We start from the raw sequence: 71,229 nt of genomic DNA on the forward strand, positions 1-71,229 counted from the left end.
GCTGCAGAAATCAAGACTGTGTGGGACTGGCATAGTGGCAGACATACAGGTCAAGGGACTAGAACTGAGAGTCCAGATATAAACCCTTACTTTTCTGGTAAATGATTTTCAACAAAGGTGCCACGACAATTCAATAGGGAAGGGACCAGGTTTTCAGTAAACAGTGCTAGGACAAATGGATGACAGCATGCAAAGGAATGAAGTTGGACTCCTTCCTGTATCATATGAAAAAGATTAACTCAAAGCAAATCAGAGACCAAAATGTTAAGAGCTACAACTAGAACACTCTTTAAAGAAAACATAGGAACAAATCCATTGTTGGATTAAGCAATGAAGCTTGGATCTGACATCAAAAACACAGGTGACAAGCAGAAGGTAAGTAAACTGAGACTTCATCAAAATGGAAAACTTTTGTGCTACAGATGATATCATCAAGAAAGTAAAAAGACAAACCACAGAATGGCGGGAAATGTTTGCAAATCATATATCCGATAAGAAACTCGTACCTAAAACTGCATATCATGTAAAGTTGTATGTAAAGAACACTTACAATTAAATAATAAAAAGACAAATCATCCAATTTTTAAAATGTGCAAATAATTGAAACATTTTTCCGAAGAAGATATACAAAACACATGAAACACACTTTTTTATAAAGTGTATTTATTTATTCTGAGAGAGAGAGAGAGGGAGAATGAGAATCCCAAGCAGGCTCCCCACGGTCAGCACAAAGCCCGATGTGCTCCATCTCATGAACGTTGAGTCATGACCTAAGTCAAAATCACATAACCAACTGAGCCATCTAGGTTCCCTGAAACACATATTTAGCATCATTAGTCATTAGGGAAATGTAAATTAAACCCACAATGCCATACCACTTCATATCCACTAGGATGGCTATCATCAAAAAGACAGATAATAAGTTTTGGTGAGGAAGTGGGTAAAACGAATCTCCATACCTTGTTGGTGCGATTGTAAAGTGGAGTTGTCCTTTAGATAACTTTGGCAGTTCCACAAATTTAAACATACAGTTACTGTATGATGCAAAAAGTTCCACTCCAAGCTATGTACATGTACCCAAGAGAACTGAAAACATACCTACACAAAATCTTGCATGCAAATTTTCATAGCAGCAATTTTATTAATAGCTAGAAGCTGGAAATACCCAAATGTCCACCAATTGATGAATATATAAAACATAACTTGTCATAGAAAGGACTATTTTTCAGCAGTAAAAGGGATGATGCATGCACGCTACAATACAGATGACCTTGAAAACATACCAAATGAAAGAAGTCAGTTACAGAAGACCACACACATGATTCTACTTTTATGAAAAGTCTAGCATAGGCAACTTGACAGATAGAAAGCAGATTAGTGTCGTCAAGGGCTGAGGTGGGTTAATGGGGGAGTGACTGCCAATGGGCAGGGAGTTCCTTTTTGGGGGTAATAGAAATTTTTAAACTCAGATTGTGGGAATGGTTTTGTATTCCCCTGCCTGTACTAAAACCACTGAATTGTACACTTTTAACAAGGGAATTTTATGGTGTGTAAATTATATCTCAACAAATGTGTTAAAAACAAAAAACAATGTATAAGTGATGTTAGAAAAAATGCATGTTTATGGAGTGCATTGAGTGAAAATGTTTGAGTAGATAAGAAAACAACTTTCAACTCATTGCCAACCCTCTTTCACTCCCACCCCCAGCTAGTCTTCCCCTCCCATATTACTTTGGGTCAAATATGATTTCAACTGTAAATATCTCAGCATGTTTTAAAAGTAATTCTTTTCAAACACAGACTCATCATCAAAACTAAACAAATTAAACATATTTCCTTTGGGTGCTCCTAAGAAGCAAGAGGTGATTATTTTTTTACTAAAAAATTTTTAAATGTTTATTTATTTTTGAGAGAGAGAGAGAGAGAGAGAGAGAGAGAGAACGAGCATGGAAGAGGCAGACAGTGAGGGAGACACAGAATCCAAAGTAGGCTCTAGGCTCTGAGCTGTCAGCAGAGCCTGATGCAGGGTTCAGACTCATCAACTGTGAGATCATGAACTGAAGTCAGATGCTTAACCAGCTGAGTCATCCAGGCACCCCAAGCCAGTGGTGATTATTACAGGCATATGCAGGTAAACATTACATTCACTTGCCAATGAATTAAATCACTTACTCATTAAGCACTTTTTTAGGGTTATGTGCTGTGCACTTTAGTAAGGACTGGGCACAAAAAGAAAAGTGAATTGGTAAACCGTTTTGCAGGCTAAGGAAGTAGGAAAGATAACTTTGAAAAGGGGGAATTAACATACGAGTGCCCACTCTGCGCTGGGGTGATTATGTCATTTAATAATTCAAAATTGTGTAATTTGTTGTCTTCCTCTTGCAGATAAAGCGATGGGGTCTCAGAACTGTCAAGAATGGGCCCCAAGCCAGTCAGCAGTGAGGCAGACATTCTGTCCAGATGTAGGTGTAGAGTTTCTCCTCTCGTCACCTCGTTGTGTTCTAGACACTTGATAGTCACTCTAGAAGCACATGTAGAAGTTTGCTGATGATGCGGGGACATGGTGTAGAACCCACTGTACCTGTCTCAGGCATTAAAAGCAGAATTGAAGCCCCCCAATATTCTGACGCTGTACATGTTACCTCTGCATGTCAGCTTAGCCTTGTGTTCTAGGTGAGCTCTCTGCTCTTTCTGGGCATCCCAGAGCTCCTGTCTTTAACTGTCACAATTTGAATTAAACAGAAATGCGGACTTAACTCTGTAGTCCCAAATCCACATTCTTGAATGTTTGGGCTGAGTTAGGGCTCTGTGTCTGGTTCGGTTGATTCCGGTTGGGCCTATGGTTGCCTCCTGGTATGGTGGTGGGGCAAAAGTTCCCAGAGAGAGGCAGGGGTGGAGAGGACTGTCGTCATCTTCAAGTCTAGGCAGACATCTGGAGAGGTAACCACTAAGGGTTCTGAGTGAGCTCACCTCAAAGGGAAGCTAGGGTGGTCATCTACATTACTGAAACTGAAATCATATTTCTTCACCATATTAATATTAAACAATATTCAATGTTCTATTCACATGCACCTTTCTATTTTTTTAAAGTAACAATTTGAAGGCCATGCAGTCACATTTTGAATGCAGGAGGAAAAGATTTTTCTTCTATATATAACTTATGCATAAATAACCACATCCTTTATAACACTCATGGGTAAAAATTAGCTCAAAGACACCTGCAAACTTGTAACAGGTTGTTTTCCCTAGTGTATATTCATTTTGAAATAATAGCCGATTTTCAGATAACCAAAATAGTCTTAGACCAAGTTGCAACCTACACTCCAACTTAATCATAGATACAAGTACTTTTTTTCTGTCATGCTATTCACCAAATACCAAATTGTGTCTTTATTAGAAATTTCACACTCTTCAATACTATTTCCAGCAACATCATCAGCTAACATGGGGCTTAAAAAGAAGACAAAACGCTACATGCCTTTCCAAGCCTTAGCTTTGCTAGTAAGCAATTCAATTACACTTCTGCCAAAGTTTGTTTAAAGGAATATAATTTTCAAAGTTTAAAGGAATATAATTTTTTTCTTTTTTAATAGTTTGTCAAGTTGGTTTCCATATAACACCCAGTGCTCATCCCCACAAGTGCCCTCCTCCATGCCCATCTCCTCCCTTCCCCTCCCCCTCACCCTATCTGCCCTCAGTTTGTTTTCAGCATTCAAGAGTCTCTAATGGTTTGCCTTCCTCCCTCTTCCCCACTATTTTTCCCCTTCTTCTCACCCATGGTCCTCCATTAAGTTCCTCCTAATCCTCCTATACATGCAAACATATGGTATTTGTCCTTCTCTGCCTGACTTATTTCGCTCGGCATAACACCCTCAAGGACCATCCAAGTTGCTACACATGGCCAGATTTCATTGTTTCTCATTGCCATGTAGTATTCCATTGTATAGATAAACCACATCTTCTTGATCCATTCATCCGTTAATGGACACTTAGGCTCTTTCCATGTTTCGGCTATTGTTGAGAGTGCTGCAATGAATATTGGGGTCCATGTGCTCCTATGCATCAGCACTCCTGTATCCCTTGGGTAAATTCCTAGCAGTGCTATTGCTGGGTCATAGGGGAGTTCTATTGTTAATTTAATAAGGAAACTCCACACTGTTTTCCAGAGGAGCTGAACCAGATTAAATTCCCACCAACAGTGTAGGAGGGTGCCCGTTTCTCCACATCCTCGCCAGCATCTAGAGTCCTCTGATGTGCTCATTTTAGCCACTCTGACCAGCATGAGGTGGTATCTGAGTGTGGTTTTGATTTGTATTTCCCTGATGAGGAGGGATGCTAAACATCATTTGATGTATCTGTTGGCCATCTGGATGTCCTCTTTGGAGAAGTGTCTGTTCATCTCTTTTGCCCATTTCTCCACTGGATTGTGGATTGTTTGTTTTTCAGGTGTGGAGTTTGGTGAGTTCCTTATAGATTTTGGATACTAGCCCTTTATCTGATATGGCATTTGCAACTATCTTTTCCCATTCTGTCAGTTGTCTATTAGTTTTATGGATTGTTTCCTTTGCTGTGCAGAAGATTTTAATCTTGATGAGGTCCTAATAGTTCATTTTTGCTCTTGATTCCCTTGTTTTTGGGGATGTGTCAAGTAAGAAATTGCTGCGGTGGAGGTCAAGGAGGTTATTTCCGGTTTTCTCTTCCAGGATTTTGAAGGTTTCCTGTCTCACGTTCAGGTCCTTTGTCCATTTTGAGTTTGTTTTTGTGTATGGTGTGAGAAAATGATCTAGTTTCATTCTTCTGCATGTTGCTGTCCAGTTCTCCCAGCACCATCTATTAAAGAGGCTGTCTTTTTTCCATTGGATACTCTTTCCTGCTTTGTCAAAGATTAGTTGGCTGTATACTTTTGGGTCCAAATCTGAGTTCTCTATTCTATTCCATTGGTCTATGTGTCTGTTTTTGTGCCAATACCACACTGTCTTGATGATGACAGCTTTGTAGTAGAGGCTAAAGTCTGGGATGGTGATGCTTCCCGTTTTGGTATATAATTCTTGATCTTACACAGCTTGGAGCATAATCAAATCTCACTGTATACAAGAGGTACTTATATCACAGAGGAGGCTGGAACTTGAGAGGTGCCCAAAGTGAGGCTAAATGTGGTTCCTGGATCCAGTTGGAAGGTAGATGTCAGACATGGAAGGCATCACGGGCTACACTTTACATACCAAAATGTCAGTTCTCTCAAGCACATGACATTCTAGGTCCCAAGTGTCTAAAGAAAGCAGTGAAGAAATCTGCAATGCCAATTCATAAACTAACTCAAAACCCTAAAGAGATAGTGTCTAACAGAAAAAGAGTAGGCATAAAAATATAATATACAGTTAAATACATTTAATAGAAATATTAAAATAATCATTACATTTCCCCTCACTGCTGAAGCCATGAAAGAATATCACTTTTATAATCAAAGTAATAATTTTTTTTATCATGCAAAAAGGTATTTTTGTTATTACATTCATAAGTAGAGACTGTATTTGAAAACGGGTTTATATAGATTTCAAAAAGGCCTAGACTTAAAGTGAAATTTACTTAAATACTATTATAGTTACATAGTATGCAGCTGGCATCCACATCTTCACAGTTTATAAAGTAAAACAACTAAACTTTTAAAGTCAGCTTTGAAATGCATGCATTTTCATTAATACCTTCACTAGTTAGGTCTGTTTTTCTAAAATAGGAGGAAAGGCAGAAATAGGAGATATTTTTTAAAGAACAAACTCAACATGCCAGCAGCAAATTTCAGTTAAATTAAATTGGAAACAAATGTTCTAAGTAACCAAAATACAAAATCAGTTTAACAGCTGAGACTGAAAATTAGGGTATAAATTGGAAGGCTTAAGAGAACTTTACAGAGCATACTGTTTGCTGATTTTTTCCATCAGATAAATATTAAAATAGAACTGTCAAATTTATGATTTAGGAATACAATTTTCATCTAGTCAATAAAATTTACTCAGGCCATCAAAGGCAGGTACTGCCACCATCTCGAGTTATTCACAAGACCTGTGGAACCATGACACTGGCCTCTAAGGGTGGCTTCCTGAAGCTCCTTGCGATATGGCATGTCTGCTGGGCCACGGGAAGCACCAGTCTCATATTAGATACAATGCTGAATGACAACGTGCTGATAAGTTTTTATTAGGGGAGATGGAAAGAATTCTCAAAACAGATTCATGGTTTAAAAGTAGACAAATCCTCTTAAGAGCCTGGAGAGACATCATGAAATTACCCCGAGGTAATGAGCTTGGTCCCCTACGTTCATGTTCCGTGCCACACCAGCCAATGGTAGAGCTTCTAACAACATAATGAGTTTTGAGATAATACAGAGAAAAAAAGGACAGTTCATTTTAAAGTAATTAAACTGTATTTTAGTTTCATTATTAACAGCACATATTTGCTTTATAATCCCTTAATAAACATGTCAACTTTAGCAATAAAGTATTTTCCTTCATATTCTTTTTTTTTCTTCATATTCTAGTTAACAAATTTTCTTTAACAATTTATAATAATAATCCATCTGCAAGTCTGATCTTGCAATAAACAGTCTTCTAACATTATTTTAATTTTTTTTAAATTTATTTCTAAGAGAGAGAGAGAGAGACAGCGTGAGCAGGGGAGGGTCAGAGAGAGAGGGAGACACAGAATCTGAAACAGGCTCCAGGCTCTGAGCTTGCAGTCAGCACAGAGCCCGACGCAGGGCCCGAACCCACGAACCATGAGATCATGACCTAAGCGAAAGTCGGACGCTTAACCGACTAAGCCACCCAGGCGCCCCTAACATTATTTTAGAAACCTAAATTCCAGTTGGTAATGTACCAAAATTTAACTTCAAAATTCACAGTACTTCCCAGAAACAGGTGGGTCCTGAGGTTTCACAGAAGAAGGGCGTGACTTCGTTCTTGGTATTTTCATCTGGCAGCACATGTGGGAGGTCACAGGGTCAAAGGGCTGTGGACTGGTATCAACACTTCAGGCTGCTGTACTTACTTCATGTTTTTACTTCAAGCAGAGACTTTTTAAATACATCTGACATAGGTATGTATAAATATATGTAGATGTGAATATATACACACACACTATTGGACAAAAGAATGACAGCAATATATGTGAACCTTTTTTGCCAAATGGATTCTATTTGGTAAATAAATAATGTTTTCCCATCAGTCTATCGAAGTCCTGACCAACTATGCAGATAGGATGCCCATCCGGAGGAACGGGAAGCATTTTCTTCCTCACCTTTGGAAAGTTAAAAAAGAAAAAACAGGTATTAACCTTTTCATACCATACTTTGATGTTATGAATCTGTCCTTGAACTTTCAGTATTTGTCTTTCTCCGTTAGACAATTCCAAGATAAAGTCCCCAATACAACTAAGTATTATTGACAATAAGGGAAATTTTTACATTCTTTTAAAACAGAAGCCTTAAATAACTTAGAATCTAAACCTAAAAGTGTTGTGGTAAACCTCAAAATGAAACCAAGATAAACAAAAAACGATTGTTTTTAATCATTTTAAAATCAAATACATTGACATAGAATTTACTCCTGGTAAAATTCATCCTTTTTAGGTATAACACCACCATCTCTACCTTTCTGGCTTTTCTAGAAAGTCATATAAATTTAATCACATTGTATATCTCTGGAGTTTGGTTCCTTTCAGTTAGCAGGATGCACTGAGAATTGTCTGTGTTCCATGTGTATCAGTAGTTCATTCCCTTTTACCACTGAATAGGATTCCACTGGTGGCTCTATCAGATTAGTTTGCTTTATTCATTTGACAGTGAAGGATATCTGAACTGTTTCTAGTTTTTTCCAATTTAAAATAAAGCTGCTAAAAACATTTGTGCATGGGTTTTTTATTTCAACATTTACTGAGAAGTGATCTGCATACCATAAGATTCACCCTTTTAAAGTGTATCATTCAGTGGTTAGGTTTGTATAACCTTTTGTGTGAACAAAGGCTTTAATTTCTCTTGTATATATACTTCTGAGTGTGACTATTATTGTATAATAATAATGATGTTTAACTTTTTTAAAATGCCAAACTTTTCCCCAGGCAGTTAAATCATTTTGTATTGAGTGTTCCAGTTTCCTCTTATCTTTTTTATGTTCAACACAAACAAATTCTGTCTTAAAATTCAGAAATATTCTGGGGTTCCAAGAAAATTTCAGACAAGGCCTCCTTTACTGTTTTCTTCTTACTATGCTTGTATATTAATATATATGATTTGAAAGTTTTACAACCTTAAAAAAAAAAGTGAACACTTCTTATTACATGTCCTTTCCCACCTCCCCACTTCTCCCCCAAAGTGACAACTATTAAATTCAGTATGCTCCCTCCCAGATGCCTTCTGTGTTTTCAAGCATATATATGTATCACAAGTAGATCTCATGCAGAGAGGCATTTCCAAAATTTTAAATAGAGAAACTTTATTTTATTTTATTATTATTTAACCAATTTTTATAAAAATGTTTATTTTTGAGCGAGACAGACAGACAGAATGAGAAGTAGGAGAGGAGCAGAGAGAGAGGGAGAGACAGAGTCCCAAGCAGGCTCCATGTCATTAATTAGCACAGACCCCAACAATGGGGTCCAAATCCCTGAACTGTGAGATCATGACCTGATCTGTGTCTCAGATCTCGCAGGACTCTGTCCCGTGCAGACAATGTTCCTGGGAGTTGTTCTTCTCTGGTGAATAAGGACCACAGAAAGGCTGAGATAGGGTGCATTTGCTCCTGCACTGAGTAACTGCTCTCTTCTGATAAGGTTCTACATCCTCTTCTAACCAAATCAGGCACTTACATTAGTATGTGAGTGTTTTCCTGCCAGTCTGGAGATAATCAAAAAAGCTTCACGTCTTCACCTATTTTCCTATTGAATTGTTGGCCTTTTTCTTTTCTTTTCTTTTCTTTTCTTAATCAAGGTAAAATTGGTATATAATCTATTAGTTTTAGGTCTTTTTCCTCTTTACTTACTTCTATAGAGTATTAGACTTTGGTAATGCCTACACTAAGGAACAATATACAGTTCTGCAAATTATAACCTAGTTGGGGAGTAAAGATGTAGAGAAACAACCTTTGCTCTTACTTGAGCAGTTAAGTTGAGATTCCAGTCTTGCAAAGAGAAGCACGATATGACCAACAACCCTGCTTAACTCAAGTTGTGGCTCACGAAGAAATGAAATCCACAACCTGTGAATTGGGATCCAACATCCAGGAAGATGGGGAGTTAACATTTGCACTGCATACAGAGCAACAACCTATGCTAACTGAGCAGTATCTTATTCACATAACTTGTTTGGAGGCTAATACAGCACTTTGTGTTATTCTGCCTTATGTAGAGATGTGACAGGCAGCTTTGAGCAGCTCATGACACTTGCCTGCGGGGCAAACTGGGTCCTTAATGGGTGTTTATTATAAGGAGTTGGATATCACTTGTCAGAGTTACTTTATCCCCTAAGCTAATGTTTCTCAAATATTTGTGACCCAGACTCACAGAAAGGCAAACATTTTATATCAGGAACTGATACAGTCAGACAGATACCAGCATCCACACCTATAACCAGAGAACTTCAACAAACAATTCTTACCCTAACCTGAATTACAGATTCAATGTATTCTGATGTTTGTCTCATTCCCTCAATTAAAAAAATGTTCTAGATGTGATTCACCAAATTAATTTCAATATCCATTAGTGATTAACAACCTGAATGAAAAATACTGGTATAATCTCTACAAAAAATCAGAGATTATAAACCCTGCTTCAAAGGAGATGGAGGAGGCAAGAGGTACTGTGTTCTTTGCTCTTATAGTCCCATTCCTTTCACTGCCAGGAAGAGCAACCCTCAGATCCTCTCTTCTGGCACCCTAGACGTGTATAATGTGGTCTACTGCCTTCCAAGTCTTGGTAAATGTCCTTGGTCTGGCTGGTGGGACCTAAGACCCTTATCTGTAGCATGGTGACAAGTTTCCTGTGCATGGCATTTCTTCTTGCATCTCAGACCTTCCACTTATGTTTTTCTTATACATGAAGTACACAGTTGAGCATTGCCAATGGAAGTGATTTCTTGAAGCTTCTATCAGAAAAGATCTTGAGAAATATTTTTCCAAGATTTACAGTTATTTTTTTGTTAATGTTTATTTTTGAGAAAGAGAGCATGCGTGAATAGGAGCAGGGGAGGGGCAGAGAGACAGAAGTGAACAGAGGATGGGAAGGTGGCTCTGTGCTGACAGTAGAGAGCCTGATGTGGGGCTCGAACTCACAAACCACAAAATCATGATCTGAGCTGAAGTAGGATGCTTAACCGACTGAGCCACCCAGGTGCCCCCCAAAGTTCACATTTATTTCTTATAGCAGACTAAAGACAGTACTCCACCAATGCTGCTGCAAGGTCCACTGTGAGTCTATCACTCCTTTAAAAGGTAAAGAGGCGGGGCGCCTGGGTGGCTTAGTCGGTTAAGCGTCCGACTTTCGCTTGGGTCATGATCTCACGGTTCGTGGGTTCAGGCCCCGCGTCGGGCTCTGTGCTGACTGCCAGCTCAGAGCCTGGAGCCTGTTTCAGTCTGTGACTCCCTCTCCCTCTGACCCTCCCCTGCTCNCCCCGCGTCGGGCTCTGTGCTGACTGCCAGCTCAGAGCCTGGAGCCTGTTTCAGTCTGTGACTCCCTCTCTCTCTGACCCTCCCCTGCTCACGCTGTCTCTCTCTCTCTCTCCTAGAAATAAATAAAAAATGTTAAAAAAAAATAAAAATAAAAAATAAAATTAAAATTAAAAAAATAAAAAAAACATTTAAAAGGTAAAGAGGCAATGGGTCTTCTTTTGAGACTCTGTCCTTTTTGGGGGCATTTTTACTTTTATGTGAAGAGGCACACCTCCTTTCATTTATCCTACTGGAAATTGTATTGAGACTTTTCAACTGTGTGGATGGAGGTCCTTCACTGGCTCTGAAAAATTTTCAGCCACTCTCTTCCATACCATCTCTACCTCATCAATACCGTCTCTACCTCATTCTTTCCTCTTCTCTTTTTCTAGAACTTCAATTACTAAATATATGCTAAATGTCTTCATTCTATCTTTTATGTCTATTACCCACTCTCCTAATTTTTTCTCCCATTGTTTCTCCCTGCTGAATTCTGAGTGATTCCTTCTGATCTATCTTTCAGTTTAATAATTCTCATTTAAGCCATATCTCTATCTGCTGCCAGACCATAGCTGCTTTTAATTCAATTTTTATAAGTTTTCCTTTGTTTGCTCACATAGATAAGAGGTAAGAAGTAAATAATCTTTATAAGGTATAGTAGTTTAGGGGATTTTCCCAATATGTTTATAGGACTTAGCAAAATACCTGTATTAGACTTCTGAGTTTCTAATGAACTTCTTATATACACCTTGTGGGATGACCAATAACATCTGTGTTACCAGAATCCTTAAGTTAGTCTCTTTGAGATCTTTTAATCAATGGGCCCTCAACTAACAGGAGCCACTTGAGTGTAACACCTACATTACATTAAATATTCTGGGCTTTAAAAAAGACTATTAGATATACTAAGTATTTTGAGATCATTTCATTGAAGTATGCTTTTTTTTTTTTTAATGTTTTATTTATTTCTAGGAGACAGAGAAAGAGACAGCGTGAGCAGGGGAGGGTCAGAGAGAGAGGGAGTCACAGACTGAAAAAGGCTCCAGGCTCTGAGCTGGCAGTCAGCACAGAGCCCAACGTGGGGCTCGAACCCACGAACTGTGAGATCATGACCTAAGCGAAAGTTGGACGCTTAACCAACTAAGCCACCCAGGTGCCCCGAAGTATGCTTTAATTTAAAAATACACATATCATTCCTAAAGTCCTGGTTAATTTTATAACAAAAAATATTTTTAGTTTTGATAGACTAAACAAAAATATATAAAAGCAAATTTATGATCAGGATAACTAATTACAAAAAATATACATGATGTATTCTTACTTGGTTCTTGTGACAAAAATACTACTGTGGCTAAAGTAACATACCCTATAATTAGCAGAACTGAGGTTACTATCATATTGAGAATCTTCCTCCCTCATCATTACTCAGATGTATTGTAAGACAACAGTTTCAAAGAAACAATGAGCTCTATGTATGAAGTATTTCTGCAAAACCAATTTCAAACAAACAAAACCCAAATCATACCAGTCCTCTACATCAGGGTTTCTCAAGGTATGGTAACCGGACCAGATGACCATGTTAAAAATGCAAACTCTCCAATCTATTGAACCAGAAACTTGGCGGGGAGGAGGGTGTCCAGCAATCTGAGTTTTAATCATTGCACTAGATGATTCTGATACCTGCTCAATTTTGAGCACCACTCTCCAGCATTACCAGTTAATCAGGATTTATAGGGGATGGAGGAACATGTTAAAGAGCACCACCATGAGGTAAACCAAGTGTGACAACTAGACATTCTGGGCTTACTGATACAATGTCTCAGAAATTACACAACATTACCTATGAGGCATTTTTGTCTCCCACCCATTTGCACCTGGATCTAATTAGAGATCTAACTTCCTATTTATAGGCAATAATGGAACAAGTTAAATGCTATCTCAAAGTGCCAAACTCAGAACTGAGCTTCTGTATGACAAATGAGCAGCTTCCTCAACTAATAATTGAGATATTACAAAAAAGAGCATGGAAATGCTACAGATAAAGACATCTGTGATAATAGGAACACTGAATGTGAACTGGGTGTAGACGGCAGAGGGATCCAATACACAGAGAAGTATTTGCGGGGGAAATCATATGATATGTGGGACTTGCTTTAGAATCAATAGCTCTGCTCTTCCCCTTGTCAAAAGAAGTCTGACCATGAGTTGAAGACTGCTAAAGATGACTGAGAACTACATGCAACATGATAATATTCTGCCTGCATGCTTGAAAAGGTCAGTGATAAAAAAAACATTTTAAACTAACAAAAATGAAACCATGATCGTTAAGATACAGTCTCAAGTCAGATAACGACAGCAGCTGTATGTGCGTCATTTTAAAGGAGTTTATGAAATCACAGTATTAAATCTATTCGACACAAAAATCTAAGCTCCAAACATAGGACAGCTTTAAAGCTGCATGTGCTTTAAGAAATGGACTGTTGGGTTTGATATGTACCAAGTGTTGAGCCATATCATTGTTGCCTTGAGACTATGTGGGGGAGAAAAGGTAAAAGTGGACATGACATAGGAGAGAATAAACTAATACAAGTTTTTAAAAAAGTATGATATAAAATAAAACCACATTCTTTGATGGAATCAACGCTAGAATTACAAGTCCAATTTTCAAAAGATCTAACTAAACACTGTATTGTATTTTGCTGCATCTTAAAATTACATGATGTACTATAATTGCCCTGAAGTGTTTAGATGTTACCTTTTCAAATCTAGCCACAGGTTACACATATGACAGAACTCACCCAACTGAATAAAATTTAAATATTTTAAGTCATCGTGCCATGAAAAAGATGGTAATCACACACACAAAGTCTCAACCACAGGGCCATCATTTAATGTAAGTTATGAAACAGAAGTTCTAATACTTTCCTTCACCTACCTTGAGCAATTGCAGCAAGTTTTCCCTTTTCTTCAGGGCTGAGCTGCAGCATTGTATCTATAACAGGAAGGAGCCTTTCTTTCTCACTACCTGGTTTCAGGAAAATGAACTGTAGCAAGACATTCTTCAAGTACTCCAGGTTAGCTACAGACTTTTCTCTTTCCTGATTTCTTTCCAGTCTTCTTATTTCACTTTTGAGGACCTGATGTTACATAGAGGAGTTAAAAATGGATTTTAGGAGCTTCAGGTTAAAGATGGTGTACTGAACACATGCAATTTTCTTCCTTTCTTGCTGAAATACCCCCCAAAGATGACTAAAAACAAGAGAGTAGGAGAGAAGAAAATAAGCAGATAGAAATATCAAGAAATTCCTAACAGATGGGAAGCAGACAACATGGAAGAGACTCAGCTCAGCAGCTCATGGACTACAGGTACACAGTTACAGTGTCCACAGTGAAGTTATGTTTACATGATGGAGTAAAAATTCAGGAATATAAAATGACCTAAAATACTACCAGAAAAATGGGGCAAAGGATGATACAAAAGATGGTAGACTTAACAGTCTAAATGGAGATTTGTTGGTTGAAACAAACAAAAATAGTTATACTTCATCATTTTATGTTAGTCCAGGAAAGTTAACCAACTCTGTCCTAAAATCTATGGTCATTCAAAAAAGTGACAATAGGTCTAAGAAATCACTCAGGAATGTAAATTTGTGGAACTATAACATTTGAATAGTCACTTAGGCTCACTGGGCTATTTAGCAATTTGTTAGATGTGATATTTTGAATAGATAGGAAAATGTTATTTTATACAGATGCATACTATGACATTTAGAAGTGAATCTCATAATATATACAATTTGCTACAAATAATGTAATAACTGAGCATTAAACAGTTAACTGAACAAGGACAGCTGAGGCTCTACACAGAGGGAGGATAGCCTATTTGGACAAGCATGTACGGGGCAGAAGCATGTGCTCTCCAGATACGTAAGAGCTGCAATGTTGCTCCCCATTTATCAGCTCCAATCATTTCTCTCATCAGTGATGTGAGGATTAAGTGCAATGATCTATGTAAAGCCCAGGGCCTGGCTCACAAGAACTGTGCAATAAGTAATAGGACTATTTTTGGAGAAGTGACATAGCAGTGAGCCTGGGTGCATTGTGTAATCCTCAACTGCTCCACAATCTACCTGTTACCACATGTTTCTAGTGTCCCTTTTAAATAGGAAAGATTCCTATACTACTTTCCTATCTCCATCCACCATTGTGATAAGTAGTTTAGTGCCATAAATATCAGCTGAAAGATCTGAATGAGAAGTGTCCACAGTTTATCTTTAGAACTTAAGGGCCCATACCTATTTGAGTTTTACATAAGCATATGTGGAACAACGGCTTGTAAACCTACTCTAATCTATTTCTAAATCTATTATGGTTTCTTAGAAAAAGCAGGAATTAAAGTAGTCTTTCTATAGTATATACCAAAGCAAGTAACATTTCTCAGTTTCAGGAATGTAGTATCATAAAGAATCAAGATGGATGTGATAGATAAGTCTCATCTGAGAGAGTGAGGGGGAAGGGGAGATCAAGAAAACCGACCCAGTACAGAGAATATTTTCTGGGTGGCAGTGTTTGACCTTACCTTAATTTGTTCCATAAGGATTGCATTGGTTGCTTCTGTTTCCCGAAGCAGGCCATTTAAGTGATCAGCACTTTTTGTGGTGGAACTGAGTTTTTGAACCAATTCTTCTTTGGTAAATTCAGCATGCCATAAAGGAGGCTCTGCAAGATGTTGTTCTAATAATTAATTCTCAAAAACAGAGATTATAGATGAAGATTCTAAGTAAGAAATATATCTAAGTAGAGATATTTTAATTTGCAGTATTACTCAGGTCCACTCTCTGTCACTCTTCTATTCAACATATCTCAGTTACATGATGAATGTAACAAGGCAGAATCTCTGTTGTAAAGCAAGTAATCTAATTTGATTCAAGTTCTATGAACCCCAATTCTAGAATCTGTAGACTGTTCTATCAGTTTCACCACTCACATTCGCTTATGTCCCAAGAGTTTATGTCATTTGACTTATAAACAAGGGGAGTAATAACATTTACCAATCATTTATATCACGGACGCTTATAAGAATTTTATGAGGTGGATAGGTATCATTATGCAAATTTTATAGAGAAGGGAACAGGCTCGAAGTTGACAAGTAATTTTGGCAGATCTGATTCTACAGTCCACTGCCACTCTGTCATGATGTCTCCATCTCATCACTACTAGCCTTGCCTGGAGGGGTGACTACCGTTTCCACCTACCCTACAATCAGTGACCACAGACACAAACAGTCCTTACCCTAGATTCTGAAACTTCAGGAAGAGGATAGACTCTCTGTGATTTATGAACATTAATGTTCATGACAGGTAAGACTAACATCTACTGAAAATTTACCATATTTAAATACATGTAGCACTACTAAGTCACCCAGAAGAATAAATGAAAGCTGTCAGTTTCTTAGAAGGGTGAGAGAATAGTTCATCCTACTTTCTAATACCACTACCGAGCTTACAGCCATCTATTTCTGGCTCAAGCTTAGGGCAGAACTAGCATTAAAAAAAAAAAAGAAAACAAAAAACAAACAATTACTTCATTCTATAGAAGAGTCTTCCATTTGGGGTGGAACACTGAAAGAAATTTTCCAGAGTAGCTCAAAAAAGCATGTATAACTTAAGGGTTAGGATTTATTAGATGGGACAACAGAGCTAAATAAGAAAAACATACTGAAAGAGAGAGACCTACCAAGTTTAGTTTCAGGGGAATTGAGCAGTTGCTCTAATGACTGTGTGTGAGTGCCAGAGGAAGATACAGACTCTGTGTCAGTGGTCTCCATCCCTTCTCCCTCCTCCCGGGTTATGGTGTACATGTCCGGTAGGGGAAGGTCTGTGCTTCTTCTTTCTCGAAGGTTCTTCAAAGGTTGGTGGGAAGAAGCTGGGCCTATTAAATGTGTTTTTAAAAAGTGTGAGATTGTTTGAGACAATGGATTCAGATTCATAGAGATACACAATAACATTAAAATGATTGTAGGGATGTAGGTATGATAGGGAATTTGAAGAACCAGGAGACAGGTAATTGGCGCATAAAGACTTTCTAAGCCAGTACTAAAAATTTATTAAAATAAGTTATTGAACTTTTAACCATTTAAATAATTTCAACAGAAGCTATAAATTAATTGCTACCACCTAGATAATATATACTATCAGATAGGGTAATAGAGCTATATTGTTGCAAAATACTAGCAGAAATTCTAAAACTAGATTGTTTTTGAGGATTAGTTATTTCAGATAGCTGCATACTTTCTGACACAACACACTTGCTGAACTTTGCTAAACAGATATTCTTGTGGATCACTGTCTTACAACCTCACCTCTTCTAGTTCCTACCACTGCTCCCTCATATCTTTAGTGTTCAGCCAAAAAAAAGCCTAGGATCCAAAGCAAGGAGCTAACCTATCACACTCCCCAAGCCAAGCTTTCCTGCTTGCTGATAAGGAACACTTGCGTAGTACTGTAAGATCTGTAAGGCACTGTCAAACACATTACCTTATTAATCCCAAGAAACCCAAAGGTCAAAGAAATTAAATGGCTTTGTCCAAGGCGTCATAGCAGGGTTAGGGACCAGAATTCTAACCCAGATCTATTAACTTCCAATTTCATTTATTTTCTTGTCCATGAAGTTGCCTCTTTTTCTTAAGGTTTATTTATTTTGAGAGAGAGAGAGAGAGAGAGAGAGAACTGGCATATGCACAAAAGCAGGGGAGGGGCAGAGAGAGAGGGAGAGAGAATTCCAAGCAGGCTCGATGCTCAATCCCATGAACCATGAGATCATAACTGAGCCGAAATCAAGAGTTAGACACTTAACTGACTGAGCCACTCAGGTACCCAATACAATTAAGTAGAAATTTTAAAGAAGAAGCCATATTGGTCAATCAATTCTACAAGTTCAGTGCTGCCCTAATGTTTAAGTCTGCCTAGAAGCTTAACCTCTCACTCTCATATGAGTAATCACAAAACAGATATATTTGGTGACCAACAGTGGAAAACACCAGATTCAGTGAATACTGGAATTTGGACATGTATCATGAGACTACAGGGTATGTCTGAGTCAGAGAACAGGAAATAGTGTTACACGGAGGGTAACAAACACATGAAAGTTAGTACTGTAAGAGGTGATGGAGGTAGCTACAAGTATAATCAATAAGGGTTCAAACAGTTCAAATATCTTCTCAGTAAGCAAATCCAAAATTCATTGTGAAGAATGTATAAGCGACATAAATACGTGAGAACATGAACAACTGATGCTTTCATGCATACACACATACTTCTTGTGGTTGGCTCACTCTTAAGTTGGAAAAGCTGAGCTTCCACCTTGGAAAGTTGCTGCTGTAGAGTTTCCATTGTCTTTCTGTGCTCTTCCTGCAAATGGCGCACTTGATCGCGGAAGCTGCTGCGAAGGACCTCATTTTGGGATGTCAGTTGACTAACAGTCTGTGCATGTTCAGACTTTAGCATCATGTTCTCAGATTGTATTGAACACAACCTGAAGGGTGAGAGGAACTTACTTCATAGGAGAACTTGACATGCTGACTCAGCTTTTCTCAACTGGGTTCTATTTGACAATTAGCCCTGAGATATTTACCAAATGTATGAATTCACTTCTAAAAGCATCTATAATGGTACTAGTCATGCTAACCATCTGTGGACATTGGCAGCCATCTAGTTAAAATAATTTCTGTGTTCTATAGTTCAGATGAGGAAACTTGTTTGAGTAACCATATTAATGGTTCAGATGAGGAATTTCCTTCATCATTTATCAGAAAATAGGGCTAAATCTAGAGCATAAAATAATTATACTTTAAATTAGTCCCCTTTTCAATTTATCTTATGTGGTAATAGGATTACTCTACCTTTACTGTATTACCTTGGAAAAAGAAAAAAAAATACTTTCTTTTGATTCAAAAATAAAGCCTTAGGGAAAGCCTTATGGAAGGTTTTCTGAGCTATTTTTGAGCCAAGTAATGCAAAACTCTGAAGCATGCAGATTTGGTTTACTACAGTTTTTTTTTTTGGCTCTTGCTGCACAGTAGAATCATCAGGTTCCTTGTTAAAAATACAGACATCTAGTTCTCATCCTAGAGCCACTGAATCAAAATGTCTGGAGGTGGTCCTAGAAATTGCCTACTTTTAGCAGTTTTCCATGCAATTTTTATGTAGTCAGCCTGATGCTAGCTGGTGCAGCTATAGTTTGGGAACCGCTATGTTTAATGGGTCACTTGTAGTCTTGGTGTTTTATGTTTGGCTTTATAAAATAAATAAATAAATAAATAAATAAATAAATAAATAAATAAAAGTTTTCTTTTAATGGAAGGGAGCCACAAGTATTCTCATAAAAATTCAAACAATATAGAACCAATTACAGAAAAAGTGACAGTTTTCTTTTATTCACTCCCACCCCCCCACCCCCCCCGCAGTGTAAAATCTCAACTTCAGGCATAGACATTGTTAATGGTTCAGCATGTAGCTTTCCAAGATCTTTTTTCTATGTGCTACCCATATGCACACTGTACTAGGTTTTAAAACAAAATTCAGTGGCTAACAGGTGACATACAATAAAAATATCATATGCTTGGGAAAAGGTTTCTTAATTGCCAAATTTATACTGATCAATGAGTTCAGAAAATGCTAGAGTATGTTACCCCCCAAGACTGCTTTCTTCATACGCCTTTGTTCAAATAGTATCTACTAGGGAAGTAAAGGAAGAGCCGTCAACAGTCACACAGGTTTCTAAGGACGAGAAGGGTTACATTTTATAGCCAGGGTAAGGTTGGTAGTTTGCAGGTGACATCAGTGACATTATTCACTTTACCTACTTAAAAGCTAGAAACCTGAACACCAATCCGGACCTGGAACAACAGTGCTGATGGAAGATCTGTTCCAGCTATTACTGGTGTGTTTATAGTTGCTGGATCCTCTGGGGAATGTAGGTATTAGCTGCTCAGCTTAGTTTTAACAATCTCATATAGAGAAAGTATGAATATTAAGATGTTTAAAAAAGAAGAGGATTTATAAAGAAAAGGCTCTTTCTTCATACTAGGACACAGATAGTAACAGTATCACTCTTTTTTTTTAAATTTTTTTTTTTTAATGTTTTATTTATTTCTAGGAGAGAGAGAGAGAGAGACAGCGTGAGCAGGGGAGGGTCAGAGAGAGAGGGAGTCACAGACTGAAGCAGGCTCCAGGCTCTGAGCTGGCAGTCAGCACAGAGCCCGACACGGGGCTCGAACCCACGAACCGCGAGATCATGACCTAAGTGAAAGTCGGCCGCTCAACCGACTAAGCCACCCAGGCGCCCCAGTAACAGTATCACTCTTAATATGTATCAAGAAGCGGGGTAAGACCTCTAAAAATACCTGAAATGTTGTGAAGTTTCTAGCACTAAGAGTGCCTAGCATATAGTAGGCGCTCAAAAAATATTTATTGAACTTTAGAGTCTTCATTGACACTTTTATTTGTGTTAGCAATATATTTTGCAATAACTTTTCAAGAGTAAATAATAAGTGTGGGAAATTTCTAATGTAAATAGTAAGCAAGCATCACTATATTTAAGCTAATCTCATGGTAAACTCTGTTGAAAGGTAGCTAGAAAATTGGTAGATCTTCCCTGAAACCTTTGATTTACATGTTTAACTTATATAAATTACACTGCTAAAAGATTAGAAAGCCAAAAAAATGAAGGTGTCAAGATTATCACAGATTAGGTGACATACATAAAGTATTCCAACATCCTTGATGAATGATGCTCAATGAAGAACCTTTTTCTTTAGTCTAAGATACAACAAATGTTACCACCCAATTTCTTGATTATAGGAATCCGAAGTTCCTTGTTCACAATAATCTACTCCAACTGCCAATACCCCTGATGTGTACTCAAAGTACTGATTAACAGAGTAATCATATAACAACAAGGTGAAGACAGTTGCAGAGGTAAATTGTATATTCTTTTTCAGCCAGCAGCTGTCTGAATGTTTTCCTCTAGAGAAAAAGAAAAATGCTTGTAATTTGACACCTGAGTTGGAAATTTTTTTTTTCTTTTTTAAGAAACATTCTGGCCATAAAGGCCATAGAAGAGACAGAATACTGGATGAACAGATAAAGTTAACTGTTTTTTTAAAAAGTGAAGTATAAAAACAATAAAAAAGGAGGGCTTTAAGATAGAAATATAAAGTTACCAAGCTTTTAGAAGTATCTGTTTCCTATTTTTAACTTATCTCAGCAAGCAACACTTGAATAGTTCTAGCAAGGAAATATTTCGCCGCTTCCTGGTATAAACACTTTTGGTGCCACTAGCAACCTTACTTTTCACGGAGTTCTGCCTCTTTGGACACAGTTTCCTGCAGCATCTTGTTGTGCCTTTCTAGCAGAGTATCATGTTCAGACTGTAATGTCTGAAGTTCGGATACGTTGATCTGTAAGTTATTTTGGGTGTCCTGTAACTTGATTTTTAGTTGATCAATCAGCATTTCCAGGTGTTCTCTAAAACAGAAACAGTTTTACAAAAAATTTGGAAGAGGTAAATCTGATTTTGTGGTTTCAAATAAATTTTACTTTAATCATTTCATCTTTTAATGTCATATTCTTGTTATTATTATGGACAATTCTAAGCAAAGTATAACTGGAAGAATTCAGTTATAGAACTCATCATAGTCAGAATTTATCTTAGGCAACTGCAGATTTACAAAAAAGTCTCTGAATTTATAAATTTCATATTCAAATGGAGAAGAGACCATTGAATGGTATTAAAAATGGCCTATTTTGTTATAGCACTATGGTTTTAATTTAAAAAAAAATCATGCAGATATAAGCTTAGTTTCCTTAAAAAAAAAAAAGCATTTAATGCATAAGAAAATAGAAGGAATGTAAAATATTTACATTAAAATAATTTGAATAAAAAATTCCAGCAAAATCAAAAAAGGCTCTAGGGGTTTCTGGGTGCTCAGTTGGTTAAGAGTCCAACTCTTGATTTTGGCTCAGGTCATGATCTCATGGTTCATGAGATCAAGCCCCATGCAGGGTTCTACACTGACAGTGCAGAGCCTCCTTGAGATTCTCTCTCTCCTCCTCTCTTTCTGCTCCTCCCCCACTCATGCTTTTTCTCTCAAACATTAAAAAAAGAGAGCAACACAAAAATTTTCAAAAAAGACTCTTGCAGAGGCTGACATTTTCATATTAAATGTGTCAATATTCAATTTCTGCTTTGAAATTTGAAGATGGGTTACTGACAGAGAAAATATCTCATTTTTTAGTCTACAGTTCCCATATTTAATAGATAATTAAATAAAAAGCACAAGTGTAAACATACAAACGTTGCAGAATATTTAGTCCTAGAACAGTAAGAGGGAGATGTAAAATTGCTTTGAACACTGACCCTCTACTTATAAAACACACTTGTTGTAGAATGCCTTGTTTCATATTTCTAGTGTATCTTCAAATAATTTACAAAAATGATCTTATGCTAGTTTTAAAGATGCATTAAAAATATACTATGGAAACAAATAATTAACATGGTCATAAATTTAAAAAGAAAAATTTAATTCCAGATTAGAATTTAGTACTTAATTTAAAACTTTTAGAAATAAATAAAATGTTCTCAAGCAATTTCTATTTAGCTTAATTAAATTTTAAATATTTATTTTTTCAGAGAGAGAGAGAGAGAGGGAGAGGGAGAGGGAGAGGGAGAGGGAGTGAGTAGGGGAGGGTCAGAAAGAGAGGGAGACACAGTATCTGAAGCAGGCTCCAGGCCCTGAGCTGTCAGCACAGAGCCTGACATGGGCTTGAATGCATGGACCACAAGATCATGACCTGAGCCAAAGTTGGACACTCAACCAACTTAGCCACTCAGGCACTGAGCTTAATTAATGGTGGGTATACCAAGGAAGCATTTTTATCTATTTCTAAATTTTCAAAATGGTAGAAACTAATCATAATATAACTTTAATGTCCGTATTTCTACTATGACCAGCTCCTACTACAACAAGATGACACTGTTAGTCTATACCTCAAAGACTATCTCCTGGTTTCACTACCCATATTACACATTGCTGCTGCCTGGAGACAGTGAAGCCAAGACGCCCTGCCTTCGTTACATGCCCACATTGCATGTAAAATTCCACAGTCAAATGAAATCAAAGTCGGATTTTCAACCTACTAGATGGAGGACCTATCTCAGGGGGAGGAAGGGAAACCTGCATGTTTCTTTCAATTTTGACTTTACCTTTCTTGTTTAGCTCCCTCGGTTTCAGTCTGAGACACAGATTTATTTTTCTGTTGTTTTAGAACATTGTGAACTCGGACTTTGTAGTTCTCAAATTCAGAGGCTATAGCAGCTTGTTCTGCCTATGACATTTAAAAGAGAGAGAATAATTTTTCTACTGAATTTTCCATTGTAACATAATCCTCTTATTTTCTTTCAGATTAATGATTTATGACGAAAACTCATTTTAGAAAATGAATAAAATGGCTGATCTTCAGCCCTTCGGTTAACTTATCCTAAAAAGTACGCTTCTGTTGGCTTTACGCTTTTTAAAAGCCTTTGAATGATATAACTTTGTTTGACAGAAGATGTTTCTACATATTTTCCTCCGTGGTAGATTTACTGAGTACCCATAAATTTTGTAATGGCGCTATTTTTGCCTTTGGAAATTTAGAAAGATTTTTACTTAAGATAGTCCCTCTTTTCATAAATACAAGAAAAATTAATTCAAAGGAATTAAGCTACTTGAACTTCAGATTTCTAGAGAGAGAGGGAAAAGTGAAATTCTAGGTCTTTCACTTCCCCAAGGTGATCTCCCATTACCCTTCTGCCAAAATTGCTTACATGACAGCTGCACCTCTCACAAAGCTGCTGTACTGAGTCTGTTTTATATGCTGAAGAAAGTAGGCCCTCAGAGCCATTCTATAAGAATATTATTTTATAATCATTTGGCCCCCAGAAAGAACTATACACTTTTTAAATTATAAAATTTAAAGAAAATAACTCTTACATAAATTGCAAAACAAGGTTACAATGGAAACACGTACCCATATCTTCCTTTAAAAAAAAAAAAAAAAAAGTTATGCAAGTGACAGGACCGGGGTGGGGTTGGGGTGAGGGTCAGATGAACTGCACAGGGTTTTCCTCTAGTAAGTGCTCTTAAATAACAGCGAACACTAAAAGGCAAGACCACAGCCCTCCCGTGAACTGCTTGCTAGGTGATGATAACCCCTGTTGGCTGCTTCCATGTGAAGCAGGTACCTTGGCAGTGCGGCATTCTTCCTGAAGGGCTGTCACTTTTTGCTGGTACGCACTCAGTGTGCGCTGGTGCTGGTCCGCAGAAGTCTTCAGCTGTTCATGAGCTTTACGTTTCTCAGAGGTTATTTCAGCCAGCTGAATCTGGGATAAAAATCTTTCAATTAAGCTCTAGCAAATTGGATCTTCACTAATCAAACAGACTTTCCTTTAAATAAACTTGAGTTTTGGATCATGAGTATGTATAACAGATAAAACTAAATTTTAGAATTTAAAAGAATCTATTATTATTGAAAGGGTAAAGACAATAGAATATTTTCCCCATAAATTCAGTTTTCCTTAAAATCAATCATAAAAAATTAAAAAATTCCAGACTACTTGTTACAGTTCAGTTTCATTGCATACATCAAGGTATTATATAATAGTTATAAATATATAAAAATAATAATGGAAGTATACATATATACATATACAACCTAAGCATATAAAACCATTTTAGATGCTGACTGTTGTGACTACACCCTCATTTAGAAAGCTCAGACGCAGGTCTGGGGCCATGTTGATTTTACGTTGTACTATTCTTAGTGCATTAAGGATTTTCAAATACATGAACAGAATCTCGCTTACGCTAAATGGGATACTTCAGTTATATGTCATACTTATATGCCTTACTGCTTCTACTTTTTCTATGTTGAGGAAGGATATTGGGGGAGAAAACGTGTGTGGCTATATAAAAATATGTACATAGGGATATTTAGAGAAATCCTTACATGGCACCTTACTTCTTTCGCAAATCCTCAAAAGTAAAAAGAATCTTACTTTATAGACTTCTATTTGCTGCTGGCTTGCTTCCAGCTCACCCTTTAAAGATGCTTGAAGTATTAAGTGATCAGTTTCCTAAAGAATAAGAATTTTGGTTATATTTAAAAAAGAAGGGCTTTATAGATACATAAACTGAAATATGAAAATAGGAAATTAACATACTGCTTGCTTTGAATCTGCAAGGTCTTTTTTGGTTTTCACAAGCAACTGCTTGATTTTGGCATTTTTTTCCTCCTGTTGTTGCACTGAAGACTGTAGTGAAGCTAGCAAAGGAAACAATTTCAGAAGAGATTGAACAATTTTTATGAAGGACTTTAAATAAACAAATGACAACCTTTTCTTCATATTAACCTATCTTTAAAAGAAACTTGTCGGGGCGTCTGGGTGGCTTAGTCGGTTAAGCGTCCGACTTTCGCTTAGGTCATGATCTCACGGTTCGTGGGTTCGGGCCCCGCGTCGGGCTCTGTGCTGACTGCCAGCTCAGAGCCTGGAGCCTGTTTCAGTCTGTGACTCCCTCTCTCTCTGACCCTCCCCTGCTCACGCTCTCTCTCTCTCTCTCCTAGAAATTAAAAAAACAAAAAAACAAAAAAACATTTAAAAGAAACTTGTCTTAGCCTTTTATTACAGAACATTTCAAATATACATGACAGTAGTGACAACTGTGCAATAAACTCCCTGCACCCATCTCTCAGCTGTAACATTTACCAATATATAGCCAATCTTATTTCACCCAGAATAGGAATCTGGTCCACAGGCTAAAATCTGTCTGCTGCCTGTTTTGTAAAGAGTTTTATTAGAATACAGTCAAGCTTGTTTATTTACATGTTGTTCACAGTTGCTTTAGTACAACAATGACAATTTTACTAATGGTGATAGAGATATGATGTGATCTGCAAAGCTTGAAATATTTACTGTGTGGCCCTTGAGAAAGTTTGCCAACCACTAACCTATACCGTCACCTATTCCTTATGCTCTCACTGCTTTTTGGGTGTTTTCTGTTGGGGTTTTGTGTGTTTTTTTTGTTTGTTTTTGTTTTTGTTGTTCTTCACAAGAAATCCACTTATCTGCAAATATTTCAGTATACATCTCTAAGTAAAGTTATATACTTGGTGTACACTTAAAAGATAAAACTTTACTTTTAAGAAGTACCTCAAGGGGCAAAAGGGCAACTGGGTGGCTCAGTTGGTTAAGCCTCTGACTTCAGCTCAGGTCATGATCTCACATTCGTGGGTTCAAGCCCCACATCAGGCTCTGTGCTGAGCTCAGAGCCTGGAGCCTGCTTCAGATTCTGTATCTCCCTGTCTTTCTGCCCCTTCCCCTCTCATGCTCTGTCTCTCTGTCTCAAAAATAAATAAAACTTAAAAAAAAAAGAAGTACCTCAAACGAGGTGCTATGTATTTCCAATTATATCACAGCAGAGGCACATCCGTGGTTGTCTGTTTTTGTGATACTAATTATTTTGTAGAATGGGACTATCAGTGACAATTCACTAAGAAACAAATTAAAACTTGATAAAAAAACAAAAAACTGTTATGCTAACAGAGGTTAAAACAAACAAACAAACAAACATCAAATAGGAACAAGTGGATTTACTGTCTAGATCACAGGTGCCCAACTACAGCCAGCAGGCCAAAGCTGGCCACTGCCTATTGTGAAAGAGATGAAGAGTGTATGATAGAGGCCATGTAGCTCGTGAGGCCATGGAGGCTGACTTCCTGGTCCTTTAAGAAAAAGTATGCTGGACACCTGATCTAAGCCAATTACATGGGCACTATGTAATTGTGCTACTAAAGTATCTTATAATCAATGATTAACTTTATGTAGTTGTATTATTTGGTAAATATGAACACATATACTCTAAGAATATATCTTAATTATAACTTTATGATAAATCTAACTGAGTTAACTTCTGGCAACTATTTGCTCAGTTCTAAAAAGCATTTTCTAAAGCATAAATTATATATGAAACCTTTGTTAAGTGCTCCAGGAATTATGGTAAGATACAGTAAGTTCCTGAGCTCAAAAGTCTAAAAATGAAATCGGAGATAGCATTTCACATGATAACATAAAGCAAAATATAAGTGTATGAAAGAAATACAAAAGGCTACAGAGATCCACAGAAGCTAAAGGTTATATAAAGTTTGCACAGGACAAGGAAAAAAATTTTTTTTAATTTTTAAATGTTTATTTATTTTTTAGAGAGACAGAGTGTGAGCAGGGGAATGGCAGAGAAAGAGGGAGGCACAGAATCCAAAGCAGGTTCCAGGCTCTGAGCTGTCAGCACAGAGCCTGATGCAGGGCTCAAACCCATGAACTGTGAGATCATGATCTGAGCTGAAGTCTAATGCTCAACCGACTGAGCCACCCAGGTGCCCCAGACAAGAAAAATTTCACAGAACAGGAAATATTGAAGATTAGGAAGGATTCCCAAAAGTGGGCACAGGCACGATGGTGGGAGGGTGATGGCGTAAAAGGGTGATGGCATCTTTAGAGATGAGATTTACAGTTACAGAAAAGCACAGATCATGTCTCAGGAAAAATGTGAGAGAGTAGTGAGAATTAAGTTGAAAAGTCAGTCTGGGGCCAAATGTTAGAGGGGTTTCAGATTAAGTTGTGTGTTGCTAATTTATTAGGCAGCTTTTTTTTTCCCCCAACAGAATGCTGTCTGGATGCTTTATCTTTTACCTACTCTACCACATCTCCTTAGTCCAACCTTCCAAGGCCTTTGCTGCCATGAGCCTGGTGGCTTTTGACAGATTCTACACAATTCCAATTAATCCAGTATGTTGGCAGACTAATCTTCCCCCACGGTCTTTAAAAAGGGCCCTAATACATTCTTCAGGTACTTCATGAACTGGATCAAAAATGTCTTCCTAATCATACTTCAGTTCTCCCTGGCAGGTCAAGTCTCTCACTCCAACTGATCAAGATTTCCAAAATTATGTTATTTCTTTTAGCTTTTGCTTTATATTATGGCTGCATAAAAGAATACTCTTTCCCTGTCTGCCTTTTCTCTCCAAACCTTACCCACCTTGAGCTCCAACTTGTAACTGTTTTAGTCTGTAGAATCTCTCTTCCCCCTGAACTCTCAGCACTAACTGCCTGTACCACTTATTTCTGTACTTATTTATTGAATAAATTTTTTTTTGGTTTTTCTAAGGTATCAATCTTCTCTTTCAGCCTGGTTTATGACCAAATATACACATAATCACTCATTCACAAAGCCAAATGTTTGTATTGCTGGAATATAATCTAGAGCTCTGCCATTCAATTTGCACATAGAACACAGTTGGAAATTATTGTATGTACATGAGAGATACATGTATAATTGCCTGGAAACTTTACAGTCCTTTCAACTATCTGAATATTCTAAGATTTTCCCCTGGATGCAGGCAGATATCAGAATTCTGCATATGTAGTTTCATTGCTTTGTTTATTCATAGAATCACCTTTATTCAGCTGTGATTTGGCTACAGATTAAAAGAAGTACCCATTATGAAACATTCATGGGAGATTTGCTACTTTATTTACTGTGGAGATGCCATTAAGAATACAAATACAGATTATTAGTGGTTTCTGTTAAAAGTAAATATAAAAAGGATACTGGGCTTAAAAATTCCCTGAGCAGACAAAACCTCAAGTCACATAAGTGAAACTTACTTAGCTTATTCTGCAAAACAAGTGAACTTGTCATCTACAAACCCCCATTGTAATAAATAATCATTGTAAAGGTAAAATTCACTCATTTACATTTATAAACCAATCCTGCAAGGTAATACCCCCGGGTTATCAGTCTCTGAATTTGCAAACTCCCAGTTCGTGAACTGTTCTTATATGCACAGTAGACCTTACTAAATATTATTTATTGATTTGGTGGTTTTACTTTTTGCTTTTTCTGGATGTGTCACAGTCATAAGGTAGCATTAACTTCAAAATCAGATATGAGACTCTTGAAAACAGATTTCATTTTATTAAAAAAATTTTTTAACGTTATTTTTAAGAGAAAGAGAGAGAGGGCAAACAGAGGAGGGGAAGAGAGACAGACAGACAGACAGAATCAGAAGCAGGCTCTGAGCTATCAGCACAGGGTCCAATATGGGGCTCTAACCCACAAACCACGAGATCATGAACTGAGCTGAAGTCACTCAACCTACTGAACAACCCAGGCACTCCTTGAAAACACAGATTTTACTGCCCCACCCTTTAAGATTCTGATTCTTTACATCTGTGCCTGGGCTCTCCAAAAATGTCTCCAATACTATGTAATATTTAAGTTAGATTAAATAAGATGTCACACATCTTAGTACCAGGAAAAGCTATGTTTCTTGCAAGTATCACATTTGTTCTAATATTGTGGCTATTGTAAACCTTGTACCTGATAATGCTCCTGTCTTTCAAGGCTACTGGGAAACTCAAAGCCAATTTATACAGACCTTAGTGATGCCAAAAGCACACAGAACATACACTTTATGTCTTGATCTTATATCTCACTTTACTGTATCGTCCTAGACCTCAATATTTCCTTTTATCTCATTTCCTCATCATTTTCATATCTGAAATCTTGTACAGTAGTATCTTTGCAGTCACCTCAAATTATTTTATGGAACTTCTGCCTCTTATTGTGAGGGAGTAACAAATCTTAGACTTACCTTCCCATGGTAAAACAATTAGAAAACTGAACAAAATATATGAAAAAAAAAATTATGTTTTCTGACATTAGACAATAAACACTATAGAGCTGTGATCCCTGAGAGAAGATATACAAGGTGAGTCGTATTACAGTCCCAGCTTTCTGTCAGGAGGCAATTTCTAGACTGTGGTACAGAAAGGAACTCCCCAAACGGAGCAATGGTCTTGCTGAGATTCAAAGAACAATGGCTGGGGAAAGAACAGTGAATAGAGAGCTATAACTGGAACAATTCCCAAAGCTCACAAAGGGCTATAAATTGTTCCAACCAGCCAGAGTAAAGAGACTTTGTTTCATATATGGGCATTCAGTAGACATCAGAAGATCCCTACTTTAGTAAAGTGGCTGAACTAAATCTATAGGAAAGGGTACTCTACACTTCTAAAAAAAATGAAAAATAGGCCACAACAGAATAAAACTCATCTATAAATGCCTGCCGGTCTAACTCTATAAGTGAATAAAAAATTCTAGCATTCAACAATGTAAAATTCACATCCAATTAGAAGGTTATTTTCCATGCAAAGCAGTAGGAAATTATTACTCATAACAGGAGAAAAAAATCAATCAATAGAATTAGAACAAGAAATTACAGACTATGCTTAAGGATTTAAAGGAAAACACAGTGAAGAGATAAATGGAAAAGAAGAAAAAAAACCCACAAATGGCATTTCTAGAGATTAAAAATATAATATCTCAAGTGAAAATATCACTGGATGATAACACATTAGACTCTGAAGATGAGAGAATTTAAAAATTATTTAATAACAGAAACAACTAGAATAGAAGCTATATTCTATTTAATAGTAGAAACTATCCAAAAAGCTTAGAAAGTGAAAAAAGAAGAGATATGAAAAAACAAACAAATCATCATTAACCTATGGTAATATATCAAATGGTCTAATGTGTGTAATTGGAGTCTCACGGGGAAAAAGAGAGCAGGATTTAAACAAAAAATAATAAAGTAAATATTGGCCAAAAATATGATCAACTTGAAGGAAACTAGAAAATTTAAATACAACAAAGAAATTCAATAAACCACAAGCAGGATATAAACAGAGAAAGAAAACATTAACAAGGCACATCATAAAATTCTATACCCAGCACAGAACTATCTTTCAAAAATGAAGGTAATTTTTTTCAGGTGAAAACATGACAGAATTCAATACCTATAGCCCACGTTACAAAATATGTTAAAGGGAGTTCTTCAGGCAAAAGGAAAGTCATACTTGATGAAATCTGGATAAACATGAAGAAATGAAGAGCAACAGAGATAGTAAACATGTGGGCAAATATTTTAAGAAAATTCTCTAGTTTTTTATTTCTTTAAAATAGGGATTGGAAAATGTTTTCAATGGTAAGATAATAAATACTATAGTCTTGCAGGTGATACAGTATCTGTTACAACTACTCAACTGTGCTGTTGTAGCATGAAAGTAGCAACAGATGATACACACAAATGAACATGGCAGTGTTTCAATAAAACCTTTATATTAACAAGCAGTGGACTGTGGGCCCTGGTTTGCTGATCTCTCTTTAAAAGAGAACTATTTTTAAACAAAAATAACACAATTATTACATTTCTAACACATGTGGAAAACATGTGAAATAAAGCGTGTGACAAAAATAAAGCAAAGACGAAAAGAGGGGAATAAACAGTACTGTAAGATTCTTATACTATATATGAAGTGGTATAATTTACTTAAGTGTAATTTGTAATAAGTATGTATTAAGTTCATGATGTAAACTATAAACCCTAAATCAACCACTAAAAACTAACAAAGGTATAGCTAATAAAGGAGATAAAATGGTATCATATAAATTACTCAATTCAAAAGAAGGCAGATAAAAAGAGGAAAAAGGAAACGAATTACAAGAGTAATAGAAAATAATAAGGTAGCCTACTCATAGAAATAATTAGTTAAAAATAAATGACTTACACATTCCAATTAAATGGCAGAGGGTGTCAGCTTGGAGAGAAAAGGAAAACTCAACTATATGCTATTTAAAAGAAATACTTTATAGACTTAGTTTGAAAGCCAAAGGATAGGAAAAGATATGTTGTGTTAACAATAAACAAAAGAAAGCTGGAGTGGTTATACTAATATCAAAGTGGACTTTAGGGGCGCCTGGATGGCTCAGTTGGTTGAGCATCCGACTTCAGCTCGGGTCATGATCTCAAGGTTTGTGGGTTCAGGCCCCACATCGGGCTCTGTGCTGATGGCTCAGAGCCTGTTTCGGATTCCATGTCTCCCTCTCTCTCTGCCCCTCCCACTCATTTTCTGTCTCTCAAAACTGAATAAATGCTATAAAAAATGTAAAAAAAAAAAGTGGACTTTAGAAAAAGAAATATTACTAGTGTTAACAAAACACATTTCACAATAATAGAAGAATTAAATTACCAAGAACAAGTAACGATTCTAAATGTATATGTAGCTAATTCCAGAGTTTCTAAATACATGAAGCCAAAACTAACAGAAGGGAAAAGAGAAAGAAATCCAGAGTTATGTTCAGGAAATTCAATATCCCTCTCTCAGTACTTGATAGAGGAATAGTCAGAAAACCATTAAAAATATAGAAAACTTAGTCATCTAACTTGATTTAATTGACATTAGTTAAAACACTCTATCCAACAACTTATACAGCTGAACACACTGTTTTCAAGTGCTTACAGAGCTTTCACCAAAAGAAATCTTATTTTGAACCCTAAAAACAAAACTCAATAAACTTAAAAGGACTGAAATCATACCGAATATTTTTTTTTAATGTTTTATTTATTTCTGAGACAAAGAGAGAGAGAGAGAAAGCATGAGAGCGTGAGCAAGGGAGGGTCAGAGAGAAAGGGAGACACAGAATCTGAAACAGGCTCCCGACTCTGAGCTGTCAGCACAGAGCCCGACGTGGGGCTTGAACCCACGAACCATTAGTTCATGACCTGAGCCAAAGTCGGATGCTAAACTGACTAAGCCACACAGGCGCCCTCAGAATATGTTTTTTAACTACAAAGGAATTCAGTTAGAAATCATTAACAGAAAGATATCTGAAATTCCTTCAAATGAATTAAATAACAGACTTTTAAATAACCTATGAGTCAAAGAAGAAATGCAAAGGAAATTTAAAAAAATCTTGAGCTGAGTAAAAATAAAAAGTTTAACATACCAACTTATGAGATATGGCTGAAGGAGTGCCTGGGAATATTTAGAGCTTTAGATGCTTACATGAGAAATCATTTTATGGAAAGAATGGAATGTAATCACCTTAAAGAAAAGTATTCACTGCTATTTAAATGTTCCTACTCTGCTGACAACCAGCAAATCGTGGACAAGACCATTTCCTATCTTTGTATCACACAGCAGGTACCTAAGAAATGTTTAAGTAAGTGAATGCATTATTCACCAATGTGGACTGTACACATCCAAAGAAAACATGGTTTTACAACTCTCCTGGTCCTTAAGAATAGTGAGCACTGTGTGAAAGATATGGTTGGCAGTCAAAGACTGGTGAAATGAACAACTAATATTGCTGCCCTGTATTCTGTTACGATGAAATTATTGTAAGTTAAAGTTAATTTTGTTTTACTCACTCATTTCTTCCTGCAGGGTTTCTTGTTTCTGCTTCTGAATTTTTATTTCTTGCTCCAAATCTTCTATCTTGATGTTTTTATTAGCTAACTTTTGATTTAGTTCTTTCATCAAACGTTCATAATCAGCTATTTCCATATTCATCAAAGTGGTTTGCTGGGCATCCTGCACATACCAGAAATAAAAGGTCCACATAATAGATCAGTTGATTTTATTTGTAAAATTGCTAACTGCATAATTATGAATTATGCCATAGGAATAAACATATTCTATTATGCTTTTCTGTAACATAGAAAGTTTACACATCATATGAATAAACTAGATGTTGGTACTTCCGAATTTGTAATTTTATAAAATAAAGTATTTTCTAACAGTTTAATCCAACTTTCTCAATTTCACTGACTTTCATCATAATTCTTGTTAACCACAATTGATAGTTCTACCCATCGTGCTCTTATTTATAAAATATTAACATTGAAAAAATATTTTTAATTAATTAATTTATTTTGAGAGAGAGAGCCAGGGAGGGGCAGTGGGGGAAGGGTAGAAAGAGAATCCCAAACAGGTTCTGTGCTTTCAGTGGGGCTCAATCTCCCAAACCATGAGATCATGATCAACAGTCAGACGCCGACCAACTGAGCCACTCAGGTGCTCCTAAAATATTAACATTTTAAGCAGCTCTTAGAGTACCTTTCTTTTTAGCCTCATCTTTGAAGAACTAGAGAAAAATTAGCCAAAGTTTTAAGTATAATACAAATTCCCATTGTTGACATTAATTACATCTTCATGTGTCATAGAACAATTCTGTACAAAAAATGAAGTATCAAACCAAAATCTAATCATTTGTGAGCTGAGATTCTTCTGAAAAAACAGGACTGAGAGAAATAAGTTAAACTTGCAATTTTTTAGGGCTAACAATTTACACAAGATTATTTTAGTACCTCAAAAACCTTGTTTTTGAAATATTTCCTTTCTAAACTATTAGAATAGTTCAACACTGGGAATATTGACCTCAGTTTGGAATTTAGTAGTTTATTTTACCTTTCTAACCAGTTCTAATTCTTGCATAGTTTTCTGAAGCTGTTTCTTTTCCTTCTGAAGTTGCAGCCGAAGTTCTTCAAGTTCATTTACAGAATTGGCATGCTCCTGAAATTAAAAATAAAAATAACATCACCCCATCCCCCAAGCCAACCAGCATTAAAAAGGTATTTGTAAGGGTCTATAAAATGAATGTGACATACTAAGATATAAAAAGCTTGAAAATATTTTAATATTTAAAAAATGTGCACTCCAAAATCATATCTTGGGATTCTCATATTCATAGTTGACAAACATTAAGGAATTAATGAACTCTGTTGTATCCAGTCTTTCCTTCACTTAAGTAACATAATAAAAATATTACTATATAACAAATTAATCCCACAGGACTGTTTGTACCTTTATCTTCTGTTCTTTCTGAAGTTTTTCGGCTTCCAACTCTTTATCTGCCACTGCTTTGGCTTTTTGGACTTCTAATATCTGTACTTCTAATAACTTTGCATTAGATTGTAGTGTCTCTATACGAGCCAGGAGATCTTCATTATCAGAATTTAATTTTTCACACTAGAATGACAAATGTTCACTACTGTAAACATGCAGAAAATATGTACGAGAGGAAGAATAAAATGGTACATTATGAGATTATTGGCACAATTTGAAAAGTGAAGACTTCAAAAACAATTCCACATAATGTAAAATTGAGAATTAAGTTTAAAACACTATTACTGTTTGTTTTTTTTGTTTTGTTTTGTTTTTTACAAATAAAACACTATTATTGTTAACAAAAAAGAAACAAAACCAAAACCACCTCAGGAATCTGAGATCAGAGCAGTAGATAAGACAGGAAAGTTGCCAGCTATTTTGTTATAGTCTTCCCCCAACAGTGGGAAAAGGAAAATAAAATTAAGTTTCTATTAATTTTAATTAAAAATTATTATGCAAAAAATATTGAAATTGAATATATTACAATTTTCATGTTTGCATTTACTCAATTTAAAATTACCTGAAAAGTCCTCTCAACCAAGTGGGTGTGGAAGGAATGTACCTCAACATAATAAAGGCCGTCCGTATATGACAAGCCCACAACTACATCATACTCAATGGTGAAAAGCTCTTCCTCTAAAATCAGGAACAAGACAAGATTTCCACGCTTGACATTTTTATTTAACATAGTATTGGAAGTCCTAGCCACAGCAATAAGCAAGAAAAAGAAAAGGCATCCGAATTAGAAAGGAAGAAGTAAAACTGTCACTATTTGCAGATGACAGGATACTATGTATAGAAAACCCTAAAGACTCCACCCAAAAACTGTTAAAATAAATGAATTCAGTAGAGCTACAGAATATATACAGAAATCTGTTGTACACTAATGATAAACTATCAGAAAGAAGAATTAAGAATAAACAATTCCACTCAAAACTGCATCAAAAAGAAAAAATAAGTAGCTAGTAAAGACCTGTATCCTTAAAACTTTAAGACACTGATGAAAGAAATTGAAGATGACACAAATAAATGAAAACATATTCTATGTTTAGATTGGAAGAATTAATAGTTTTCAAAATTCCAAATATTGTTATCTTGACTAAAGTAATCTATAGATTCAAAGCAATCCCTAACAAAAATCCAATGGCATTTTTCAGAGAACTAGAACAATTCCGAAGTTTGTACAGAACCTGAAAAGAGCCCAAATAGCCTTGAAAAAGAAGAATGAAACTGGTGCTATTGTGCTCCCTGATTTCATACTATATTACAAAACTATAGTACTCAAAACAGTATATTATTGGCATAACAGACACACAGATCAATGAAACAGAATAAAGAGCCCAGAGATAAACCCATGATTATATGGTCAACTCACTTATGACAAAGGAGCCAAGAATATACAATGAGAAAAGTACAGTCTCTTTAATGAATGGTGTTGGACAAGATGGATGTCCACATGCATAAGACTGAAACTGGACTACTACCTTCATCTTACACAAAAATTAATTCAAAATGATTTAAAGATTTGAATGTAAGACCTGAAACCATAAGGCTCTTAGACACTGGAAACTTGATGCTGGTCTTGTCAATATATTTCGAACCTGATACCAAAAGCAAATGCAACAACAACAAAAAATCAACAAATGGGGCTGCATCAAATTCAAAAGCTTCTTTACAGCAAACGAAACCATCATCAAGAGAATAAAAAGGCAAATTCTCTACTGAATGGGAGAAAATATTTGCAAACCTTATATCTGGTAATGGGTTAATAGCCTAAATAAAGAACTCATATAACTCAGTAGCAAAAAACCAAACGATTTGATTTAAAAATGGGCAAAATATCTATACAGGCATTTTTCCAAAGACATACAGATGAAAGATGTTCAACATCACAGGTCATCAAAGAAATGCAAATCAAAACCACAATTAAATATCATCTCATACCTGTTAGAATGGCTATCATCAAGAAAACAGAAACAGCAAGTGTTGGCAAGGATGTGGAGAAAAGGGAACCCTTGTGCACTGTTGATGGGAATGTAAATTGGTGCAGCCACTGTGGAAAACCTTATGGAAGTTCTCAAGAAATTAAAAACAGAACTACCATATGATCCAGTAATTCCACTTCTGGGTATTTATCTGAAGAAAACAGAAACACTAACTCACAAAGATATATGCACAACCATGTTCACTGCAGCATGACTTACAATGGCCAGGATACGGAAATAGCCTAAGTATGCACTGACAATGAATGGATAAAGAAAATGTAGTGTGTATATATATAATGGGATATTATTCGGCCATACAGAAGTATGAAATCTTGCCATCTGTGGCAACATGAATGGACCTTGAGAGCATTATGCTAAGTAAAATAAGTCAGAGAAAGATAAATACCATATGATCTCTTATATATGTGGAATTAAAAAAAAAACAACAACTAAGCTCATAGAATATGTGGTTGCCAGAGGCACAAGGTAGGGTATGGATGAAATGAGTGAAGTCAAAGGGTATAAAATTCCAGTTATACAATAAATAAGTCATGAAATGTATAGCATGGTGCTATAGTTAATAACGGTGTATTGAATATTTGAAAGTTGCTAAGAGAGTAAATCTTAAAAGTTCTAATTCCAAGGAAAAAAATTCTGTAACTACATATGGACAGGTGTTAACTAGACTTCACAATATATACAAATAATGATGTACACCTAAAACTAAACTAATATAATGCTGCATGTCAATTATACCTCCAAATTTTTTTTTACCTGAAAAGTCGAATTCCTTAAATGTCTTGTTAGTTCTTCTATGTGATGTTCAAAATTATTAGCACGTTCTTTTTCCACATCCAACTGCTCTGACTGCTTATCATATTCTAATAAAAGATTCTTGAGTAAAAGACAAAATGATGTAACTTTAGACAATTATACTTTTGACCAATCAGACTGTATTACCAAGCCTTCTTGATGTAACATTTGAGTCCATTCTGAAAGTTTAAAACTTATCGAAGTTCAACATTTGACAGAACATCTAATTGGCACTGTATTATAAAATTAACATAGTTCAGAGAACTTTAGTATGGGATGGAACTATTAGAGGGCAAAAGGATCTTACACTTGTACAGTATCAGCAAGTTAAATACATTCTAGTCATCAAGAAACTTCTAGAACATAAACAAGATTTAAAGAGGGAGAAGAAAAAGTTTAACCTGGTGGCCTATTAACTCCCCTAAAGAATTGTGATGAGGGAATTGTGATGAGGCCTGGCCTAATATAAGGTATAAGGTGTAAGTATAAGGACATGGGAAGATATTTTATAAAATTAGTCTCTCATTTTCTGTGGCAAGACATTTAACATTTTCTGGACTCTAAAACCAATGGAATTTTCTTTGATATTTTTGGTTGGTCCCTACTTAAGAACAAAATGCCTGGGCTGACATTTTTGCAACATACTGGCAAATCAGGTTATTCTCCAAAATATGTAAATGAGATTCACTGTTTTAAGACTGCATTTAGTGTTTTTTTCTTCTCTCCTCTAATAAATACTGTTTTTGCCTTTGTTCCAGAAAACTACTGACTGTTCCCCACATAAGTGAATTTGTGTACAGTAACTAACAAAATTTAAGTTTTCTTTGAAAGTTTATTTTGGAAAGCCTAAAAAGTGGCCTTCATCCAGACCAGGACCTCTGAAGTCCTTGGCTCCCCTTCCCAGACTGCTCTGGGGTTTCATGTGTGACAATTATAGGCTCTTTCTGGCTCTTGCTTGCCAAATCTGATTCTTGGCCAAGTCTAATTTTGTTTCTAATTCTCACTTACACATAATCAACTATTATCCACACTGGTAGCTGAAGCTGAATGTTGGAATCTAAGTTTCAATTTTATGGTCTACCTATCTAATAATCGGCAAAAAGCAGGATTTGGGAACCTAGAAGCTGGCTTATATATATATATATATATATATATATATATATATGTTTGTCCATGTTTATTTGCCTGAGGGTTATGCTATTTCCTGGCTTAAATGAATTTGGGGTTGGGAAATCATTTGTCTTCCACAGAGAGAAGATTCCATGCTATTTGTGCAGATTCCTCTAACTTTATATATCAGAGATCTTTATCTTCTTAAACTCTATCTTGTTTTTGTTCTTGTTTTTACTTGCTATGACTCTAATAGTTTTCAAGAGTTACAAAAATGGGATTCCTATAACAAAGCTGACTTAAGTAAATACTGGCTTGCCACAGGAAATTCTGACTATAATCATATTATTCCTAAGGGGAGCACTGGAACAAAAAATAAATGCCATGCATGCAATGGTCTAATTTCTTCAATGAATATGCCAATACTGCTTCTAAGCGAATGAATAATTACAAATTATCATCACTTCAGACTGTTGCATCTTCCTATCTTTAAAAAAGATATATGAAACAACTAAGAGCCGCCTGGGGAACTCAGTTAAGTGTCCAATTCTTGATTTTGGCTCAGGTCATGATCCCACGGTCATGAGATGAAGCACTGCATCAGGTTCTACACTGAGCATGGAGTCTGCTTGGGATATTCTCTCTCTCTCTCTCCTCCTCCTCCTGCTCATGTGTGCATGTACACACTCTCTTTGTCTTAAAAATTAAAAAACTGATAAAAATGATTATTATAAGTGATAGGAACACTGAAAAAAAACACTAGCCAGATTCACAAGTCTATAAAATTCCTCAGCATCCCAATACTGATATTCTCTGAGGAACCTAACAGAGCTCAGTTATGTCTATTTTTATAAAAAGTGGTCATCATTCTTAATCATATCAGTACCGATTTAATCTTACATCCTATTGTTTCATCATAAATGGAATCCCTAGCTTATTCAAAGACTGAGAAAATTGTACAACTATAAAATGTATTTTTTTTTTTAAGGTTTACTTACTTAGAGAGAGGGAGCCAGTAAGCTGGGGAGGGGCGGAGAGAGAGAGCGCGAGCGAGTAAGCTGGGGAGGGGCGGGAAGAGAGAGAGCATCCTAAGCAGGCTCCACACTGTCAGCACAGAGCCCTATGTGGGGCTTGAACTCACTGAGATCATGACCTGAGCCTAAATTCAGAGTCAGATGCTTAACTGACTGAGCCAACCAGGCACCCCTAAAATGTATTTTAAAAAGTGTTTTAGAGGCATCTGCGTGGCTCAGTCGGTTAAGCAGCCAACTTTGGCTCAAGTCATGATCTCACAGCTTGTGAGTTCGAGCCCCGCGTCCAGCTCTGTGCTGACAGCTCAGAGCCTGGAGCCTGCTTCGGATTCTGTATCTCCCTCTCTCTCTCTGCCCCTCTTCTGCTCGTGCTCTGTCTCTCAATAAATAAACGTTAAAAAAATTTTTTTAATAAAAAATAAAAATGTTTTAATAGACTTCATTTTTTAAGAGCAGTTTTAGGTTCACACCAAAACTGAGAGGAAAGTACAGAGATTTCCTATTACTCCTCCACTGCCAAATGCAGAACCTTCTATATTATCTGTAAGTCCCACCCCATTGCACATTTGTTACAATTGATGACCCTACACTGACACATCACCATCCAAAGTCCAGAGTTTACTTTAGGGTTCACTTCTGGTGGTGTACCTTCTCTAGCTTTGGACAAAGTTATAATGACATACATCCACCATTAATCAGTATCATACAGAGTAGTTTCACAACCTAAAAATCCTCTATTCCACCTATTCATCCCTTCCTCCCCAAGACCCATGAGAGCCACTCATGAGAACCACTGATTTTTTGTTTTTAACTGTCTTTTGCCTTTCCAGAATGTCATATACTCAGACTCATAAATTATGTAAACTTTTCAGACTGGCTTCTTTTGGTTGCTGGTAGTATGCATTTAAGTTTCCTCCATGCCTTTTCATGGCTTCATAGCTCATTTCTTTTCAGTGCTGAAACATTCCATTGTCTGGATGTACCCATGTATTCATTTATCTACTGAAGGCCACCTTGGTTGTTCCCAAAATTTGGCAATTATAAACAAAGCTGCTATAAACACCTATGTGCAGGTTTTTCTGTGGATATAACTTTCCTACTCCATTGGGTAAACACCAATGGTTACTAGATTGTATGGTTAAGAGTATGTTTAGTTTTTTAAGAAATTGCCAAACTTCTAAAAAGGCTGTACTATTTTGCACCCCCACCAGATTTGCTGATGGGAGCTCCTACTGCTCATGTCTTTGTCAGCATTTGGTGGTGTCGGTGTTTCAGATTTTGGCCATTCTAATAAGTGTGCAGTGGTTATATCATGGTTTTAATTTACACTTCCTTGATGACATATGGTGTGAAGTATTTTTTCATATGCTTATTTTCATTCATTTATTTTCTTTGGTGTGGTATCTGCTAAGTTTTTGTGTTCTTACTGTTGAGTTTTAGTATTCTTTGCATATTTTGGGATAACAGTCCTTTATCAGATATATGTCCTTTGTAAATATTTTCTCCCAATCTATGCCTTCTCATTCTCTTGACATTACCTTCCACAGAACAGATATTTGTAGTTTAAACAAATATATATAGCTTTACCAATTCTTCCATGGATCATGCCTTTGGTGTTCTATCTAAAAATCATTGTCACATCCAAATTCACTTAAGTTTTCTCTAGTTATCTTCTAGGAGTTTCATAGTTTTCTATTTTACATGTAGGCTTGTGATCCACTTTGAGATAATTTTTGTGAAGGGTATGAGGTTTGTATCTAGATTCAACTTTTTTTTTTTTTTACATGTGGACATCTAGTTGTTTTAGTAACATTTATTGAAAAGATTGTCTTTCCTCCATTGTCAAAGATCAGTTGACTATATTTATATAGGTCTATTTCTGGGCTCTCTATTCTCTCCTACTGATCTATTTCTGTATTCTTCTAATACCACATTGTCTTGATTGCTGTAGTTTTATACAGTAAGTCCTGAAATCAGGTTAATCCTCCCATTTTGTTCTTCAGTATTGTTTTCTGAGTCTGACCTATATCATTTTCCTTCTCTAAGGAACTTTTACAATTTTTAAAAGAGTTTATTGAGAGAAACATGTGTGTGAATGGGGAAGGGGCAGACAGAGAGAGAGAGAGAGAGAGAGAGAGAGAATGAGAATCCCAAGCTGGCTCTGTGCTAATAGCATATAGACTGATGTAGGGCTCAAACCCACGAACTGTGAGATCATGACCTGAACTGAAATCCAGTATTGGATGCTTAACCTACTAAGCCACCCAAGCGCCCTAAACTTTTAACGATTCTTGAAAGGCATGTCTTTCTTTTCCTATGAGCATTCTCATTATGCAGTTATACCTTTTCTACTTGTCTCCCAATCCTTTGATATTCTTTTTTTTAAGTCCTTTGAAATCTATATATATTATTTTTATTGTTTCTTGAGAGACAGTGTGGACCTGCGCAAGCAGGGGAGAGGGCAGGCGAAGAAAGAATCTTAAGAAGGCCCCACCCTCAGCACAAAACCTGACACAGTGCTTGATCCCATGACACTGGGATCATGACCTGAGCTAAAATCTAGAGTTGTATACTCGACCGACTGAGACACCCAAGTGCCCCTGAAATCTATATTAAAAAACATTTTTTTAATGTTTATATATTGTTTGAGAGAGAGACACACAGCATAAGTAGGGACGGGGCAGAAAGAAAATGAGACACAGAATCCAAAGCAGGCTCCAGGTTCTGAGCTGTCAGCACAGAGCCCTAAGCATGGCTCAAACTCATGAACCATGAGATCATGACCTGGGCCGAAGTCAGGTGCTTAACCGACTGAGCCACCCAAGCACCTTATATTTTAAACAAAGAAATTGGCATACCTGGTCTACCCATGGAGAAAATTAATAAATTAGATTAAAATGTAAAGAAGCATGCTGCTAATGGCTCATAAAAGACAAATAAGCCTATATTTAAATTTCAAATAAGTGTTTTAAGAAATGGATGCATCAAATACTATATGTTAAGGTTATTAATCCCTTGTCATATTTTCATGTTAATTTTATATTTTATATAGTACAATCTATCTTTTTCTTTGTAAATTCAATTGCTTTTAAGTTTATAAACAGATCTCATACCCAGGGGTCATATGATTAAATGTTTTATACTAGGTTTTAAAAAATTCTTTTCACTTTTGACAAAACTCTCTAAATTAACCTAGAATTTATTTTGGTATGTAGGAGTAAAGTAAAAATCTAAGTAACTTATTCTGCAGTAGTTACTTAATTCTTTCTTTGTTGGTTTCAATGTTTTCAAATCTTGCTGGGCTAGTATATAATACAGCTTACCTGGTGATAGAACAGATCTGGAACCAGACCACCTGAATCCAAACTTGGTTTTATTCTGTTACTTGCTCTGTGATAGTGGCAATGTTAATAATATATTTGGGGGTTTTTTTGTTTGTTTGTTTTTTGAGAATTAAGTGTGATAAGATATGTAAAGTGCTTAGAAAAGAGCCTGGCCTATTAGTGTTTGTTGTTATATAGAGGTCTCTGTCTTCTGTTACATTAGTATCTTATTTTTATATCAGAACCATATCACATTATTATGGTTTTATAATAAATTTCAGCACCTGCTACAGAAAGATGTCTGTTTTCTTTTTTTACTTTAAAAAATATTAACTATTCTTGTGAGCTTATTTTGTTTTAAACTTAAAATAATTGTCAAGATTACCTAAGCAAAAAAAATAAATTTTTAGTGAAATTGTTTCAAAACATGTAAGCCAATCTGAAAACTAGTATATCAAATAATAATAGTTGCCATATATATGTTTTGCAGTTCTCTTCATGAAGTACCAAATTTTCTCATTAAAGTTCTTCCAGAAATTTTATTTTTTGGCTTCTAGGGAATCCCACTTGGCTCACTCTCTTGTCCAAACCATCCTCTTTTATTGCTATACACACTAAGTTTCTTATTTTTGTTTACCTGTTATTGCCATTGGAATTTAAGTCCTTGGAGGGCAGGAATTTAGTCTATTTGGTTGACTGCATCCCCTAGTACTCAGTACTTAGTCTGACTAAATATTTGCTGAATGTGTACATACAAGAATGTAATGGTATTTATTTACATTAGTGATTTTGTTGCACTTTCTTATTTTAAATTTTTTTTTTACAATAGATTCTCATGTTAGGTCAGCACATTACCTAATGCTTTCACTTTCCTTTTAAACCTGTTGTTTGAGCTTCAAGTTTATTCACTTGGCCAGAATATAAAATAATAACAGTAATAATAGTCATCTTTTTCATTACTGATTTTATTAAAAAATCCCAAGACAGAATTTTGGTTTTAAAAAACAATAGTTTGAAGGTACTTTAAATCTCAGACACTTAAAATCTTGATACTAGGATGTTATGACATTACACAAAAAAATAGAAAAAAATTACTAAAAAATACAAAGTGACTGTCTAGTGAGCAAGTTTTACATTTCTAGAACATTCCTTAACTTAGAACTTACAAATAAAACTTGCTATTAAAATAACTACTTTTACCTTATAGCTTTCTGCTCCTTGAATGAGATCTCTCATGGAAGTAGACAACTGATCCTTTTCTGATCGAACAGATTCAAGCTCTTCCCGTAGAGTTTGGACCTGTTTTAAATATATGATTAAAAAGTTGTTTTTGTTTTCTTTTTTTAAGATTCTATTTTTAAGCAATCGCTACACCCAACATGGGGCTTGAACTCATGATGGTGAGATCAAGAGTCATGTGCTCTACTGACTGAACCAGCCAGGCGCCCCTAAAAAATTTTTTTATGGACAGAAAAATTATACTTTTTAGTATGTAAGATTCTTGAATCTTGCATATTTAAATCACCTTACCTCTTTTTTGCTGGAATCTAGTTCTTTCTTTGCCTTCACAGCAACTAGTTTTATCTTACTTATTTTTTCCTCTTTCTCTTTGGACTCTTTTTCCAGATATCCTAAAAACACAAAATGAAAGGATTATACATGAACTCAAAAGGAAAAAATCTAAATTATTTACTTGTTTTAGCCTTAGAAATTGACCTTTAACCTGGAACACAAAGTTTGTAATCTGGAATTAAAAGTAATAAAATAAGTAGCAAAAATATTAATATCTATTTTTTAAGTGAACGCTTAGTCATTACCTAAGCAAGGGAAACAATGTAAAAAATGTCCATTTCCTTTCAACTGTCAAAATAGCTTACTCATTTCATAAGTGTCTAGGAACTGGAGAGGCTATTAGTACTCTTCTATAAGATCTTCTAGAAGATTTCCTAGAAACTCAACTATGGTAGGATTTTAGGCGGCAATTTGCAATCAGGATCATGTGGGGAAATATCAGATACAGTTAAATACTTCTGCTCTGTAGACACACTCCAATCCTTATCTCTTCCTTAACATCTTAGCCATTTCCTCTATTTCAACTCTTGTGTTCCAGATCTTACTTCTTGATATTTCTGCTTAAGTTATCTGAATTTCTGTCCTTGCTCATTAACTCAGATGCACCTGTGCTCACAGACTCTGCCCTTCTCTGCTTGTTACAGGAGATTGTTTTGTCTGTGGGTGTAGCACTGGCCAATTGTTCCACTCTTGCAACTCATCCTACACCCCTCACCTACTCCGGCATCAGTGCAGCAATGCTGCCTCTTTCCTGTGCAGCGTATCCCCCTCTCTAATGGACTTTTTCTTTTCTTTTTTTTAAGTTTATTTATTTATTCTGAGAGAGAGAGAGTAGGGAGGGGCAGAGAGAGAGGGAGAGAAAGAGAATCCCAGGCAGGCTCTATATTGTCAGCATGGAACATGATGCAGGGCTCAAACTCATGAACACGTGAGATCATGACCTGAGCTGACCACCCAACTGACTTGAGCCAGGTGCCCCTCTAATGGATTTTTTCATAACATGCAAAAGGAAAATATCAAGAAAATGTCAAGAACAAATAGTGGAAGCACCAAAGAGGATGGGAAAGGTCACAAAAAGATTGCTGAAACATAACACAGACACACACACACACACACACACACACAGACACACAAAGGCAAACCACCATACTTCCCCTCTGGATACTGTTTAATCTCTTTTATAAGTAAAACCCTTTGTAAGAGTTGTGTATACACGCTCTCAAATTTCTCTTCCCCCATTTTTTTCTTGAACTCATTTCATTCAGGCTCTGGCTTTAGCATTTCACGGAAAAGGTTATCAAGTTACCAATGACCTTTATGTTGCTTAATCCAAAGATTAGTTCTTTGAACTGATGTTACTTGACCTATTGCAGCACTTGCCATGGTTAAATATATTTTTCCTTCTTTAAACACTTCTGTTAACTTGCACTTCACTGATCTTAATTTCCAACACATTTTATGTTTATGTTCTGAATTTTCCTAACTCACTGGCTGCTCCTTCCCAATCTCCTGTGCTGTTCTCATCTTTCAGATTTTTAAATGACAGAGAATGGTCTCTGGTCTTCATATTTTTTCTACATTCACTTCCTTGGTGATCTCCACCTCATGGCTTTTAACTATTCTGTGAACTACAATTTATCTCTCATCTAGCTCTCTCTCCCTAACTCCAGATTTGCATAATTTAGCAGTCCACTAGACATTACCATCTGAGTTGTTATTTAATTTGTCTCAAACTGAGTTCCTAATCTCATCTAACCCTACTTGCCCCAGTCATCCACTAGAAGAAAACAAGGATTCATTTTCAAATCTTCCAACTTCCTTTGCTACCTCTCCCTTACCAGACTAATTAGACATTAAGTTGAAGATTTATGGGCACATTACTTAATACTTCTACGTATTTGTTTCTTTGTTTAAAATGAGAATAAAATAGCTACTCCATAGTGTTACTATGATGGAGATGTGTATAGGACAGAGTCCCAACTTCTCTGCACACGTTCTAGTGCTTGTGTGGTAGGATCCCTGCCTCTCCAGGAACTTCTTGGTATGCTCCTTGATGTTATATATGTTAATATTCATGCACCTGCTGTTCCCTCCTGTCAGAATACTTTTCTTTTCCTGTCAATTTTCTCATTTTCAATACACAACAAAAGTATAGCCTATTCTGTGATGTTTTTCCTACCTGTAGACAGACAGCTAATCATGCCTTCCTGTACTTCCAGCATTATACATACCTTGTCAACACCTAAAACTACTGCAAGCATAGCCCCTTCCAGCACTTGGCTCTTTGAAGACATAGTCTGTATCTTAATCACTTGCTAATACCAGTGCCTATCTAGCTGGGCATTCAAATAAACTTTGTTAAATGAATGAAAAATCCCCAAACCAACATGGAACCACTTATAAATGGAATCATATCAGTCCTTTGGATTAAACAATGAAACAAGAAAGTGGTAATTTTGGAAAGGAAAGCAAACAGATGGCAGAGAAGCAAAAATGGGGGCATTAGAAAGAGACAGCTAGTTATTATGATTTCACAACTCATTAATCACCTACTACATTTCTCAATATATTCTAACACTAGAAGAATCTGTGTAATTCTTTGCAACAACATATGCAAAACCACGCTTACCTATTTTTTCTTCCAACTCTTTTACTAAAGAAGGTTGATCATTTTCTACAGGTGATTTCTCTAAGGAATCCTAGATTTTATAGGAAAAACAAAAAGAAAATCACTTCATTCCCCATGATAAACTGATTGGTCATCATATCAAGCATGAGAAAATCCTCATTAAAGAAAATTCACACAAAAAGCAATTTGATGAGCAGTCTTTTTCTTACCTTGATGGACCAAGTAATACTGACCTTATACATATAGCATTTACTGTAAAAAAACAGTAGTATCCAAGGCCAAGATGAACAACCTGACACACACCAAACACATAATGCAATAAAGAAAAGATTAAATGATTATAGTTTATCATACTTTCAAAAATTTTTGGAGAAAACTCTAAAATTTTGGCTAAAGTTAAATAACACAATAGCCCAATTTTCTGCTCAACAGTGTTCTTTCAGAAAGGTAGTATGTATATCACACAAGAATGAAATTCAAGTTTTTTCATGTTGTAGTTTTGGTGTTGACTAGTTATGCAATTTTTGACCAAGACATTTAACCCCTTAATCATTTAATCTTATGCAAGATCAAGATTCTAAAATGATCTAAACCCAAAATGTGACCAATATGGATACAGAATACATAACATGAAAATGTTTAAATGTACTTTTCAGAAAACAATTTACTTCTGACTTAATACCGTAAAAACTTAATGTATTTTCTAGAGTCTAGTACTAGAACTAAGAATTTATTTAAACTAATAAAACTGAAATAATAGTACCTTTAATAACAAGAACTCGGCTCTCATGTCCTGCAGTTCAGCTTCCTTTTGTTCCAGCGATAGCCTCAGGTTTTCAAGCTCTCTTACAAAAGACTGTTCTCTTTCATTCTGGGTTTCATTTTTGCTATGTAAGTTTTTAGAGGCTTCTTCAATTTGACTTAACAGATTCTGATTTTCAAGCCTTGTTTTTTCATTAGCATTCTTCATTTCTAGAAGATCAGACTGCAGGGCCTCTTTATGTGACAGGGTTTCTTCTAATTCTTTCCTTAAGAGAACTTTCTCTTGTTCATGGTCTCTTAGTAGAGACTGAAGTTCTTCATGCTGAACTACATTCTCTTTTTGAAGGCACTTAATCTTTTTTTCTAACTCTGTCATCCTTTCATCATATTGAAATATCAAGTTTTGTTTTTCTTCATTTATTTTAGCTAAGGATTCACCTACAGTTCGCAGAATATTTACAACATCTTGCTCTTCATTTTCTTCTGAAACTTTTGACTCCATCTGCTTCAGAAAACCATACAACTGAGTTTTGACAAATGACTTCTGAACCTGCTCATTTTCAAACAGTGTACTTAAATTATCTCGTTCTGCAACTGTTAACTGAAGTTTCTTTTCTAATTCAGAAATGTGTTCTTTAAGCTTAACATCTCCTTCTTTCTGGGACAGGAGAGCTTCCAAATCCCCATTCAATTGGTTATTTTCTGAACTTAATCTATTATTTTCCTCATAAAGAGACTTTACTTCAGATGACAGTGCTTCTTGGTCCTCAGAGACAGCTTTTAATTGAATCATAAGCTTCTCTACTTTTTGGTTATTTTGATCATTTTCTTTTAAAGTTTCTTCCAGTTCTCCTGTTAATTTGTTTACCTTTTGTTCTAGTTCGCTGTTGTAGTGGCTAGTTTGCTCCACTTTTCCCCTAAGTTCTATGATCAGTCTTTCTTCCCTTTCACATTTTTTATGGAGATTCTCCATCTCTTCAGAAGAAGTTTTTATTTTACTTATGATATCATTTTTTTCCTCAGTGAGGGACCTTATCTTTGCTTCAAGTTCTTGTAACATGGTATCTCTCTGACTGAGACTAACTAAACACACTTCATTCTTTTCTTGAAGACTTTTTATGGTATTTTCAAGTTCTGGCACTAATTCTTGTTGGGACAACTTTTCATTTTCTCTCTGGAGATGATTCACAGTTTCAAGAAGAGCATCTTTTTCATTAAAAGCAGTTCTGAGTTTCTGCTGAAGTTCATTAACATCAGATGCTTGCTGTTGCTTCATTGATTCAAACTCTTGACTTATTTTCCCAGCTGATTCCCCCAGTTCTGTTTGTAAGATCTCCATAATCTCCCTAAGACTCTCATAATTTAAAATTGCCTCCTGCTTTTCTTGCTGTAGGTTTTCACACTGCTCCTTAAGACCCTGTATTTCAAACATTAGTGTTAATTTTTCTTTTTCTGAACCTGAAAAAAGTGTCTCAGTTAGTTCTGATATTTCTTTTTGATGCTGTTCCTTAAGACTCTGTACTTCTTTGTTATGTTGTTCTACAGTATAGCAAAATTGTTTGTTTGAATCTTCTAGTTCAGATTTTAATTTTTCAATTACACAGCTCTGTTCTTCTTTGGCTAGCAATAATTCATTAATTTTAAACTCTAAGTCTTCTCGTTCATGAAAAAACTCATCCTTTATATGTTGTGCATCAAGTTCAAGTTTTAATTTAAGATTATTCATGTAAGTTACCTCATCTTTTAAGATACTATGTTGAGACTCCAGTTCTTTTAAGGTGTTTTCTAAGTGTTTGATTTTTTCGTTTACTACTTGTTCTACAAAAGCTTCTTCTTGTAAGAGCATAGGACACATTCGATTTTCATTGTCTGCATCTGGTGTATTCTCTAAGTTTTGTAACTCACATTCAGATTTCTCCTGAATGTTCTTCTCACTTGCCTCACATTGTCTGACTAAATTCTCTAGCTGATTTAAATTACTTTTTTCTGCTTCACGTTCTTTTGCAGATGCTTCTATTTGGCACATCAAATCTTTCACCTCTTCTTGGTGTGCAACTTTCAATTGCAAAAGCTCTTCTTGCAAACTCTTAACATCTTTTTGGTAATGCTGGGAATTAGCCTCAATGACTTCTTGGAGATGTGTAATTTCTTGCTCCTTTTCATTTGTAGCAGTGCTTAATTGCTTTTGCAGATATAAAATTTGCTCCTCGAAGACTGGCCTGATGTTCTGAATCTCCTCTTGTAGTTTTTTAACATTATCTTCACAGTCACTCTGAAATTTAAGTTGTTCAGAAAGTTCTAATTGTTTTTTTGTTGCTTCTTCCAGTTCCTTTTGCAATCTAGCTTTATCTTCACTGTGTTTGGAATGTGCTGCCATTAATTCATTTTTCAGATTTTCAATTTCTTTCACATAGTTTCTCTGAGATTGTTCAAACTCTTTGTGCATGTCCCCCATCTTAGTAAGAGAATCCTATTATAAAAAACAGCACACAGAAATATTTAAGAGAAAAGAAATGCCTGCCTTCAGGAAAAATATTAGCCACAGGCTAACTCGAGAGAAAAGGAAGTGGCAAAAATGTACATACAGAAGTATGATAATGAGATTCCAAGAATTCTGCTCAGCCTGCCACTACCTTAAGTATGACACTGCATGTCACAGTACTAAATGTGTTACTCAGAGTAATAACTAAAACCTAAGAAATCTTTGAATTTAATTTCCTTTTAAAAAGGGATACATTTTGGAAGTTGCATTAAGTCACAAGGCTTTAATAAGCATCTCCTGAGTAGAATAATAAGTGACTTTTGGAGAAAATTAGCCCAGACCCAACAGGCAAATGACTATTCCAGAACTGAACAATGATATTTAGAGTATATGTGCAAATCAACTTACTTAAACAAGTACTTTTTCACAAAATAAGTAATTTTTAATAATTTTCATTAAAGAATAACATAGCAATAAGGAGGATTAAGAAATGCTACAACTAAATGCTGGTTCTACCTCTATGTAGATGGTGATTTCAATTATTTTTTCTTTTTAGATATTAATTTATTGTTGTAAGTTATTAAAGTCATCAGATCACATGCTTGTTAAGGTTTTAGCTTTAAAATTTATTATTATACTTAATAAATAAAAAAGCCAAACATTAAATTGTTGCCTTACCTCAATCTCTTGCTTCATTTTAAGATTTTCCTTCTTCAGACAAAGACACTGTTGCTCACTCTCTGCTTTTTCCAGAAGAATAGCATCCAGACGTTCAGTTAATGCCTGTTTTGGAACAGGGTGAATTGTTTGCCAGAGGTTAAAAATGGTGGATTGACCACATGTGTAATTTTTTCTTCACCATTTCCAAACCACACTAAAGAAAGAATAAAAGACTTAAAAAGGTCTATACATAAGAACAAAGAGAACAGAAGAAAATAAATGAGGATTATGGGAAATTCCACCATATTTTTAGAAAGCTGAAAAGTGGAGTAGGAACGGAATTAGAAAGAGGAAGAAAAGTATAACTTACAGTGTCTTCACAGGAAAACACGTATGAGAAGCTGGCAAATACTCCAGAAAATTAAATGCTCAGAAATTGGAGGCCCTATATATTGTTGAGGGAAATATAATGTGTGGGATTCAAAAACTGGGGATTGGTTGACAATCTGAATAGGGAGGGTGAGAATAACAGGCAAGAAATCACCCATGTCCCATCTTCCTCAGAGAGAGGAAATTAAACAGGATAGAAAGTAAATGAAATGAAAACTAGTTCAACATGAGTAAGTACAACCTCTAGTAATACTGATCAAGAGAAAGCAGAAGGCACAACAATAAAAATCAAAAGGAAACATACCTACATATAAACCAGAAATTAAATAGCTAAATAGAATATTACGAACAATTATTTGGCAATAGCATTAAAAACTGAAATGAAAGGAATAAAAATTGTTAAAAAATACAGCTTTATTAACTCAAGAAAAAATTAAAAAGCCTCATACCATAAGAACTTAAAAATCAAACTAGTGGTTTAAAAATTGTTCACTAAAGATAACAGAAGAGATAGTTTTACAGGTGAATTCTCTTAAATTTTCAAAGAATAGATTATTCCAATTACATATAGACTTTGTTCCAAAAAAAACAAGAAGCAAATTCCAAGTTACTCTACAAAATTTGCATAACATGATACAAATATCCAAAGACTTTACAAACAGTAAAATCACAAATCCAATGCATCACAAATCCAGATAAAGGTAATCCTAAATGTTAAAATTGATATAACTGTTAAAAATACTAAATATTAGTCTACTATCACCCTAGATCTGCCTATCTCTGAACTTATATAAATAAAGAAAAAAACCAAAACAGATATAGAAAATTTAGAGTTCTATACCAAGTTAAAGCTATTATTCAAACACAGGTAGAATAAAGCCATTTTAAAATACAGGATGACATTTTCCTCCCATACATCCCTTCTTAGGATGCTACAGAAGGACATACTCTGTGACGATGAGGTTAACCACAAAAGTGTCACCTAGCAAACAAAGCCAATATAGGAAAGCAGTGTAGAAGTTCACAGGATCACAGCCTCGTCACCTAGCAAACGGGAAACCAATATAGGAAAGCAGTGTAGAAATTCACAGGATCACAGCCTCGTCACCTAGAAAACCGGGGGGGCCAATATAGGAAAGCAGTAGAGAAATTCACAGGATCACAGCCTTGTCACCTAGCAAACCGGGGGGCCAATATAGGAAAGCAGTATAGAAGTTCACAGGAATTGGCATAAGGCCAATTCCAGGAAACTGCATGGCAGACCTAGAGAAGAACCAGAATAAATTAGTGCGCGACAGAATGCTTTAGAAGGAGGGTCCAGGAAAAAACAGGAAAGATTGGGGCACCTGGGTGGCTCAGTCGATTAAGCGTCCAACTTCAGCTCAGGTCATGATCTCATGGTTTGTTGGTTCGACCCCTGCATCAGGCTCGGTGCTGACAGCTCAGAGCCTGGAGTCTATTTCAGATTCTGTGTCTCCGTCTCTCTCTGACCCTCCCCTGTTCATGCTGTCTCTCTCTCTCTCTCTCAGAAATAAACAAAACATTTAAAAAATTTTTTTAAAAAAGCAGTAAAGATGGTCTGATCTATCTGACCAATGGAAAGGAGTTATTGTAAAATATAGCAAAATTTTCTTATGCTATAACTGCAAGTTAATAGCTAACTTGTTGCAGTCTAAAATGGGTAAATCAAGGAATAAGAGTGTAACCATATTGTTTAGAAATATAGAAATAATTTCCAGAAGTTATTAGTGCTTTAATAAGTTATTTAGTTATTAGCATTATTCGTAAATTATGTGCACAGATTACTTTGGTCAAAATAATTTTAGTTTTAAAATTAGCCTTTTCACATTACACAAAATATTGCAATATAAATTTCTGATTGGTAAATATATTAGTAGATATACAGAGGTCATTAACTGAAGACAGCTATAAAAAATCTTGAAGATTAGAGGCACAGAATGGACAGTTAATTCTTAGGAAACACAGGTTTGATTCCAGCAAAGAGATAATAACAAGAGTGACATGTACTAGAAATTTCATTATCTTAAAATGCAATTTCACCTCCCCCTTGCATTTGGAAGCAGCAGAAAGTTCATACACCTTCATATACCATACACCTCAAATTCTGACATGGAAAATATGATTATTCCTCTTCTAAAAATGAAAAGTCAAATACATCAGCTTTGAATAAAACGTTAGATGTATCCCAATGTACTAGAAGATGACTACTAGAAATGAGATGACTACCAGAAAATTTTAATTACAATTAAAACTTGTAAAACACCGTACATTTTTAATGTTATATGAAAAACAAAAAATTCTGTATTTAGAGTCACATGTTTTTCCCGTGGACTTTTCCCAATAAAGAGATAAAATTCACTAAGAAGTTTTCCAGAGGTGTAGAGGATGTATTATATTGCAGTACAGGATTTTTCTAACATAGAAAAATTACAGAGAGCAGCTGAATAAGTGATGCATATCTCTTTTAATTACTCCCCAAAGTAATTCTCTCATTAGAATTCAATACCAAAGGTTTTGTTCTCATGAATTTTACCAAATTTACTTTCTGAAACTTGAGTGGTGAGAATAACATGCTTTAGTATTAAATTAATGTGAAAGGTAAAGCTCATAACTTAGAGAAATTTCCTAATCTCCTCTTTAGTAGTTTTAATAGAAAGGGAGAATATCCTCATTGGGCATAAGGAGGCAATAAGGGCTGATATTTAGATATTCTGGAATGCAACTGTGTAACACGTAGTTCAAGCGCTAAGAGTTAACTGATACCAAGTTAGAAAGAAGCCTCTGTGGTTCTTTTTTCAAATACAAAAACCCCTTTAGTGTGTATATTAAAAACCTGCCAACAAAAAATATACGGCAATAACAAATTATTGAGAACTTAGGTGACAGATGCAGTTTTAAGTGCTATGCATGTATTAACTCAAAATACAACATCTCTATGAAAAGTAGGTATTATTTTTCTCTAGTCTAGGGATGAAGGAACTAAAAGGAAAGAAACTTAGCCATGGTCAAATAGGTAGTAAGTGGCAGAGTAGGGACCCAAAGATCTGAATCAGGGTGTCTGGCTCCAGAGTCAGTACTCTTAGATAAGTATCAAGTAGTTGTACTTCTGCTATCACCGATTAAGAAAATATAAAATGACCAAATAAACAATAAAAACTACGATGAATTCACTAATACTTAAGTAAATCAGTACATACTTAAGTAAACTCATATGGTATTTGCGCACACCATGCATGATTCATATACCGTCTTAGCTAAGTAAAGAACAAAGCAATACTGTGTGACATGCATTTGGATTTAAAACTCTTTTACAGTAACTGGGAGTCCTTCAATTGTACACTGCCCAGAAACTGGGAGCCCCCTAACAAGAAAATAAGACAGCTTATAAACTTATAGTCAAAGAAGAGACAGCAAGAATCAGATTACACATTTATAAAAGCATGGAAAAAAATATTACAGAACTTGAGAAACAAAAGAAACGCTAAAGATTAGACCAAATGGGTAGGGAAGGTGCATTTAATTAGCATTAAGGGCCTGTAAGTAAGAATAAGCAATTCAGGTTCTTCAACAGATAAACAAGAAGATAAAAACAATACCCCATGATCTGGCAAGAGCATGTAAAACAAAAAGAGAAGAGAAAGCTGGGTTAGGGAGGTATCAAAATAAGTCAGGTGTGACAGGAGGCATATACCATACAGCCGTGGAAATAGAGAGAAAGTGTACTGATACACTGCAGCATTATTCTGAAGGAACTATAGTCACTGGGGGTTGACACAGGATAAAGGAAACAGGAAAGCTGAAGAGTCTCTAAAGTTAAAAGGCCTGAAAAACAGTGCTGTCACTAATTGCCCAGTACAGGGGATTTGGCCATGCTGAATACAAAGAAAAGACAAGAGAAATGAGTGAATATTTAAATCTTTTCCCAAACAGCTAGAGATTCAACTGTGAGACCTGGGTCAGTAGTCATATTCAGGTATATATATCTATCTACAGATTCTATGTATCCATCAGCCTAAAAATCACCATCAAATTCCTAAGCATGGGTTTTCTGCAGGGGAGAGGGAAAAGCAGGGCTGAGATTAAGGCAATGCCTTAATTACAGAGTCTGTGCGATGGAAAGGAAAAGAGAGTAATAGTCATTTCACACAGAAAAGGATGCAGAGGTCATTTCAGTCTCTCTTTTTACAGTCAACCAGAAAGGTAAAAAATTTAACCAAGGGCAGAGAGGAGGTGGAAAAACAGGGGCAGAAAGCCAGACAGGGCTCTGGCACACTGACAGCTTTAAAGGAAATGTGATTTATTAGACATTTCTTCTAAGTAAATAGATAAAAATTAAAGCATTATTTGCAACTTTTGCATTACCTTAATAATATTATCAGTTCCTCCAGCAACAGGTTTTGATTTGAATTCTTCAATTTCTCTCTCCAATTCTAAATAATTATTTAAAAAAACTCCAGTTCAGAAATGAATAATTATTGTCTAAAGTGGTAAGTACATTCTTTAAGAAAAAAAAAACACTTTAAGTTAGAATAAAGTAGCAGATATTTTGAGAAAGTACCAATTTCATCAAGTATTACTTTTTATTTTCCTTTCTTATGGAAAACAGACAAATAAGTAGACAGGACAGTATGATTAATACACCCGCCGCCTTAATTTAGCAATTATTACATGGACTCTTGTATCATCCTGACCTGTATTTTTCCTTTTTTCTTGTGATATTTTTGAAGCAAATCTGAGACATTATATTATTTTAGCTACAAATAACTTCTTACTGTATAATCTTAAAGCAACAATTAACCTCATAATAAGCATAAATACTAACCTATTTCATCAACTCACGTCCAGGTCTGAGCCTAGAACACTTTTCCAAATATATTACTCTCTTTTTCACAAACTGATCCAATTTCCCTAAACACAACATGACCTTTTTTAGTAGAAAATAAATCTTGGCTTGTAGCAATTAACATTTGTCAAATCATTGGAAATTCATGGCCCTGCCACACTAATTGAAAAGAATACTAATATCTACATTCTTTAGGAATATAAAGGTGAACAGGCAATCAATCAACTTCAACAAACAAACAAACTTTAACATTCCAGGAATGGAAATCTTTTATTACTTTACTTGAGGCCTCTTTTTACTTCTTGGGGCTCACAATCTCTGACATTTCAACTGACTAACTAAAAGAAATGCTTTATCTAAATCAATATACAATCCAAACGAAGTTAAAAAAAATATGCTTAATTTTAACAAAATTTTTAAGATCCTCTTCCTTGACTTTTATTATTTTATCTTTTTATTTGAATTATTTTAATAGTTCAAATATAACTACAGTTTAGAGATGTGTAATGGTGAAAAAAAAAATCACAATAAATGGTTAATCACAAGTTAAATAAATGTTAAATAATAAGAGATTTCACACTAAGATTTTGTTGGATTAACTGGTAAACAAAATAAGCCAATATACAACTAAAAACTTAATATTTGTAATCATGATTCAATGAGATTGTGGTAAAGATGAGTATTTTCAACTCAATACCTGCACATCGGGCTTTTGCTTTCTGTATTAGCATCATCTGCTTCTTGGCAAACTTGATAAGATCTTCCTTGGGCAGGGTTTCCAGCTGAAAGACGTAATAACGTCACCAATTTGTTATAACTCATGTTTCTATTAGACCACAAAAAAAGAAATATAGTATCTTCCTAAAAACATCCTACTGATTAAATCTTCATGTCAACCAAACCATATTTTTAAAAAGTAGCAACTACAACTTCAACTCAGTAAATACCAGTTGAGTGACTGCTATGAAATGTAAAAAAAAAAAAACACAAAAAACCAAAAAAACCAAAAAAAACAAAAAAACTCCAGCATTTATCCTCTTACAGATATTCTCGTTTAGGTTGAGACACTTTCTTGGTTTTGACTTCATTGTAAAGTTAGGGGACTGGGGCTAATTCTACTTAAAGTTCCTTGGAGTAGTAAAGTTATTCTATTCAGGGCTGAAATAAGTCTAATATGTAAGCATAATTACAGCAACAGGTCAAATCAGGGTGCACTTAGACTTTTTTAAGAAATCAGGAAAATTACTTAATCCTTGGGCTCAGTTTTCTCATCTGTAAAATTGGGATAACAAAAGTACTTGTCTCATGGTTACCATGAAGCTTAAATGAAGTAACTGTTCAGGGAAGTATGCAAGCTATATACCACTATGTTTTGAAAATCATGGCGTGGTACCGGGCCATAAAAATTACCTAATTCAACCTTTTTTTTTCACATTGTAGGAGGAGCCTACAGAATAGAGTCCCTTGACTCCTACTTAATGTCACTCCTCTTTCCCCTTGACTATTTAAATCTTCATAGATTAATGTTTGAAAAATTGCAGAATCAGCAGTGCTAAACAGGAGCAGGAAGTAAACAGTCAATTCCTTTCATACCAGGAAACTTAGGGAAAAAAAAAAAAGGTAACAGACTGGTTACTGTGTGAATTAAAATCGAGATCCCTTGGAGAAGGATTTCTTTTAAATAGGTCACCCTCCGACCCACGCCAAAGTTTTCCATTCATCACCCTTCCACTCTTCAGTGAATCAGCCAGTCAAGTACTGTATTCTTTTCACCTTAGACTTCCCGGTCCCAGAGGTGGCTGGTGAAGCCACCCCCTCCTGAACAGGATCCTGCAAAACAAAAATCAAACCCAGGTGTCAGAACTCTTTTCCTCATCTCAGAACGCTGGAACCTTTATAGGTAAAAGCCTTTCCGTGGAATCACGTGTAGGAAACTCCTACGTGAGAAATAGAATTAGGAAAGATGGGGTCTGTCGCTGTGGCAAAGCATAGAAAACCTGGCTCTAAGGGGCCAGGTAAACGAGAGGGACTGAGTTTAGGCAGTGGGGGCAGAGACCGGGGCAGCGCAGGGTTGCGGGGCGCGAAGGGAAGGCTGCCAAGCCCTCCACTCTGCGCCCATCCCCGTGTCCCAAACCGCGGCGCGGTAAGGCCCGGCAGGGAAGTGGTGGACCCCGGTCCCGGTCTAGTCGCCCGGGCAGCGTTACCTCCATGGCAGCCGACCCGCAGTGGCCACGCAGCCCCGCTACCCTGCTGCCCCGCAGCCCCGCAGCCCGGCCGCCGCCGCCTCAGCACTTCCGTCTGCGGTTGCCTCTGACGTACCCTCGGCTGTAGGTTAAAGGTCGCGCTTCTCCGTTGCTGCCCCACCCCCCGCGTCTCCATGGCTACCGCCCGGTGGCACTTCCGCTTCCTTTTCTCCTCCGGGAGGCGGGTCTCCGCGCGAGTTCTGCCCCGCCCTCTGCCGGTTCCGCCCGGACTCCCTTCCTGCCTCTACTGCCTAACCAGGGGTGGGGGAGGTTTCTTCACGTTCTGGCGGGGGGACAAACCCTGGTGTTAGGTGCCACAAACCCTCGTAGGTTTGAATTCTGCCACTGCTATTTAGTAGCTGTGAGAATTGGACAAATTACTCCTTAGAACCTCATTTTCCATACCTTAAAATGCTGTAAGGATGATGGAAGTACTGTATTGAGGGGCAGGTACCCCCAAAAGGCCGGTTACCTTATTATTTAGGGAAAGCTTCAGATGCCTGTCGATAGACAGCTGCTTTCAAAGGGATTCTTAGGCAGATGCCCTCCAGCAGGGTGCCCTGTGAGCTCTCTCCCGAGCTGGAGCCAAGGATGGAGCCTCCCCGGAAGCAGGCGTTTTTTGGCTCTGAAGGCTGTGAGGAGTTCCCCAGGTGAGCTCCGCCCAAGGGGGCTTTGAACCCGTGCTGATATGGGAAGCCAGAGAGATGCCCTCTCTCGGGGCCAAGATGGGGGAACAGAGATGATGGGCGACACCGTATGTAGGATCTAATGGGTTGTTTGTTGGTGCTTCCCTATCGCACAAGGAGTTTTGGAGTGTGCATTCTTGCCTTGATCTGACCTAAGGGAAGCCGCATTCAGTTCTGTAACCATTAAGTGTGATGTTAGCCATAGGCTTTAATACTGATACCCTTTATCAACCCTCTGTAATCCAATAATAGTAATAATAATACCCATTTTAAAAACATCATTATGTCTTTATTATGAAAATAAAATTTTGGTATGGTGAAATTAAAAATATGATTTTCCTCAGTCCACTATATTTCAGAAAATGCTCATGTTCATGTTGTGTTCCCTTCCTTCATCTCCCTCCTATTTGGTGTACTCTTTGAAGACATTCTGATTGCATTTAAGTCCTTTAAGTGAGGCCCCAAAAGTTATGGTTTTGTTTATTTGGGGCCTCTGTTCCACTGTGGTAGCATGGCCTAGGAGATGGCCACATCCTTTTATCTCTGTCTTTCTCATTCTCTCTCAAGTATATGTTTAGCCCCTAGTGGATATACATAATCAGTCTTCAATAATTGACAGTGCATGGCCAGTCTTATTTCACTTTTACTCACATTTACTACATCCTTAATTCTCTTACATTATTTTGAAATAAATCCCAGGGAGGATATAATTTAATTTATAATATTTCTGAATGTATCTATAAAAGACATTTTTTAAAAGTAGACCAATACTATTATGATACAAAAAACAGAATTATTAATTCATTGCATATCCAATTAATGTTCACATTTTCCAGATTCCCTTAACAAAAGTCTTTTTAGAGTTTGATTTAGAATATTGACTTATACATGCAACTGGATTTATATGTCTCTCTTTTTTTAATTTTGAAGAAGGTATCTTAATGTCTTTTATTATTACATCATCATCATCATTAATTTACATCCAAGTTAGTTAGCATATAGTGCTATAATGTTTTCAGTAGATTCCAGTGATTCATCCCCTCTGTATAACACCCAGTACTCATCACAACAAGTGTCTTCCCTAATGCCCCTTTACCCATTTAGACATCCCCCCACCCACAACCCCTCCAGAAACCCTGTTTGTTCTCTGTATTTCGGAGACTCTTACGTTTTGTCTCCCTCCTTGTTTTCATGTTATTTTTGCTTCCTTTCCATTATGTTCATCTGTTTTGTACCTTTAATTCCTCATATGAGTGAAATATGATATTTGTCTTTCTCTGGCTACTTTTGCTTTGCATAATACCCTCTAATTCTCTCAATGTAGTTGCAAATGGCACTATTTCATTCTTTTTGATTGCTGAAATATACTCCATTGTATATATATACCACCTCTTTTTCATCCAATCATCTGTCAGTGGACATTTGGGTTCTTTCTATACTTTGGCTATTGTCGATAGTGCTGCTATAAACATTGGGGTGCATGTGCCCCTTTGAAACAGCACACCTGTATCTCTTGGGTAAATACATAGTAATGCAATTGCTGTGTCATAAGGTAGTTCTATTTTTTATTTTTTGAGGAGCCTCTGTACTGTTTTCCAGAGTGGCTGCACCAGTTTGCATTCCCACTAGCAGTGCAAAAGAGATCCTCTTTCTCCACATCCTTGCCAACATTTCCTCCTCCTGTTGTTCCCTGAGTTGTTACTGTTAGCCATTATGACTGGTGTGAGGTGGTATTTCATTGTAGTTTTAATTTATATTTCTCTGATGATGAGTGATGTTGAGCATTTTTTCATGTGTCTGTTAGTCATCTGGATATCTTCTTTGGAGAAATGTCTATTCATGTCTTTTACCCATTTCTTCACTGGATTATTTATTTTTTGGGTGTTGAGTTTTATAAGGTTTTTTTTTATAGATTTTTAACACCAACCCTTTATCTGATATGTCATTTGCAAATATCTTCTCCCATTCCATCAGTTGCCTTTTAGTTTTGTTGATTGTTTCCTTCGCTGTGCAGAAGCTTTTTATTTTGATGAGGTTTCAATAGTTCATTTTGTTTTTGTTTCCCTAGCTTCTGGAGACGTGTTGAGTAAGAAATTCCTGCAGCTGAGGTCAAAGAGGTTTTTGCCTACTTTCTCCTCTAGGATTTTGATGGCTTCCTGTCATATTGTTAGTTCTTTCATCCATTTTGAGTTTATTTTTGTGTGTGGTGTAAGAAAGCGGTCCAGGTTCATTTTTCTGCACGTCGCTGTCCAGTTCTCCCAGCACTATTTGCTGAAAGACTGTCTTTATTCCATTGGATATTCTTTCCTGCTTCCTCAAAGATGAGTTGGCCATACATTTGTGGGTCCTATTCTGTTCCATTGATATGAGTGTCTGTTTTTGTGCCGAAAATCAGTGTATAGATTTTTCACCTCTTTGGTTATGTTCATCCCTAGGTATTTTATGGGTTTGGGTACAATTGTGAATGGGATTGATTCCTTAATTTCTTTCTGTTGCTTCATTATTGGTGTATAGGAATCCAACCAATTTCTGTACGTTGATTTTATACCCTGCCACTTTGCTGAATTCATGGATCAGTTCTAGCAGTGTTTTGGTGGAATCTTTTGGGTTTTGCATAGAGTATCATGTTTTCTATGAATGTTTGTAGACGAACGTTTGTAGTGAACATTTGGTCTCCTCCTGGCTAATTTGGATAAATTTATTCCTTTTGTTGTCTGATTTCTGAAGCTAAGACTTCTTTTTTTTTTTTTTTTTTAAACGTTTTTATTTCTTTCTAGGAGAGAGAGAGAGACAGCGTGAGCAGGGGAGGGTCAGAGAGACAGGGAGTCACAGACTGAAACAGGCTCCAGGCTCTGAGCTGGCAGTCAACACAGAGCCCGACGCGGGGCTCGAACCCACGAACCGCGAGATCATGACCTAAGCGAAAGTCGGACGCTTAACCGACTAAGCCACCCAGGCGCCCCTGAAGCTAAGACTTCTAATACCATGTTGAATAACAGTTGCAAGAGTGGACATCCCTGATGTGTTCCTGACCTTAGGGGGAATGCTCTCAGTTTTTCCCCGTTGAGGATGATATTAGTGTTGGGTCTTTCATATATGGCTTTTATAATCTCAAGGTATGATTCTTCTATCCCTACTTTCTTAAAGGTTTTTTTCAAGAAAGTGTGCTGTATTTTGTCAAGTGCTTTCTCTGCATCTATTGAGAGGATCATATGGTTCTTGTCCTTTTTAAATTGATGTGATATATCACATTGATTGTTTTGTGGATATTGAACCAGCCCTGAATTCCAGGTATAATTCCCACTTGGTCATGGTGAAAAATTCTTTTACCGTATTGTTGGATCTAGTTGGCTAGTATCTTGTTGAGGATTTCTGCATGCATGTTCATCAGGGAAATTTGTCTGTAATTCCCCTTTTTAGTAGGGTCGTTGTCTGGTTTGGGAATTAAGGTAATGCTGGCTTCATAGAATGACTTTGGAAATTTTCCTTCCCTTTCTATTTTTTTTTTTTTTTTTTGAACAGCTTCAAAAGAATAGGTGTTGGGGTGCCTCGGTGGCTCAGTTGGTTAAGCATCCGACTTCGGCTCAGGTCATGTCTCACGATTCGTGGGTTCGAGCCCCAAGTCGGGCTCTGTGTTGACAGCTAGCTCAGAGCCTGGAGACTGCTTCGGATTCTGTGTCTCCCTCTCTCTCTGACCCTCCCCTGCTCATGCTCTCTCTCTCTCAAAAATAAATAAAAACATTAAAAAAATATTTTAAAAACCCCAAACCCCAAAAGAATAGGTATTAACCCTTCTTAAAATGTTTGGTAGAATTACCCTGGAAAGCCATCTAGCCCAGGACTCTTGTTTTCTTGGGAGATTTTTGATTACTAATTCAATTTCTTTATTGGATATGGGTCTGCTCAAATTTTCTATTTCTTCTTGTTTCAGTTTTAGTAGTTTATATGTTTCTAGGAATTTGTCCATTTTTCCACATTGCCCATTCTATTGGCATATAATTGCTCATAATATACTCTTAGTATTGTTTGTATTTCTGCTGTGTTTGTTGTGATCTCTCCCCTTTCATTTTTTATTTTATTTATTTGGGTCCTTTCCTTTTTCTTTTTGATCAAACTGGTCAGTAGTTTATCAATTTTGTTAACTCTTTGAAAGAACCAGCTCCTGGTTTCATTGATATGTTCTACTGTTTTTTGTTTGTTTGTTTGTTTGTTTGTTTTACTTTGATAGTATTGATTTCTGCTCTAATCTTTATTATTTCCTGTATTCTGCTGCTTTGGGGCTTTATTAGCTCTTCTTTTTTTTGCTTTTTAAGGTGTAAGGTTAGATTGTGTATCTGAGACATTTCTTCCTTCTTTAGGAAGGCCTGGACTGCTATATACTTCCCTCTTATGACTGCCTTTGCTGTGTCCCAGCGGTTTTGGGTTGTGGTGTTATCATTTTCATTGGCTTCCATGTACTTTTTAATTTCTTCTTTTACTTCTTGGTTATCCCATTCATTCTTTACTAGGATGTTCTTTAGTCTTCAAGTATCTGTTATCTTTCCACATTTTTTCTTGTGGTTGATTTCGAGTTTCATAGTGTTGTGATCTGAAAATATGCACGATATGATCTTGATTTTTTTTGTACTTGTGGCTGATTTGTGCCCCAGTATATGGCCTATTCTGGAGAATGTTCCATGTGCAGTTGAGAAGAATGTGTTTTCTGCTGCTTTGGGATGGAATGTTCCGAACATATCTGTTCGTTAAGTCCATTTGGTCCAGTGTCATTAAGAGCCATTGTTTCCATGTTGATTTTCTGTTTAGATGCTCTGTCCATTGCTGTAAGTGGGGTTGAAGTTCCCTACTATTATGGTGTTATTATCAATGAGTTTCTGTATGTTTGTGATTGATTTATATATTTGGTTGGTTCCATGTTTGGAGAATAAATGTTTACACTTGTTAGTTCTTCTTGGTGGATACACCCTTTAATTTTGATATAATGCCCTTCTTCATCTCTTGTTACAGTCTTTATTTCAAAGTCTAGATCATCTGATATAAGTATGGCTACTCTGGTTTTCTTTTGGTGACCATTAGCATGATAGATGGTACACTATCCCCTTACTTTCAATCTGAAGGTGTCTTTAGGTCAAAAAATGGGTCTCTTGTCAACAGCATATAGATGGATCTTGTTTTCTTATCCATTCTCTTACCCTGTATCTTTTGATTGAAGCATTTAATCCATTGACATTTAGAGTGAGTGTTGAAAATTATTAATTTATTGCCATTATGTTGCCTGTATGGTGTTCTTTGATCCTTTTAGTCTTTGTTGCTTTTGGTCTTTTTTGTTTTATTCATCTTTTCTCCCCTCAGAGTCCCCCTTAAAATTTCTTGTAACACTGGTTTAGTGGTCATGAACTCCTTTAGTTTTTGTCTGGGACAGTCTTTACCTCTCCTTCTGTTTGAATGCGAGCCTTAATGGATAAAAATTCGTAGCTGCATATTTTTCCAATTCAGCACATTGAATATATCCTGCCACTCCTTTTTGGTCTGCCAAGTTTCTTTGGATAGATCTGCTGTGAAATTTATCTCTCTTCCCTTGTAGTTTAAGAAATTTTGTTCCCTTGCTGCTTTCATGATTCTTTCCTTACCTGAGTATTTTGAGAATCTGACTATGATATGCCTTGTTGATGGTTGGTTTTGATGACTCTAATGGGAGTTCTCTGTACTTCCTGGGTTTTAATGTCTGTGTCTTTCCCCAGGGTAGGAAAGTTTTCCGTTATGATTTGCTCACTATTCCTCTCTCTTCATCTTCTGGGACCCCTACGATTCTCATATTGTTCCTTTTTAACAAGTCACTGATTTATCTTATTCTTAACATGTGTTATTTTATTTTACCTACCCTCTTTTTTTCTGCTTCATTATTCTTCATAAGTTTGTCCTCTATATCGCTAATTCGCTGCTCTGCTTCATCCATCTTTGCTGCCATGGCATTCATTCAAGATTGCAACTCAGTTATAGCATTTTAAATTTTGTTCTAACTAAGTTTTACTTCTTTTATCTTCGCAGAAAGGGATTCTATGCTTTTTTCTACTCCAGTGGGTATTCTTAGTATTGTGATTCTAAAGTTTGGTTCAGACATCTTGCTTGTATCTATGTTGATTAAGGCCCTGGCTGTCATTTCTTCTTGTCCTTTCTTTTAGGATGAATTTATCCATTTTATCATTTTGAAGGAAGAAAATTATTTAATAAAATAAAAATAAATAAAAATTTAAAACAACACAAAAAGTCAAATAAAGGATGCTAGCTCCTAGGTGTGTTTTGGTATGGTTATTGAAGGACACTTGATAGAATAGAGAAATAAGAGAAGGAAAAGAAAGAAAAAAGGATAAAAAAGGAAAATGTTTGAAAATTTAAAAAATGAATACAATAGGGGCTCCTGGGTGGCTCAGTCTGTTATGCGTCTGACTTCGGCTCAGGTCATGATCTCACAGTTCGTGGGTTTGAGCCCCGCATCAGGCTTTGTGCTGACAGCTAGCTCAGAGCCTGGAGCCTGTTTCAGATTCTGTATCTCTCTCTCTCTGACCCTCCCCTGTTCAAACTGTCTCTCTCTCTCTCTCAGAAATAAGTAAAAAAACATTTTAAAATTTTAAAAAATGAATACAATAAAATAGAATAAAATGGAATGATGAAAGTAAAATAGAATTTTAAAAAATTATTAGAAAGTAAACAATGTAGAAAAAATTAAAGAAAAGTATTTTTATACAAATGGAAAATAGAAGTAAATTTTTTTCTCTTTCTGTATTCAAGAATAAGAAAAGAAAAAGAAAAAAACTCAATAGATGGACTAGTGAACAAAATGAAATACGAGTGAAATTAAATTCAGTTCCCCTAGAAGTCAGACTATGAAGCACTTTATAGTCTGTAAACTAAGCAGGCAGAGAGATGTGTGATGTTCCACTAGAGCACCGTGGCCCAGTTGGGCAGGTCTTTATGTAGTGGCTCCATTCTCCACTAGATGGTGCTGTTTAGGTCACTAAGGTGGAGCATTATGGAGAGTGTAGGTGTGCATGCGCATGCGTGGAGGGGTAAAAATGTAATCACCCAGCTACCCAGTCTCTAGTATCAGAACTCTGTGCTCTCACAGACTGGCAATCAAGCACTCCTCCTTTGTTTCAGGCTTCCATCCATTCCCTGCTTCTACGCTGTCCATGACCAAGCTGTCAGCCTGTCAGGTGGCACCAGCCTCCAGAGTTTTATCTCAGATGGGGCTGTGTTTCCAAACCCCTCACTTCTAAGGGCCCTGCAGCTTTGACCTGCTCAGACCCTCTGGGGGAGAGTCTTGCTGAGCAATGGCCAGATGCCCGCCTCCCCAGGAATGTTTGCACAACTGTGCTGCTGCAGATGCACAGAGACTGCAGCCATATGCCAGTCATCCCAGAAAAAGTTCAGGCAATCGTGTAGCAGCAGCGTTTCAGGGATTATGGTAAATCACAACATCCATCTGGTGCCAGGCTTCCCTGAACCCTTAATGTCCTTGTGAACGCCAGTGAATGTGGCTGTTCTCTGTGGTCTGCTGTGACCTTTGCTTGTGAGGAGGCCACACTGCCTATACCAAATGTCCTCCCAGCAGGAAATGTGGCCTCAGGACCCCTTGGACCTTGCTGTCTGCTCCTCAGATTCTCTCTTCCCACCAGAGCTCCTCCAGGTATCAAGCTGCAGTTTCAAACTCTATTCTCCTCTATTTATAGCCTCTTAATGGAATTTAAACCCTCTCCTTTTTCCCCTTTTTTGTTCAGTTTCTGCAGTCCCTTTTTCCTTTCTCCCTTTTTAGTTCAGTCCACTCATTCTCTTTCTCTCCAGCTGCTCTCTGAGGAGTGGGGTGGCAACGCTTTTCCTGTACTTTGCTTCCTGTCTCTGTCCTTTCTCCACAGGCAAAAACAGCTCCCTACTCTTATCAGTTTCTCTCTCCCCGAGTTTACCTCTCTGTACCATTTAGCTGCTGACTTCTGTGGTTCAAGTTGTGCAGATTGTTGTGTTAATCCTCAAATCAGTTTTCTAGGTGTGCAAGATGGTTCAGTGTTGGTTTGGCTGCATCTTAGAGATGAAAGATCCAAAAAGAAGTTTCATGCTGCTCCACCATCATGGCCTCTCCCTCTGGATTTATATGTCTCTTAAGTCTCTTTTAACCTAACTCCCCCCCCCCCACCATCTCTTTCTTTTTCTTTTCAATTATTAGAGAAATGGAGTCATTTATCCTAAACAGTTTCTTACAGTTGGAATTTTCTGATTGCCACGCATTTACCATATTTTTTTCCCATTCTGTTTCTTATAAATTGCTAGTAAATTTGAAGACTTGGTTAGACTCTGGTTTGTGTGTGTGCATGTGTGTGTGTGTAAGGAGTACTTGATAAGGGATGCTATGTACTTCTACCAGGAGATATATAAAATCTGTTGTCTTGTGATGTGAGCAGTCACTGATGATCACTGCCTAGATCATTAGTTGCAAAATGGCAATATTCTGATTCTGTCATTCTTCAACTTATTAGCGGAAATAATTTTCAAGGAGTAATTTCCTCTCTTTAACTATTTCATTACCCTGAGGATAAATCTTTGATTTGCACTTTACTTACTATTTTTCTAAGCAATGGACTTCAAAATAATTCTTCCAAATTGCCCAGTTAGGTGTTTTTCCTCTTATAACTATTTAACATTCAAGGATATACAAATAGTTGATGAAGGGTGCCTGGGTGGCTCAGTTGATGAAGCATCTGACTCTTGTTTTCAGTTCAGGTTGTGATCTCACCATTTGTGGGTTCGAGCCCCACATTGGGCTCTGCACTGTCAGTGCAGAGCCGGCTTGGGATTCTCTCTTTCTCACCCTCTGTTTGCCCCTCCCCTGCTCTTTCTCTCTATCTAAAAATAAATAAACATTTAAAAATTTATAAAAAAGAAAAATAAAAATAGTTGATGAGTGTCAACCCATTGCAGCTGTTATTCTTTCTGTTCTTCAAATTGCTCCATTTTTGGCTTATGGGAGCTCTTTCAGATTAGTTCTGCTGTTGGCCATGTTCTTTTAATGTAGACCTTTGGTGCTTAGCTCTCCAGGTTGGATGCTACCTTAGAGATCAGCTGGTTTAATCTCCCTTTCTGCTCCACTGACACTCATTTCTACTTGCCATTCATGGAGACTTCCTGCGGTGCCCTAATTATGAGCTTATAGCTAACTTCCTTCTTGTGCTAAGTCATCCCATTCTTTTTCAGTCGTCTAATTTCCTACTCTTTTCAAATTTTGTTCCTTATAACTGAGGGTAAACAGCATCATCTCTATAAGTTATTGAAAAAAATTGCTGGGATTTTTTTCCCCCTTTAGCATTCCTGACTCACTAAGTCCTGGGATGAGAGGAAAAACGTGCATGTTTTCATTTCATGTGCTTTCTCTACAGTGGGCTTAGGGGCTTACATGCACACATGTACCATATATAAATGTGTGTGTCTGTGTGTGTGTGTGCGTATATATATATATTACATGTAGTCCTCAAGTATACACTGCTTTTAAAGGCCCATATGACTTCATCTTAGTGCACAGAATTTTCCAGACTTAAGAGAAATTTATGATAAACCCTATTTTGATTAATAACCCAAAGGAAATCACTTACAATAAAATAGTAGGTTAACCTGATACTGTATCCACTCCAATTCTGTAGAAGTTGTTTAGAGAAACACAGCAAGAAATATGAACTCTGTGAATAACTACAGAAGAACTGTTGTTATATTAGAATGCTTTCTTTCCCACATTTGACACCAAAAAAGGACCTTTCTTTTCTTCCTTTTGATTCTCCATCCCTCATCCTGTTCTGTCTTACCACTGGGTCGAGTAATACTGTCCATAAATTGTAGGTAAGGTAGGACAGCATGGAATCCTTAGGGAGACGAGGGACAATGTATCCTTAACAGTGTCCCCAGGCTGCCTAGCATCCAAATATCTCACTCAGTTCCAGTTGACTGCCATTGTCTTTCTGGATATCATTTGTGCAAGAATTTTATTCTCTGAGATGACATAGATGGGCATAGTGTCCTTGATCATCTGTCAGGTTCTGCTCTTATTCCTCTGAAGGAAACAATTATTTTATTTTTTATTCCACTAATTACAGTGAGCACTGAAATCTCCAAAATATATTTATCATCTTCCATACTTTTTTTTTAAAGGTTTATTTATTTTAGAGAGAGAGAGCATAAGTTGGGGAGGGGCAGAAAGAGAAGGGACAGAGGACCCAACAGGCTCCGTGCTGTCAGCTGTGAGCCCGATGTGGGGCTTAGACTCATGAACCATGATATCATGACTTGGGCCTAAGTCAGATGAAAGATGACCCATCATCTTTCATACTTTTTTAAGTGAACTAAAGAATATTTATGAATTGATTGTGAGTACTCTGAGGTCTCCTGATAGTCTTAAGTCCATAGTGAATACATATTTAAATTTTAGAAAAATTTTCTTTGATATTTTACATTCTTTGGATTGCTGATTAGTTCATGTTTTTAAGATGTATATTAGTGTAATGAGACTATGACCAGTTTAATGATGTGTTTCTTTTCCGTTGCAAGGTAACATCTAGAAAATACAGGAAAATCTCAAAAAGAAAATAAAAATCACCATGAAAATAGGGACACTTTTCATTGTTTCTTAATAATACATGCTGTGTTCCTGGGCACATTGCATGCCAGTTGGAGACTGCTTTGTGTCAACCAGCACTGTTCACATAATACAATTTGAACGTTGAAAGGCCCTCCCTAAGTAAATATATATTCTTTACCAGTTTGCCATGGCTCCACTGTTCCTTCCTTATATGGCTTAAATGACAAAGGTGGGGCATTATTTCCAGAAAAGCATCATTGGAATACACCCGTTATTTAGGGTTCTGAGAGATGCCTGATCATTTCTGTTAGTACATTAACAAGAGTTAGTTCAGAGAATTAGTTCTTGGCTCACTGGAGCTTCAGTTATATTTCTTAAAGTATGAATCTTGCCCGCTTATTTATAAATAGGCATAAAAAACTAAGGCCAGAATTTAATTGATTGACAGCCATAAAATGGCCCTTAGCAGAACCAGGACCAGAATCAAGGATTCTTTTTTCCAACTAGAAAAGTTATTTATTATTCATTTAATTCCAGTATAATTACGGTGTTGTATTAGTTTCAAGTATACAATGTACTCACCAATTTTTTATTTTTTAACTTTTTTATTAAAAATATTTTTTGTTTTTTATTTTTTTTATGCTCACACTTGCACTTTATTGTGAACTACAACTGCAGACATATCCGTTAACAACTGTCATGTTTATTTTTTAAAGACCTCCACCGCAGCAACTTCTTACTTGACACATCCCCAAAAGCAAGGGAATCAAGAGCAAAAATAAATGAGTGGGACCTCATTAAGACTAAAAGCTTCTGCACGGCAAAGGAAACAATCCACAAAACTAATAGGCAATCAACGAAATGGAAAAAGATAGTCGCAAATGACGTATCAGATAAAAGGTTAATACCCAAAATCTATAAGGAACTCACCAAACTCCACACCCAAAAAACAAACAACCCAGTAAAGAAATGGGCAGAAGATATAAACAGACACTTCTCTAAAGACGACATCCAGATGGCCAACAGACACATGGAACGATGCTCAGCATCCCTCCTCATCAGGGAAATACAAATCAAAACCACACTGAGATACCACCTCACACCAGTCAGAGTGGCTAAAATGAGCAAATCAGAGAATTCTAGATGCTGGCGAGGATGTGGAGAAACGGGCACCCTCCTACATTGTTGGTGGGAATATAAGCTGGTGCAGCCCCTCTGGAAAACAGTGCGGAGATTCCTCAAAAAATTAACAATAGAATTCCCCTATGACCCAGCAATAACACTGCTAGGAATTTACCCAAGGGATATAGAAATGCTGATGCATAGGAGCACATGTACCCCAATGTTTACAGCAGCACTCTCAACAATAGCCAAAACATGGAAAGAGTCTAAGTGTCCATCCACGGACGAATGGATCAAGAAGATGTGGTTTATCTATACGATGGAATACTACATGGCAATGAGAAAGAATGAAATCTGGCCATGTG

The 71,229-nt window shown here is 36.4% G+C and overlaps 1 protein-coding gene across 2 annotated transcripts; it reads right to left on the bottom strand.

The window, feature by feature from the left end:
* Positions 1–7,037: 7,037 nt before the first annotated feature.
* Positions 7,038–58,498, bottom strand: GCC2 (GRIP and coiled-coil domain containing 2). 2 transcript variants are annotated; one of them, XM_039222200.1, is made up of 23 exons: positions 58,406–58,498; positions 57,975–58,031; positions 56,899–56,983; positions 55,721–55,788; positions 50,966–51,070; positions 47,807–50,275; positions 47,044–47,113; positions 44,373–44,473; positions 44,043–44,141; positions 37,340–37,459; positions 34,497–34,661; positions 34,101–34,205; positions 33,062–33,224; positions 24,957–25,057; positions 24,792–24,869; positions 23,979–24,116; positions 22,959–23,080; positions 21,044–21,220; positions 18,010–18,227; positions 16,431–16,625; positions 15,274–15,413; positions 13,630–13,831; positions 7,038–7,293 (listed from the first exon to the last, which is right to left on the bottom strand). In XM_039222200.1, exons 1-23 carry the CDS (start codon positions 58,409–58,411, stop codon positions 7,223–7,225), a joined length of 5,055 nt encoding a protein of 1,684 aa, XP_039078131.1. In that variant the 5' UTR covers positions 58,412–58,498; the 3' UTR covers positions 7,038–7,222. The 2 variants fall into 2 exon arrangements, with proteins under 2 accessions (XP_039078131.1, XP_039078132.1); XM_039222201.1 differs by lacking the exon at positions 37,340–37,459.
* Between the last annotated feature and the right edge of the window lie 12,731 nt (positions 58,499–71,229).

Source organism: Hyaena hyaena, unplaced genomic scaffold (genome assembly GCF_003009895.1).
Source record: "Hyaena hyaena isolate Hyena2069 unplaced genomic scaffold, ASM300989v1 scaffold_1074, whole genome shotgun sequence".
In the NCBI taxonomy this organism is placed as follows: domain Eukaryota; kingdom Metazoa; phylum Chordata; class Mammalia; order Carnivora; family Hyaenidae; genus Hyaena; species Hyaena hyaena.

Coding starts and splice junctions, on each gene's coding strand:
- GCC2 (XM_039222200.1), bottom strand. Junction 24,117..24,791: donor AGCAAATAGAAGTCTATAAA/GTAAGATTCTTT, acceptor TTTTTATCCCAG/ATTCAGCTGGCTGAAATAAC. Junction 13,832..15,273: donor TCCTTATGGAACAAATTAAG/GTAAGGTCAAAC, acceptor ATGTAACATCAG/GTCCTCAAAAGTGAAATAAG.